The 72,089-nt window shown below is 40.0% G+C and overlaps 1 protein-coding gene and 1 long non-coding RNA gene across 3 annotated transcripts; one reads left to right on the top strand and one right to left on the bottom strand.

Moving 5' to 3' along the window:
- Positions 1–10,609: 10,609 nt before the first annotated feature.
- On the bottom strand, positions 10,610–16,885 carry LOC139450080 (uncharacterized). Of its 2 annotated transcripts, none has more exons than XR_011652217.1 (3): positions 15,805–16,885; positions 13,293–13,437; positions 10,610–12,379 (listed from the first exon to the last, which is right to left on the bottom strand). It is a non-coding gene; the product is annotated as an uncharacterized lncRNA (long non-coding RNA). The 2 variants fall into 2 exon arrangements; XR_011652216.1 differs by having other exon boundaries at positions 13,293–13,434.
- Positions 16,886–40,852: 23,967 nt separating this feature from the next.
- Positions 40,853–70,141, top strand: LOC139449367 (calpain-15-like). Its single transcript, XM_071230708.1, has 13 exons — positions 40,853–40,904; positions 43,808–45,256; positions 46,909–47,117; positions 47,347–47,530; positions 47,847–47,991; positions 48,461–48,533; positions 49,131–49,256; positions 52,986–53,147; positions 53,601–53,762; positions 55,050–55,246; positions 57,553–57,710; positions 58,406–58,584; positions 59,937–70,141. The coding sequence occupies exons 2-13, from the start codon at positions 43,889–43,891 to the stop codon at positions 60,118–60,120; spliced, it is 3,147 nt and encodes a 1,048-aa protein (XP_071086809.1). The 5' UTR covers positions 40,853–40,904; positions 43,808–43,888; the 3' UTR covers positions 60,121–70,141.
- Positions 70,142–72,089: the final 1,948 nt, after the last annotated feature.

The following is a 72,089-nucleotide window of genomic DNA, read 5'->3' as shown; positions in this document are numbered from 1 at the left end:
ATTGTCTAGGGCTATTTACACTATAACCCTGATACCTCATAGACAGAAGACGTGTTGAATCAACACCGCCTATCGACCATGTAGTCCATGATCAGTTAATTACTCGAACCTGAAAATGCGACAGCAATCGTTTGCTTTATTGATATATTTTATTTCTCCAATCTCAATGGGGGTCTTTTTCAATTTGAATGTACTTGTTTGTTTCTAATAAAATTATATATTTTCAGAGGCTAAGCGTTGGCACTTTTCAGGATGAACAGACGTGTGTAGCTTGAACTAACCGTTATGCAATGTGATGCCTACCGGGGCACTTGGCCAATGAGCTATTGCGAGAACCTTTCAACAAATTCATGTCAGGGGCCACACTATCCCCCTTATTATATCGCATGAAGGATGACAAATCTAGATAGTGACCAGCAGGTGACGCGTTTACCCAGCAGGTCAGTTTCATCTGACACTTTCAGCGAGGACCACATGCGTTTTAGCTGATCACTACACTATTATTTGAAGATGGAATACGAGTAAGTTAATTCAACTTTAGATTTTGTTATTATAAACATATTTTATGCGGAAAATCAAATGGATTAGGCACAAGTGACACACTTACGAGGCCTTCTCAAACATACATTTCATTATATTGTAATATTTGAATAATAATAGTGCATAATAAATGTACAGTGCATAGGAATTATATACAAGTAATAAGAAAATACAACAAACACACACACACACAGATGGATGGATAGATAGATAGATAGATAGATAGATAGATAGATAGATTTGTATGCAATTGTATAAGATATTTAATATAATTCCACCATAGTTAAACTAATAGACATTTAAATCTAAGTGAATTCAAATGGGGGGCGGGATATATAAACTATAACTAAGCTGTGATAATTACGTGGAATGATATTGTTTAACATCAAAATCAAATTTATAACGAATATAAAAACAAATAGATAAAAATAAAATAAAATATACATGTATAATATAACTAAGAATTTTTTGTAGATTTTCAACTACAATGATGAAATGTAACGAATTAAACTTTTTATCTGATCATAGTAAACACCATTTCCTAATGCTGGCAATGATAAACATCAATTTGATGAATATACACCGTATAATCGTACCTGCATCGCTGATCATACGGATGAAAAACATTCAAATCAAATATGAAAAATATTTTTTGCAGGTTCGAATATACCCAGGAGTTTGAGAACAACGAAAGTGTCGCGCTTGCCAAAGCCAGCTTTTGTAATGTTACAGGATACAGCTTCAAGAAAACAACAACTAAGAAGCACTTCAACAAAAACTGTGAGTAGAGAAGTATTTATTATGTGAGTATCAGTTAGTTTCGCGATTACAACACAGTTGGTATCTGAATAATAATAATGTAAAGAAGGCATTTAGCGCTTTTACATGTTCTAGGCATATGTTCGTCTCATGTTCACAGGTATAATGAACATACGATCTTATAACTTTCGTTAAAATAATTCCTTTCTCATTGCCCATACAGATATCCCGACGGCGACAGATAAACCGCGGATTCTGCTGAATGGCAGGAATCAAAGTCTGAAGCCAAAAGATGATACCCTGTATATCATTGTATCATCGCAGACGTGGGATTGTAAATACGGAAAAGGGCGCAAAGAAAAGAATAAGGTAATAACCGTATCTCTGTAAATCAATACTTTCGACTAATACAAACTACATAAAATGAATAATATATATATACACACACACACACATTTAAAAGTATACAACATGATAACGCTCCTTAGACAACAAAGGAATAAAATATATTTGAGAGTTAAAAGACGGAAATATTTCAATGAAGTCGCTTTGTTTGAATGTTATGCAACCGCTGTTGTGTTACATTAGGAGATGGGTGTAAAATTACTATTTGGTTACAACGTATTATCACAATATTATGACAGAACAATGGAGTGAGGTGAGGTGTTTAATTGTTGAACAGACGTAGGTGATAATGTAATAAGTACTTTCTCGTGGCCTAAAACATATATTCTATTGACATAATTGTTTTGCTGTCAATTATATGACAAGGTATAAGGGACGTACAGTTATAGGAACGTTTGTGCAACTCATCATGACAGTCATGAGACAGGGAATATAGGTACTACTTGTTGAACTTAGTGTCACATCTTTAATGACGAAAAGATTATTTTAAACAAAATACCGTGAATACTAATTATTTTACCAGTATTGTTGGATATTTTCCCCTCAAGATACTTTAAAGTCATACTCAACACATACGTTTTCGTTCAATCTGTAAGATCCGTAATCTTCACTTTCAGTAACTTGATAATGGACGCTTTCTGTATGTATTTTAGCGTTTAATGAGGATACTGAAATTTGGGTGGTAACTTTAGAAATATTGGAGTCTATCGTTGTAATCAGACATACGTTCACAGCTTCTGTGTTCTGTAAGTACAATTAGTCACACAGCAACAACACATAACACAACACTTTATTTAATACCCGGCGTGATATAGGAACCCATACCTGCAACCTCTTGATTTGTAGTCCGGCACGCTACCACATGTGGTACGGAGATCAAATGTCAACTTTTATGTTAGCTTATCTCTTTATCTCACCATTGTCTTAGCTTGATTTATTTGAACATTATTTTGTTTATATTGGACCAAGTTCGTTGTAAATTCTGATGGTATATGTGTTATGTAAGTGCCTGTGAATCTAATTGGCACATCTGATTTCAATACATATCATACATATTTTCCATATTTGACTTATTGCCAAATGATATGTACTTTATTTAAACAAGTTTAGATTATTTGGATAAACACAATTATGTGGACTTTTACGTAAACAAGTTTACATTATAAACATACTTAAATAAGAAACATGCTTACATTTTGGAGATGCTGTGTTCAGGTGGTGTTTAGGCTGTGAGACGATAGCGGGTTCTGTGTGTTTAGACCCCAGACTAAATGTTATCCCGTTCAGGATTTAAACACGATCCTAAACATGTTTAGATCTTAATATGGCTTGAATGTATTTACGTCCTAAACACAAATTTGTAGTGTATAACGGATGGTTATGTTTCTGTTACAATATATTATTCCAGGAAGAACCACCAGCTGAACACCAGTATGCCAGGAAAAGAACCAGGGAGCGACTGTTCACGACACCAAAACTGGACTGTGGCGCAAAACTGCATGTCAGAGAGATGCTGTGTTTTCCATATGCAAAGGTGACACTGCAAATCCACATGTAGGATTGTAAAGTATAACAAAGTCGGTTCATGAATATTTCAGGAGCATACATTTGTCAACTTGGTCCTAAAAACATATTTGCATCCGAACCTTGATACACAATCGTATGGCAGTTATAGGCATATGTTATTAATTAGAGAATGATAAAATCATGAGCGACTTATGATATGACAGAATCGTCTATATGTTATATATATATTTGGAGAAAATTACAACAGGGGATTCGGATGAAATGAAAGCAGTTGGTGTTTTTTGTACTGTACACTTTCCAGCTGATACAGTAAACAGCACTATGCTTATCATAACATTAAATAAAAACTATAAAAAAAATCTCAATTGATTTAAGAAAATTCTACTAATTGCAGAGTCAATTGTACGATTCGAACTATATCATAAGCATATGCATAAGAATCACTATCAAATAGACTAAATCATGAAATGAGGTGTTCGCGAATGAGCGCAACGCCCTACCTGTGGCATCGTCACAAACATATGCAAAGGCAAGTCAATTGTTCACATGGAAAATCACGGGAACAAATGGCACAAGTCAAAATCGTGAATCGTATTAGACTATCACTTCCAACATATATCATCATTTTTTAATGTCTTTATTATATACAGGCCGAAAAAGGTGACAGACGGAAAAGACGGAAATACGCAGCTGATTTACATAAAGCATTGGGCGAGGGAAGACTGACCGAACATCAGTTTGAACGGCGCTTTATTGTTTCATTTCCGAGACCTGAAGACCATTTAGAACACCCCACTGGCGAGGTATAGTAAAATGTCATTTTATGTTATTCACCCATAAGAGAAACTCAGGCATCACTGACAGGATACGAACGTTAAGTATCGAAAAGTTACTGTATCGTTGTCAGGCAATGTCTTTTTCTAATCTAAAAATACTATTACGCATATTTATGTTTTGTTTGGATAATAATGTTTGTCCTGAGGTTTGGCGGCACATTTTTTTTTATCCAATAACAAAATCAGATACGGATCCACGTGATCCGTTAGGTTAACGTAAAATTTCTTTATTATCAATACCTTGAAAAATTTACGCTGATATTTTAACTACACGCTTTTCTAAATGGCTAGAATCAAATCATTTATTAGCAGAGGAACAAAACGGCTTTCGGCGTAAGAGAAGTACAACGGATCATATTTATACCATATATTCTATTATCAAAAACAGGAAATCCGTGAATCGCTCAACCTGTGTGTGTTATATCGATGCAATGAAAGCTTCCAATCGAGTGAATCGCGATTATGTTTGGTACAAGCTATTCTAATTGGGAGTAAACTGGAAGTTCTTTTGGGCGGTTAAATCATCATATGAAATTAATCGCTCGCAGGTATTTGTAAAATGGTAAAATGACAGACAGTTTCGCTGTACTTAGTGGTGTAAAACAGGGCTGCGTTTTGTCACCTACACAATTTTCGGTTTTCATTAATGACTACTTTGGATACTCGTATTTGTAAACACTGTAATACAAATAGTATTGAAGACGAGAAACACTTTTTGATAAATTGAAATCTCTACTTGGACCTAAGAACTTGTGTTTGGAACCGTGCCTCGTCTTTGAATCAAAATTTCAGATCTTGGTCACCTACAGACCAAATGAAAATTAATATCTGATGCAGAGCGAGGATTTGTCAACCCATGTAGTCGCACTGATTAACAATATGTTTAAGCGTAGACGCTAAAATAAATAATGTTTACTTTTGCTTTTTGCGTAGCTCGGACTCCCTGCATTTACTCTCATCCTTTAACACAGGGTATTTGTATTATTTTAGCACTGTAAGTGGTTTTATTATTATTATTGACCGTTTAGCGGTAACTGGTGTCTAATATGCCCTAGCTGGCCTGGCCTCGTATAACATTGTGATCTGTTGATGATGTGTTTATGGTGGTTTTAAAATGCGTACACGCTTGACACCTGAATATAATATTTTTCTCTCGTAACAGTACATGTCAATCTCCTCATGTTAATCCCTCTCAAGTATTATAATTGTTGTTACGTTCATTAGTCTGTCTTGCTTGACAACGGTATAAGAATCTATACCGGAACGTCGTTATTACAGTATTATAAAGAGGTTGTTATCCATAGAACATTTTTGTCTACTTTTTCACCCGTCAACTTCTACGAAATGCCTATCAAACATGAAAAATTTCTGTTGCGATGAGCGATCGATGTACATTTAAGTTTGTTAATGTCCTTAAAAGTAACTTACATTTATTGCAATGATTAATTTATATCAACGTTCAGCAGTCCGTAGTATTTATGTAGGTATGGGCCTGAAAACTATGGGCGGTTCCAGGTAGTGTGGGCCTCCCCCTACAACTCTTCATTCTTGGAGGTGAGGTTTCGATCGACGTTTATTATAGAAAATAATAATTTGCAGGAGAGCGGTGGCACAAACAGGGTTGACAACATTGTGATTAACAAAATACATGAAGTCGTGGAAACTGGTGAAAGGCGGCCCAGAGAAGTTGGAGCGAGGGTAGAGGAATTCATGAAGGAGTTTATGCCATCAGAACCAAATTCAACGAATCGGCAGTTCAGTCCAACCAAGAAGGATTTATACAACCACATTCACACAGCTGTACGAAACAACAGGTGATGTCGTTAACTGCTGCGTATACATATAAGTAAATAACACTGCACAGGTTTCTAGACTGGTATATGATAAGTTGACTGACGATTTACCCAATGTGTTTTCAATTCAAAGAGAAATTGTTTTCAAATATTTGATTTTAACAGTACATTTGAGACAGTTGTAGAAAATGACCAACAGGAGTACCATTTGTTCATCTCACTGTAGTGTTTTATAATGAAACCTAATTTTTCCAATTCTACGATATAAATGATCGCATAAACTCTACTCTACTAAATGGATGACGATTCAACAAACATGCACGTTTTTATTTCAAATTCGCTCAACAAATGTTTCTATTTAAAATCATACTGAATTTCAGAAATTCCGAAGAGGAACAAGGAGTCATCTCAGACTTACTGGAAAAACTGAAAAGAGATGAGACAGACTCACGTTTAGACAGCTGCTGGTTTCGACCAAGAAAGTAAGGAAATACTAATATTCGTTTGAAAATAATGAATACAATGTAAGGTAAAAAAACTTAATTCATAAGCAGTTAATATATACCCCTAAGCCCAGAAAACATAATTGTGAAGCTATTGTGTCTATTCGCTTCTACTCCATAATAATCTATAAAATTGGTGCTGCAAAAAAGCCTTTGGATGTGACAAGTTTGCGCTGAACCCGTTTGTATACACACAAATGAGTGTGCTGTTCTGCATTTTAAATAAATAAGAATTAAAACTGTGTATATTACATAGAACTTATGATGTCAGCGATAAATAATATTCACCACACACTCGTGTATTCATTCATATGGTGCAATTGTGGTGAGGCGAGGTGATTATTGCACTTATATAGCGACGTGCATGCACGTGTGTGTGGCAGCTTGTACTCGTCTGGACTGATGCTGATTTATAGTGCTAGCTCACAAGGAATTTTGAGCAAAAGAATTGTGTTTAGTGATAAAACTGTCAGCATCTTATCAGCAGTCACGAGCTCATGGTCATCAGACATGCCGATGTCCACTCCCCATGGTACAAGTCTCTTACTATAAACAAACAGCCGCAAGGTGCTGATTAGCCCTGCTTCACGTCTGTACTGAATGATACATCCGTGGATGTGTAGTCATTTTATCTTTATAACAATGCAGACAAGCTAACAGTACACCGATCTTTTATTGGGACAACGTGTTCTTTTTAAGAATTATTCTCCATGAATGGAATAAGCGTTATGAGTGAGTGAGTGAGTTTGGTTTAACGCCTCTTTTAACAGTATTCCAGTTATATCGAGGCTTGTCAGCTTAATGTGGGAGGAAATCGCGAAGTGATGCAGGTCTCAGACGTTTACCACTTCGGTGAAACCCTTAAGCACGGGTATGGTGCTGACGAACCTAGAAACATAATCGGACAACCGGGATTCGAACCCACAATCATAGGTTTCTGGCGTGTCCAAGGGATGTAACTCTGCACAGCGAACCGCGACGCCTTAGCGACTGGGCCATTCGCACCCCCCAATAAACTGAAGACATTCAAAGCATTTTAAGTGATGTTACATGTGACCCATATATGCTAACGTGGATAGATGCACCTTTCACTTGAATATATTTAAAAAGATTTAACAGTACACATCTTGATTCATACATTCGTTTTTACTTGTAATGCCAAGCATCTAGATTCACTTTCAGCAAAATCATCTTGATAATGAGCTATTGAGAATAATATCATCTTCCTGCTACTATAACCCGGACCAATTATTTCATATACTGACTGACTTGCAATGAAAAAGGACCTGATTCATCTCTGGCTACAATGCAAGGAGTACTTCTACACAAATGAAGAATTTTAGTACATTTTTAGAACTATTATAGCATATATAGCATATATCTTTCTTAACTGTGTTTGGTACAGCGAAGTTTGTTTGTATATCTAAAAATTTGTTGTTTCAACCTGTAAAAATCTAGACCAGACAATCATGAGCATTGATTCACTCAATTGGGATACAATGACATGCATCAATGTTCCAATGTGCCTTAATAAAACCAATACCATGCAGCCTTTGTTAAATTGATATATGTAAAGATATTTGTGTATAAAGATATCTTGCCATTTCAGCGACACCTCAGGTGACACCTTCTTACTTGTCATGTCAACACACTGGCAAAGGACTATGCTTGAAAAGTTTGGCAGTGCTGTTTTACTGGATGCGACATACAACACTAACAAGTACAACCTACCTCTGTATCAACTGGCAGTACGGACAGATTCAGTGTATGTTCCAGTAGGTTTCATCATAACAGAAGACCAGACCACTGATAGTCTACAGGAGGGCATGGAGAAGTTTGCTTCCTTACATAAGGAGTGGAAGCCAGACATATTTATAATTGATGATGACCAGAGGGAAAAATATGTCATCCAAAAGATTTTTCCAGGTAGCTATTGTGTCAAATTGTCCACCTACATCATCACTCATGCATGCACACGCACACACTACCTATTTGAAATTTTGCAGCTTTTACATTTCTTTAATCATGGCTTTTACTGGTAGCACTGACACTATTTCTTATACCAGATTTCAACCACGTATGAAATACTAGCAAATGCTTATTGTTAAAGAATGTATTCACTTATGTAAGTTATTGTGATAAAGTACATGTTGTTGTTGCAGCATTTACAAATGGAACAAAGATGACAAAGTAGACAAAATTTATAGATAAGAACTTCTTAGTTATGCTTTAATAGCTTTACAATAAAAAAGTTGTTATTCATAAAATTTGGTCTAATTTGTCATCTGTCAACTTCTCAGATATGCCCTTCAAACAAAAGAGGATCAAATTTCATGATAGAGAAATAACTTTAGAAAGTACACACGATGAAGATTTCTGTTTGCAGAAAGCAGTTTTTACATCTGCCATTTCCATGTAAAGCAAGCCTGGAAAAGATGGCTGCAGAGGATACCATCAAGGACAGATCGGGAAGCAATATTGTCAGAGTATGTTCCTGTGCTACTTTCTGTGTAATGAGTCAACAGAACTTTAGAAGTATTAACAATAGTTTGAAAACACACTATCATAACAATACAACATATACCCTGAATGTTTCATTACTACTGAGATGAATTTATGTTACAAACAGAAAAAACAAGCATATTTTTTTATTTAAATGTTTTTATTTTCACAAACATATGAAAAAATAATGGTAAACAAGCGTTAATACTGCTCCATGACGCATAATACAAGAAGCAATTATGATATCACATAAGGTTCAATGTAATAAATTAATTATACCTGCCAAGCTAGACGTGTACATATGATAAATATATGTACAGTTGATTCATTTACTAGTACTTCATTGAAAATCTGTCAGTTTTTAATATGATGTTTTAAATAGAATATAATATTTGGGTTTAATATTCCTTACTCAAATTCAAATTATTATATAGCACTGTTTGGGAAAATACATTTCATTTGGAAGATTAAAGTCATTTGTAAACATGAAAAAGAAACGTAAAGAATCTTCGGTATGATATCAACAGAAATTAATTTCAGTATCCAAAATATGTCTATTATACTTATATATGTTAAGATCGCTGCAGCCAAGACTGAGGCGACTATAAATAATTTCACAAAATGTCCATAATTTAAATCACAGTGTATCCCATTATCTCCTCTGTGTTGCAAGTTCTTTAATGTTATAAATTACATTATATTATGATATTTCGAACTTCTTAAACAGTATATATTATTTGTCTTTAGGTACAACTTCCTGTTTCCTTTCAAATATATTGAAATTACTTACTTTCTAAAATGTTTGCAAATTTACTTACATGAATATTCAATTGAGAATTTCAGTATGTTTTCATGCCTGTTATTCAGTTTGTCCGACATTATGTCCTGCCTGGATCAGTCAGACTATGGGACTAAAGTACAGGAACTGAGAACTCAGTGGGGGCACTACATGAATTTCATCAACTATATGGACCACTTCTGGCTGTGCTCACCTAAGGTATATATGTAAGGTGAATGCACTATAAGAAACGTGGGTAAAATGATACAAAGTGTATGCAATTTGTTATGTGAAGAAAGTCCCACAACTTGTTGGCCACAGAATTTCCATGAAGTGAAATGCATATATGATTTTAATCCAGAATACTCCTGGTCTTTATTTTCATGATGCATATTTGATGCATCATATTTAAATCAGTTCCTAGAAAACATCTGAGAGACTGTGCCAGGATTCTTAATTTTGTTCTGATAATCAAATGTTAAAGTCAATGTTATTATTTGTTTTATTAACATCTTGTACAATAAAAGTTGAATTCTTTTGTACACAAATAGATAAAATAAATATAAACTGTGAATGTGTGTGATATTTAACGCTAATATTACAATTCCAGCCATGGGCTATGGCCTTCAGACCTTTCAACCAGCATGTGGGACTGACAACTACTAATGGAGTGGAGAGGCTCCATTCTCTGTTTAAGAGTGAGCAGAAACATACTGCAGATATGAGCATAACAGGGCTGATTCAACTTTTAATGAAACACCACAAGAGCAGACAACAGAGGTAATCTAGATCTACTACTTAAGTTAATTTGATAACAGATAACAGTAGGTTTTAGATATCAGGTTTGTTCCCAGTATGCCTACATCCCAGTATGCCAACACTATTTGTTCGTTGTGGATTGATATATGCTGATGTAAGCATATTACTAACAATCTACAAGAAAGACCTACAGAAATTATTTGCTGGATTCGCTGTAACGTTTAGAAACTGAAGATAATTGTGGTTAAGTGTTAATACTTATTTTTTGAGGCAAAAAGAAATATTATGAATGTTTAGAAAATGTAAATGCATACAAGGATCTCGGTATCATAATTAATACAAAAATATTCCCATACGGATGAGAGTTATGCGGTTACGAATAGCCTATTATAGTGGAAAATCTGAATTTATCATTTATTTATCATTAAACCATTCACTCCAATGTATATAAGATATGGAGTTTACAGTAAATAGGAGGAAAACGTCTGGGTATCACAAGAAAATTGTCACATTTTGTTTATAACAGAAGTCTTTGTAGAATAACTTTACTTTACCAATATACATTAGAAGTGGCTAATGTTGATACAATATTGCTAGTAACCTCAAAATTTGGATGTTATCTACATCAGTTGATTGGATTAAATTGGTTACCAGACCACACCTTGAAGATCATGTTATTCAAAAAAGGAATTCTGATAGGGCAATTTCTGGTAAGGCAAGATTTCATAAAGTCATAGATAATAACACTACACTGGAAACATATTTACATACTTAAACAAAACATGTGTACATGGTATACATATAATTGCTATTGTTTAGAACATCTTGTCTTTATTTACAAATCGATTGTGGGAGATGGAGTAATACACCTTTAGTTGACCGGAAATGCACTTCTTGTATTAGCCAGGATATTGTTGATGGATCTAATTTTACATTAAAAACCAGCAAAATATTGTAAAAACTGTAATGGATGAATCAACATATTTTTTATGAGTCACACTATATTAATATTTGTTCTTTATCAATGTCTAGCCATGGGATAGTCCATTTTAAGTAAGGTATTTCACACTCATCGATGCATATTACATCCTCATAGAAGTGCAAATTTGTTTTGATAAGAGTGCAAGCATATTGGGATATAGGCAAAATGACAACAACAAAGAACAACCCATATATTGTTACCTGAGGTAAGGCAGTGTGGATGGATGTGTATAAACTAAATATATTCAACAAAACATAAGCATGGGCTACATGCACTTAAACTTAAATTATTAATAAATACAAAAACAAAATTACTGCATGCACAAATGACACAATTAAGTTAAATCTAAAAACAGGTTAACTGCTAATTATCACATACACAGTCTTGAGAAATATTCTACAAATAAACAATTTCATTTCAGTTACTATGAAAAGAATGACAGAATGAAGATGACATTGAAGAGTTCTGTACCAGGGTTCTTGAATGGGAGAGGGTTGACATGCTTTGACCACTGCAGAAAGCGATTAAATGAGGTGACACAGATTCAGTCTATACATAAAGGCGAATCTGCTTACCAAGTGAACAATTACAATGTTGTTTTAAATAGGGAAAACAAAGATCTTTGTTCTTGCCAAGACTTTAGAAGATATTTCTTTCCATGTAAGCATATTCTGGCAACATTATATCACAATACACTACCTTGGGATGCCCTTCCCAAGCAATACAGAGACATCCAAATGTTCCATGTCAGCAAAGACTGTAGGAAATCACTGCCAACAGGTATAAATGTCAAATTTCCAAAAGTCTCTTCAGAAGATTCTCCATCAGCTGTTGACATGACTGGTGCAGAGCAAAGTGACACAACATTGAAGGCGCCTGCAAATGACACTGGCAATGCCCAAAGGAAACAAACGAGTGTGAGGTTGTTGTTGGAGTTGAGGGATCTACTGATGAGGTGCAGCAGCCAGGAAACAGTAACAGAGGCCAACAAGTCCCTAGAAAAGATAAAGCTAACTGTTCAAAATAGAAACTGTTTTAGGAAAAGGAGGAAACACAGGCAGATGCCAACAGCAGCTAAAAATTTCCTTAAGTCAAAAGTACAGAAAAAGTATTTGCTTAACAAGAAGAAACACATGATGCGTAAGTTTTGTATTAAATCTATTGACTCAAATATTAATACAATATCAATAAATTAACACACAAAAAAGCTTTCATCAGGTGCATGAACAAGTGAAATTTCTAAATGTGCATTCAGGATTATAAGGAGGATATACATTTTGCAACACAAATGATTGATTTTTTAAAGAAGAAATAAAGTGAACAAATAACCATGTGTAATTGATCACAATTTCACTTGCAGAGAGGGCAAAATCGCTTTCAAATATTACCAGAAAAACAGAAAATAAGGTAACTATTGAAAAGGAAAAGCAGAACTAAAAAAAAGAGAAACATACATTTAGTCATATGTGCAATCATCTGTTTAAGCAATGCATGTTTCATACTGAATGGATGTTTTAACATTACATGTACTTTCAAATAATACGATAAATATGACGTGTGTGTGTGCACGTGCATGTGATTTGAGAAAAAACGTTCACACATCTTGAACTTAGGCGCAAGAACTGATATCTTCTTTTTATACACATGCTGGACTACATTCTGTGGCATTATAAATTAAAGTTTGCAATGAATAATGACAATCAAACAGGTGTGAATACTTAAATAAAATTGACCACTTCCAGGAGCATGGAGAGTCAGAAGATGACCTACCTGATATGGCAAGTTTGATGGTGAGTATAAAGAGAGAAGACAAAATATACTAAAAGTTTCTTCAAACAGTCTTGTATTATTAGTAGAATCCATGCACTGTGTACATTTTAGGTACATATTATCGAAACATTTACTTACATCTCTTTTTAATACTGACAAGTATCTATCAAGTCATAAATCTCTGTAATACCATGAAAGTAAAGATGAAACCTTCATTCTCTGATCCTAGGCAACTTCAACAGCAACATTTGAGGAAGGGAAGAAACTGGCTGTAATAGACCTGCTGGCAGAATCAGAGCAGAACACATCCACAGAGGTATGCTATGTGCACATATTTGGAATGTCTATAAAATTCTTTATAGAAGAAATTCTGTCACTGAAAATGTATTAATTGGAACCAAATGAAGAGTTTTGTTTGGGACTTTGTGAGGAAAAGTAGCATACTGAAAATTCCTGTTATGTTACCAATTGCAGGAGCAGGATGATGTTTCTAATGACTTGCCAGAGTTAAAATTTGTGGGGAGAAAGAGGAAAGAAACAGTTGTAAAGCAAACAACAGATGACCACACAACCAAAAACGTATGTGCCGTATCTGTACCATAATACCCTGCTTGTTTGTACAGTTGCTCTCATTAAGTTTCAGTATTAACTTATTGTAAACATACTATTCCTGTATTACAGAATCAAGGGGAGGGGACACTTCAGATCAACAGGAGACAGAGTGAAACTGTAAGTCAATGAGCTACGAATACAACAGAATATGTACTGGTAGATATAATCAAATGTTGGACTGACTTTTGATGTTTTGAATACACACTTTGAATCCAGCTAGCTATATCATGGTGTCCTGTACACAACTTAATGTTGACCTCACAACCCAGTGATTGATTTGAGAAAAATGCAATCGCGGCGCGATGACACACAGTAACTGTACGTGACCACCGAATTCATTACGTTGCCATGGACGACCACATATGAATGTGGGCAACATTGAGTAGGTGGGAAATAACCCCCTAGTCCTCAGCAAGCCTGTCCCCAAAACCAAGTCTACTCTTCCACCAACGAGTTTGAAGTTTTAACATTACAGAAGTGACAGCTATCGTTCACTTGCGTTTCAGCTGCCGATACCTTTGGATTATGGGTCTGTATGGAGGTTTCACTCAAACACTAATGCTGTGATGGCTGTAGTAGATGGACATAAACTGACGGGAAGAAGCTTTGGAGCACTGAAACCAGGGCATGAAGTTACAGATGAGGTACGTTCATAATAACCAATTATTTTCAAATCTGATGAGGCACTAATTATTTGGCATATGATACATCTATTGATATCTTTTTTGTTTTGGTAATTCTGATGTTCATGTCACTGATACCAAGTTGCAGCTTCCCAGAAATTATTATGCTTAGTCTGTCATGACCCTTAAGACATGGCTTTCTTGGAAGAATATTAGTTTGGGCTTTACTGACAGGAAAAGCAATTACACCATTGCCATGATAACATAGCTGAACCAGTGTTCAATGCAACATTAACCATTCAATTACATCAAAATATCAGAAAGCATGAAAGCAAAAATGGTTGTTTCTTGTTTCAATGCTGCACTCTGTTTATAACAGTGGTCCGTAAATAATCACATCTGGAACAGACAATCCAGTAATAAATTATGTGAATGCAACACATGTATTATAGTTTGAATGCATTGCTTTCTAATTTTACAGGTACTCAATGCATACTGCGGGGCTAAATGTCGAGATCGAGATGATGTATACCTGATGGATTGCCTTGTTGCCACACACGTTATTCTTAATCATGGACAACCACCATTATTCAGGAATGTAAGGAATACAATCATTGTCAAAAGTTTGTAATGGTTCTAAAATCAGAGCAAATATGAGCATTACAATTCATGACAAATCCTTTCCTCTAACAACAGTGAAACATTCTACTCCCTCCAAGGGACATGTGAAGCAAGATTTAATGTAGAAGACTTATGTACATGTGACATATACGCCTGTTATATCTGTACATCTAACATTATCTACACCTGCGGGGGATTACAGTTGACTTGCTATTTAAAGAGTGTATAACTGACTTAGCAAAACTGACTTCAGAAAGAACACATCTTCCTGCTCATTCATCAATACATTGAATATATATATAAGTAAAAAAGATGGTCATAGCAAAGAATAATGTTTAAAAGACTGAATTTATTTCTTGAACAGGTGGATCTGCTTCTGAAAGAAATGATCCTTGCTCCATATGTCACAGGAAAGCACTGGCACATGTTTGTGGTGTTCCCACAAAGAAATGAGATTTTATACTTAAATCCTTTGGGTGAAGACACGTCTTATAAAAGTAAAGAAGCAATTTTGTCAGCTTGGAGGAGAATACTCCAAGTGAGAAGTGAAAAGGGCCTCCTAGACAAGGAAATATTAAAGAAACGATGGAGGCTAATAACAGCAAATCACCAATTGCAACAAGATTCCACAAGCTGTGGAATATTTGTGATGAAGGTAGGACACATACTTGACAGCTAATTACTGCTAAATGACCTTAGTAACAGATATTAACCTTTTTCAAGCTGTTCAATATAGAGAAATGGCAATGCATAATTTTTGTTAGTAATATTCAAACTGATAAACGCTAGTTTACCCTTAGTGATAACTTGAAATTTCAGTTTGTTGACTTCCTTCTTGATGGGAAGAACATGTCCACCCAATTTGACACAGATGAATTCAGGACACACATAGCATCATATTTGCTGCAAAACTCTGGTAGGTACAGATTCCTGAAACTAATCATGAGCAAACAGAAACATACCACTCTTTATAACCCAAAGGGTTAGAAATAACAGAATTCATAAAATTTGCATGTGCACAAGGGCAAATATTACTTCCCATGCACCAGAATATGGTTTACATCATTCGGACATCATTGTTTACTTCCTTACGAAATAAGGTTAGAATGACATTACACTAGAACTGACGGAAATGATGGAATACACATTAAATATCATATAATACTCTCTATAAATGTTAACTGGTTGATAGGCATTATCACTTAAGAATATAGAGTGAGTTAATGACACCACTGACATGGAGGTACACCATTGAAAAAATTAAGAAAAGTAATTAAATGCAATGAATATTTCTAAAGAAATTGGAACATGAGAATGTACTGTTTCAGATTTACCAGCAATGGCTGACATCTGTAGAGGCTGCTCAATGCATACACAAGTGGATACCACTGGCAAATGTGTCAAGTCAACACAAGGGACCAAACAGAGGGAACAAGATTGGGTAAGAATTCTTGACCAGTTACAACACAAAGTACTCAGGAAATTAGGGCTGGGACGGGTAACTCGGGTACTCGGGTCGGCTGGGTACTGAGTAGGACCCGGGTACCCACGGGACTACCCGGACCCGAGTTTAGTCACATAATTATATATATATATCGTTTAATGGCAAAACTTATCTAGAACTCTATGGTTACACTATAAGTGACAAATAGTCACATTTCTTTCTGACTATATATGTAAACATACCTTCTGGCTTTATATGTTTGCATAAAGATAAAACTTCAGTCAACTTCAGTGTATGCATGACCAGATCAGTTTATACGTGTATCTAAATGCATGGTGACAGGTGTACGGTCAAACGTTTCCCAATCGGACATTTTGTACCAATCTCTTGAGGCCTACAGCGGGCAGCCGGGTAGGGTCGGATAATAGGGGGGTGGGTACCCTGGTAGTAAATTTGGACTCGTCCCAGCCCTACAGGAAATAATGATTAAATGAATCACATAAGTGAACATGTTTTAGCAAGCTTATAAAGTAGCACAACGAAAAATATAAGCATGAATAATGATATGTTTGACTGTAAGGAAAAAAACCAACTGAAATGAAATAACAAACAATAGAAATAACAATTTTGTATTGCACATGTTGCAGGTGCAGTGTGAGAGCTGCAGGTATTGGTATCACTTTGAATGCTCTGGCAGCAATGCATCATTTAGAACACTGCAAAAGGAAACCTTTGTGTGCAAAGTGTGCCAGGTAGATGAAGACTATGTGGGCAATAGATCACCAACTTTAAGTGTAGTTCTGAGAAAAGGCACACAACCAAACAAATCATCAATGAATAATCCTCACAGATATCAAACTAGGTTTGGTGGGCACACAGAGAACAACTTCCAGTTGATCGCTTTAAATGGTCGCATAAAGAAATGCCAAGGATGCAAAACTAAATTCATTCATACACCGAGGGCACCATTTGACATGGTAGTGAGGCATCTGGAATTAAGACACTTTTTCAGCCATAGGGCAAATAAGCAACAGGCATTTTGGACAAATTGTCATTACCACTGCAGGGCTCAGTGCATTCTGACAAATAATCAACATTTCACACTTAATAGGCTAGTAATTGATCCAACCCTAATATTAACAGATGACCATATACAACATTTGGAACAAAATGGCATAGACATTATGCAAGTTATAAATTCAAAAGTACCATATTTCTAAACAAACATATTTAACAAAGTCAAGAAAAGAAGCTGAAATGAACCGTAACTCTCCACACCACTCAACCTAGACCAGATGCCAGAAAGTCAGGATAACATGACAACCAAGACCTTCACAGCAGCCCTCAAACCAGTTAGGATTACATGACAATCAAGACCCTCACAGCAGCCCTCAACCCAGTCAGGATAACATGACAACCAAGATCCTCAGAGAAGCCCTAAACCTAGAACAGATGCCAGAAAGTCAGGATAACATGACAACCAAGACCCTCACAGAAGCCTTCGACCCAGAACAGATGCCAGAAAGTCAGGATTACATGACAATCAAGACCCTCACAGAAGCCCTCTACTCACAACAGATGCCAGAAAGTCAGGATAACATGACAATCAAGACCCTCACAGAAGCCCTTCTGCCAGAAAGTCAGGATAACATGACAACCAAGACCCTCACAGAAGCCCTCAACCCAGAACAGATGCCAAAAAGTCAGGATCACATAACATCCAAGACCCTCACAGAAGCCCTAAACCTAGAACAGATGCCAGAAAGTCAGGATAACATGACAACCAAGACCCTCACAGCAGCCCTAAACCTAGAACAGATGCCAGAAAGTCAGGATAACATGACAACCAAGATCCTCACAGCAGCTCTCAACTAAGTCAGGATAACATGACAACCAAGACCCTCACAGCAGCCCTCAACCCTGAACAGATGCCAGAAAGTCAGGATAATATGACAACCAAGACCCTCACAGCAGCCCTAAACCTAGAACAGATGCCAGAAAGTCAGGATAACATGACAACCAAGACCCTCACAGCAGCCCTAAACCTAGAACAGATGCCAGAAAGTCAGGATAACATGACAACCAAGATCCTCACAGCAGCTCTCAACTAAGTCAGGATAACATGACAACCAAGACCCTCACAGCAGCCCTCAACCCTGAACAGATGCCAGAAAGTCAGGATAATATGACAACCAAGACCCTCACAGCAGCCCTCAGCCCAGTCAGGATAACATGACAACCAAGACCCTCACAGCAGCCCTCAACCCAGTCAGGATAACATGACAATCAAGACCCTCACAGCAGCCCTCAACTAAGTCAGGATAACATGACAACCAAAATCCTCAGAGAAGCCCTAAACCTAGAACAGATGCCAGAAAGTCAGGATAACATGACAACCAAGACCCTCACAGAAGCCTTCGACCCAGAACAGATGCCAGAAAGTCAGGATTACATGACAATCAAGACCCTCACAGAAGCCCTCTACCCACAACAGATGCCAGAAAGTCAGGATAACATGACAATCAAGACCCTCACAGAAGCCCTTCTGCCAGAAAGTCAGGATAACATGACAACCAAGACCCTCACAGAAGCCCTCAACCATGAACAGATGCCAAAAAGTCAGGATCACATGACATCCAAGACCCTCACAGAAGCCCTAAACCTAGAACAGATGCCAGAAAGTCAGGATAACATGACAACCAAGACCCTCACAGCAGCCCTAAACCTAGAACAGATGCCAGAAAGTCAGGATAACATGACAACCAAGATCCTCACAGCAGCTCTCAACTAAGTCAGGATAACATGACAACCAAGACCCTCACAGCAGCCCTCAACCCTGAACAGATGCCAGAAAGTCAGGATAATATGACAACCAAGACCCTCACAGCAGCCCTCAGCCCAGAACAGATGCCAGAAAGTCAGGATAACATGACAACCAAGACCCTCAAAGCAGCCCTCAACCCAGAACAGATGCCAGAAAGTCAGGATAACATGACAATCAAGACCCTCACAGCAGCCCTCAACCCAGTCAGGATAACATGACAATCAAGACCCTCAAAGAAGCCCTCTACCCACAACAGATGCAAGAAAGTCAGGATAACATGACAATCAAGACCCTCACATCAGCCCTCAACCCAGTCAGGATAACATGACAACCAAGACCCTCACAGCAGCCCTAAACCTAGAACAGATGCCAGAAAGTCAGGATAACATGACATCCAAGACCCTCACAGAAGCCCTAAACCTAGAACAGATGCCAGAAAGTCAGGATGACATGACAACCAAGACCCTCACAGCAGCTCTCAACTAAGTCAGGATAACATGACAATCAATACCCTCACAGCAGCCCTCAACCCAGTCAGGATAACATGACAACCAAGACCCTCACAGAAGCCCTCAACCCAGTCAGGATAACATGACAACCAAGACCCTCACAGCAGCCCTCAGCCCAGAACAGATGCCAGAAAGTCAGGATAATACGACAACCAAGACCCTCACAGCAGCCCTCAGCCCAGAACAGATGCCAGAAAGTCAGGATAACATGACAATCAAGACCCTTACAGAAGCCCTCAACCCAGTCAGGATAACATGACAATCAAGACCCTTACAGAAGCCCTCAACCCAGTCAGGATAACATGACAATCAAGACCCTCACAGCAGCCCTCAACCCAGTCAGGATAACATGACAATCAAGACCCTCACAGAAGCCCTCTACCCAGAACAGATGCCAGAAAGTCAGGATAACATGACAACCAAGACCCTCACAGCAGCCCTCAACCCAGTCAGGATAACATGACAACCAAGACCCTCACAGAAGCCCTAAACCTAGAACAGATGCCACAAAGTCAGGATAACATGACAATCAAAACCCTCACAGAAGCCCTCAACCCAGTCAGGATAACATGACAATCAAGACCCTCACAGAAGCCCTCAACCCAGTCAGGATAACATGACAATCAAGACCCTCACAGAAGCCCTGTACCCACAACAGATGCCAGAAAGTCAGGATAACATGACAACCAAGACCATCACAGAAGCCCTCTACCCACAACAGATGCCAGAAAGTCAGGATAACATGACAATCAAGACCCGCACAGCAGCCCTCAACCCAGTCAGGATAACATGACAACCAAGACCCTCACAGCAGCCCTCAGCCCAGAACAGATGCCAGAAAGTCAGGATAACATGACAATCAAGACCCTCACAGCAGCCCTCAGCCCAGTCAGGATAACATGACAATCAAGACCTTCACAGCAGCCCTCAACCCAGTCAGGATAACATGACAATCAAGACCCTCAAAGAAGCCCTCAGCCCAGTCAGGATAACATGACAATCAAGACCCTCACAGCAGCCCTCAACCCAGTCAGGATAACATGACAATCAAGGCCCTCACAGCAGCCCTCAACCCAGTCAGGATAACATGACAATCAAGACCCTCACAGCAGCCCTCAACCCAGTCAGGATAACATGACAACCAAGACCCTCACAGAAGCCCTAAACCTAGAACAGATGCCAGAAAGTCAGGATAACATGACAACCAAGACCCTCACAGCAGCCCTAAACCTAGAACAGATGCCAGAAAGTCAGGATAACATGACAACCAAGATCCTCACAGCAGCTCTCAACTAAGTCAGGATAACATGACAACCAAGACCCTCACAGCAGCCCTCAACCCTGAACAGATGCCAGAAAGTCAGGATAATATGACAACCAAGACCCTCACAGCAGCCCTCAGCCCAGAACAGATGCCAGAAAGTCAGGATAACATGACAACCAAGACCCTCAAAGCAGCCCTCAACCCAGAACAGATGCCAGAAAGTCAGGATAACATGACAATCAAGACCCTCACAGCAGCCCTCAACCCAGTCAGGATAACATGACAATCAAGACCCTCAAAGAAGCCCTCTACCCACAACAGATGCAAGAAAGTCAGGATAACATGACAATCAAGACCCTCACATCAGCCCTCAACCCAGTCAGGATAACATGACAACCAAGACCCTCACAGCAGCCCTAAACCTAGAACAGATGCCAGAAAGTCAGGATAACATGACATCCAAGACCCTCACAGAAGCCCTAAACCTAGAACAGATGCCAGAAAGTCAGGATGACATGACAACCAAGACCCTCACAGCAGCTCTCAACTAAGTCAGGATAACATGACAATCAATACCCTCACAGCAGCCCTCAACCCAGTCAGGATAACATGACAACCAAGACCCTCACAGAAGCCCTCAACCCAGTCAGGATAACATGACAACCAAGACCCTCACAGCAGCCCTCAGCCCAGAACAGATGCCAGAAAGTCAGGATAATACGACAACCAAGACCCTCACAGCAGCCCTCAGCCCAGAACAGATGCCAGAAAGTCAGGATAACATGACAATCAAGACCCTTACAGAAGCCCTCAACCCAGTCAGGATAACATGACAATCAAGACCCTTACAGAAGCCCTCAACCCAGTCAGGATAACATGACAATCAAGACCCTCACAGCAGCCCTCAACCCAGTCAGGATAACATGACAATCAAGACCCTCACAGAAGCCCTCTACCCAGAACAGATGCCAGAAAGTCAGGATAACATGACAACCAAGACCCTCACAGCAGCCCTCAACCCAGTCAGGATAACATGACAACCAAGACCCTCACAGAAGCCCTAAACCTAGAACAGATGCCACAAAGTCAGGATAACATGACAATCAAAACCCTCACAGAAGCCCTCAACCCAGTCAGGATAACATGACAATCAAGACCCTCACAGAAGCCCTCAACCCAGTCAGGATAACATGACAATCAAGACCCTCACAGAAGCCCTGTACCCACAACAGATGCCAGAAAGTCAGGATAACATGACAACCAAGACCATCACAGAAGCCCTCTACCCACAACAGATGCCAGAAAGTCAGGATAACATGACAATCAAGACCCGCACAGCAGCCCTCAACCCAGTCAGGATAACATGACAACCAAGACCCTCACAGCAGCCCTCAGCCCAGAACAGATGCCAGAAAGTCAGGATAACATGACAATCAAGACCCTCACAGCAGCCCTCAGCCCAGTCAGGATAACATGACAATCAAGACCTTCACAGCAGCCCTCAACCCAGTCAGGATAACATGACAATCAAGACCCTCAAAGAAGCCCTCAGCCCAGTCAGGATAACATGACAATCAAGACCCTCACAGCAGCCCTCAACCCAGTCAGGATAACATGACAATCAAGGCCCTCACAGCAGCCCTCAACCCAGTCAGGATAACATGACAATCAAGACCCTCACAGCAGCCCTCAACCCAGTCAGGATAACATGACAACCAAGACCCTCACAGCAGCCCTCAGCCTAGAACAGATGCCAGAAAGTCAGGATAACATGACAATCAAGACCCTCACAGAAGCCCTCATCCCAGTCAGGATAACATGACAACCAAGACCCTCACAGCAGCCCTCAACCTAGACCAGATGCCAGAAAGTCAGGATAACATGACAACCAAGACCCTCACAGCAGCCCTCAACCCAGTCAGGATAACATGACAACCAAGACCCTCACAGCAGCCCTCAACCCAGTCAGGATAACATGACAATCAAGACCCTCACAGCATCCCTCAACCATGTCAGGATAACATGACAACCAAGACCCTCACAGCAGCCCTCAGCCTAGAACAGATGCCAGAAAGTCAGGATAACATGACAATCAAGACCCTCACAGAAGCCCTCAACCCAGTCAGGATAACATGACAACCAAGACCCTCACAGCAGCCCTAAACCTAGAACAGATGCCAGAAAGTCAGGATAACATGACATCCAAGACCCTCACAGCAGCCCTCAACCCAGAACAGATGCCACAAAGTCAGGATAACATGACAACCATGACCCTCGCAGCAGCCCTCAACTAAGTCAGGATAACATGACAACCAATACCCTCACAGAAGCCTGCTACCCACAACAGATGGAAGAAAGTCAGGATAACATGACAGTGAAGAAAATTTCACACTAATACTTTTGGGGTATATGTTGCTGTTGTAATCAATATGGCACATTAATGATCTATAGAAGAAACAGTAAGACTTTACTAAGGTATTGTTTTTTTTAACTGTTTTTTTGGGCCAGATACCCTGGGCCTCCACGTGGCCTGGCCTGGAAACTATCCCATTCATCTGTGAAATGCTGACACCATTACAGGTGAATGGGATAGGCTAACACAGGGTGATTCAGTTCCCTTACAATAATATACTAACAGAAAAATTGTAAAGGGAATTCATAACAATATTCAGAGAAATGTTTACTTCTGTGTTTAAGAAAAAGAAATGTAAATATGCATATGCAACATTTCCAAAACAGTTAAAGCATAACCATACTATATTTCATATATCAGGAATTCCCTTGCGTCTTTCTATCAGTATAGTTATTACTTATAACATTGAAAGTAAATTTTAATTCTATTGCTTCATGCAACAGTTCATTTTAATAAGAGTGACTGAGTGACTGAGAGCAATGTTTCACTATATTACAAAACACATTTAACAGCCACATTATCACCAAGTACCAAATGAGCGAGATAAAGTGGAATGAGTTGGGTTTAATGCCACTTTGAACAGTATTCCAGTTATATCACGGCATGAAACCCATGAACACAAAAATGCTGACAAACTAAGGAACATAATCAGAGAGAACACCAGGATCCCAACCCAACAATCATAGGTTTTTTGGCACACTTTTGGTGATGGGAAACACTGATGGGGAAACACTGATGGAGAAACACTGATGGAGAAACACTGATCGGGAAACACTGATGGGGAAACACTGATGGGGAAACACTGATGGGGAAACACTGATGGAGAAACACTGATCGGGAAACACTGATGGGAAACACTGATGGAGAAACACTGATGGGAAACACTGATGGGGAAACACTGATGGGGAAACACTGATGGAGAAACACTGATGGAGAAACACTGATGGGAAACACTGATGGGGAAACACTGATGGGAAACAATGATGGAGAAACACTGATGGGAAACACTGATGGGGAAACACTGATGGGGAAACACTGATTGAGAAACACTGATGGGGAAACACTGATGGGGAAACACTGATGGGAAACACTGATCGGGAAACACTGATGGAGAAACACTGATGGGGAAACACTGATGGGGAAACACTGATGGAGAAACACTGATGGGAAACACTGATGGAGAAACACTGATGGGGAAACACTGATCGGGAAACACTGATGGAGAAACACTGATGGGGAAACACTGATGGGGAAACATGGGAATTAATGAGCAACTATACTCATCCAATGATGAACCTCACGGTGAAACTAGCAAAATATAAGCCAAAATCAAGACACCAATACTGGGTAAGTGAGTGAGTTTTACTCCACTTTTAGCAATATTCTAGCAATAAAACAGCAGGGGACACACTAAATGAGTTTCACACATGGTACCCATGTGAGGAATCAAACCCAAGTCTTCAAGCAACCCCACCACCTGACAACAAGACTGAGTAATTCAATTGCTGACAGTTTGAAAAATAACCATTGAAATGCATGAACTTTCCTAAATACCCATTTCCTGTTGATTTCTTTAAATATTTATAAACAGATGTGGGTATATGGGTATACAGATAAACAGTGTATTACTGAAACATTGAAAGACATTAAAATAACTAAAGACAATGTTATAATAACTTGTATACCAAAACAAAATAAAGATTGAAGACATTAAAAATTTTGACTGCCAATTTCAATACCTAACTTTAAATAAATGCTTAGGACATATGAAATCAACACAATTGAAAAAACAACATTTGGCATAACAATTCATTCCAATCAAACTGCATGCATTCCTGTATAAGTGAACATGAGAGACTAATGTGTTATATTATATATATATGAAATGAAACAGACAGGCCAGGCTTATTATTTTTCACTGATTTTGAAAAGACTTTTCATACTGTCTCCAAACCATTCACTATAGTTTTTTTTGGAAAAATACGACCTAAGGGCTAATATACTCAAATATATGTTTCTTTTGCCAAATAATAGAGGTTGTGTAGGTGATCCAGTGTCACCTTATCTCTTCTTCTTGGTAGCATGTTCTCGAATTAATGATCGAATTAATGGAATAAAGCTTAATAATGAAGAGTATAAACTTGAACAATAATAGAATAAGCAGTTAGTCTGTTTAGCACTAACAACATTTGTATATAATTGAATAATATTAGAATATAATCAAATTATGCAAAATATTCCTAAATCATCGAAAATAATAATAAGAGAGAAACATTGAATATTAATAACCAAAGTGTCAACACAAGTGTATGGCATATTTATGATAAACTTATTACCACAGCAAAACAGCAAAAAAGCCAGTGTATTGTGAAAAATGGTAAAGAAAGTTAAGCTCAAAATAGACTAAGAGTACAGATTCAATGATAAAGTTATATACTGTAAATGTTACCCTCTGTTTTGTTTGTTTGTTGGTTGGTTGTTTAACACTGCACTCAGCAATATTCCAGCTATATGACGGCAGTCTGTAAATAATCATGTCTGGACCAGACAATCCAGTGATTGACATCATGAACATCGATCCATGCAATTGGGATCGAGGACATGCATTAACCAAGTCAGCTAGCCTGACCACCCGATACCTTTAGTCGCCTGTTATGACAAGCATAGTCGCCTTTACGGCAAGCATGGGTTGCTGAAGACCTGTTCTACATCTTCATGGGTCAATTAAGGAAATGAACTTCATTTTTCTCTTTCTTACACAAATAACAAGTTCTGAGCTCTAAGGGATGGGGGTGCATTGTGCCGACCTATCCCAACGTGTACGGTGAGACTTCCAAACATAGTCTGGGGAGATATTTTCTGAGATTCATGGACATAAAAGTTTGCAAGTTAAGTTCGGGGACAAGATCTTTTTTTTAAACATATGGTAGCTGAGTAGCATATTTCCATGCTGAGGATTTGATGTATCATTCCAGAGTTGTTCAAACCAAGTACATGTATATCCATCTACTGTCTTGAGTTTTTCATTTATAAGAGACGCCACATACTGAGTTGAGCCTGGCATAAATATCAAGTCATGGTTATCCAGCTGCTTGCTTATATTAATGACAGTGTGAATGATATTCTTCTTTTTTTCTTCTTTTGCTATATTCTAAAACTCTGTTTGGCAGTCTATGACTTTCCCTTCTATTGACTATTTGACAATGATTGACATAAAGACCTTTTTTGCCATAGCTGAGATTAATAAAGATGTGAACAGCAACTTAAGGTTATAACATGAGCATTACCCTATTTCATGATGAGGCACAAAGTGAAACAGATTGTAGATGTTCACAAAGCGTGGTAGTGCATAGACTTTATTATAACAATGATGAGACCTCAATAAAATATTGAAAGGAGTTTAAGTATAACAGCAGAGTTATGCAATGGTCGTATTCATTGCCTTTTGGGGCACATTTGATAGGCATTCAAACAGTTAACAGAATGACAATGTTCATTCTATGTAATTATGAAATTACATTGAAAACATAATATGCTGCCATACAAATGTTATGTACATCTAAAGTGTCATAAACTCTGTGAAGAATGAAGAATGTAATAAGATCTGCTCAGAAATATAAATAGAATTGGTCAAATTTGAGCCTGTTGTTTTATTATGGATTAACTGCCACTTTTGACAGTACTTCAATTTCAAAGAAGTTTGAAAAACTCTTATTTAACAATTATGAGTCAGGTGGCAGTCTTGTAGTTGGTGAATTTACAGGAAGTACTTCTCTGAAAGATATTACAAATCTTTCAATTCCCATCCAATTTGACCAACGACAGAGCCTGCCTCATTTACAACAGATAAAGACATATAATATTTGTGACCTGAGGCAGCGGAGGTGAGGTGAAACAGGGTTAAAGGTCGGATTCAAGATTATTGTACTTGTATAGCAACATGTATGTGGCTGCTTGTACCAGTTCAGACATTACATAATGTAAAGAGTACAGTGCATGCCCACCGAGTTACACTGTACCATGCTGCAGTGAAACATGATGGATACTCCATTCAGACACATCATATGGACTCCAAGACAACAAGTGCCCGTTTTACTCCCCTTATGCCAAATGCCAACCACCCATCGAACAACCAACCTACACACATAGAAAAGACCATAATTACAATAACTGGCCAACTGGATAGTTTCCATGGGAATGGTACACCCAATAACAAAGCTTCACTGTACTGCTGTAATCCATTTATAAAACACACAATTGGTAATTAGATTAAATAAGTTAAAGCTAAGTCTGTATGTATTGTACCATTTATATTCCAGAAACAAACGTCATGGCAGTACTATACTATACACAAGACACCCAAGGCCTGCAAAGGTGGTGCTTGATACTATATATAAAGAAATAAAGCAAAGTTGATATATTCCAGAAACAAACGTCATGGCAGTACTATACTATACACAAGACATCCAAGGCCTGCAAAGGTGGTGCTTGATACTATATGTAAAGAAATAAAGCAAAGTTGATGTTGTCTGTGTTATAAGCTCAACTCAGTATATAGTGAGTTTGCCTAAGCTGGATATTGTAAACTAGTAACCTATTTTCTGTTTACACGCATTTGATGTCTTAATGCAGTCTTTCTTTGAAGTGTCCCATAATCAGGATAATAAGTAACTTGAAGAAACTTTCAAATTGAAACAAAATAGATAGGCCTATAACCACTGTTTAATAAAACCTAACCTAGGATAAAAGTCTCCATATAATTTTTATGTGGAACATTATGATATAAATCTGAAGTAATATTCAAAATATCAATCAAGAACTCAACCCCAAAAAGTACTAGAATCTGTACTTTACTAAGAAAGTGTTATCCCAAATATAACATTTGTTACAATCAAATAGAAGCTAGATCTAAATATTTTGTACTTATAAACCTACTTATTGTCTAACATTATGGGGTTTCAACATTACATTAGGCCATGGCGATGTTTACTGTGTATGAAGATACATTATAATTGCTCATATTATATTAACTTTCAGTACAAGATGCTAGATCTATGTGATGTATGATTAAAACTTTCTCAATCACAACTTTGTAAACTTGACGTAAATGGGGAAAAAATCAGAACTGTGAAGCAGATCAAGGTAAAATCAACCATTCTTTACTGAACGAGAAACCATTTGATTTCTAAAAAAACAATGAAGCCTATTTTAATGAAACAAAATTACATATGCCTCGCAATGTGGGAAAACAAAATATGCAGATATTGGAATACAAGTGTTCAAAGAACATGGGCGGTAATATCGATAACATTAGGGTAGCTGGGTTCTGTCTACAAATGTCAGACAAACTTATCGCATGACTACCGTCTGAATACAATATATGACGCCCGCCACGCCTAACATAAACATATAAACGACATGATCATTCAACTGACGATATATGCGCTGATTAATATCGGAAAACTGATGACATGTCCTTGTATCCAAGTGTCATAAGCAGTCGTAAAACACGCGAACTTTCTGACTTTAATTGGTTTGTAACATTAGACGCGAATTTGACAGTTGCCATGAGTTGTCTCCCTTGAAAAGCGCGATAGTCGATAAAACTAACGCATACACATGGTCTCGAAAAGTATGTAAAATAGCGACGACCTCTTTTCACATCAATGCAGGAAGTTTCTGACAACTCGGGAAACGTAAACGAGACCTTTTCCGATTGACCGCACTACTCCCCTAACAACTAGTCAGAGCACGCTGAGCAGGTGCCCGATTTCAGATGAAATGAATTCCTAGTCTCTCATTCGATATTCACGTTCCTAAATCCATATGTGTCCGTATGAACGTGAATATGACAACTCAGTAGTATCCCGAAAGAGTTTAGATGTATTTTCAGTGAATCAGCTGACTCAATAATCACCCATTTGTGAATTTCACTTCCACCTATCAAGGCCCACGTCTTACCATCGGAAGTGTCAACGCCTACTTTTGTCGGTGCATATCAAGTAACCACACCATGATTGTATTGTTTGACATCTTGTCGAGACTGCATGTTCAGGATAAATGCATAGTTAATAGATAATTAGTACGATATTTGCTCCGATTTCATTATTATTTAACCGACAGCGTGGTAGCAGATCTGAGCAAACATATATCTGCAAAATCCCTTGAATTTCTAGAGTGTCATATTGATATATAAGAACTGAACCAGAGAAAGACGTAACTAAATCTACATGTATATTTATACTTTATTTGACACAGATTGTACAACATTTGATGGGATTTGATCGTGTGATCATGCATGACTTATACATCTATTTTCATACTCAGACAATGAACAAGCGTGACTACAGACAGCATATATACAACTGCACTATACCCGGAAGTAATCCACGCGTCACAACTAAGCGATGCTGAATAGCATGCAACTGTATCAACAACGAATTCATTGTTTACATTTCAGATCAACAGGATTAGTTGTTTTCGAGACAGTCAAAATTAATATTTCTCTCTGCTGGTGTTACTGATCGATGATTGATCATATGATTGATTTCAGAATGGTTTACTCCTGCTGAAAATAAATATCGCCTGTGTTGTCTTCACATATATATTTGGAATGTATGTATACTCAAGTATATATTAATGTAGTCCCTGTATCTTGGAGGGAGATTAATTTCTGATAACGTTAGATTTATACCCCCGTGGAGATTCAGGGGCAGAATTATTCCCAGTACCCTGCCGCATCAGCTAAGGAGGATCGGATGGACACAATGTCCTCGGTCCCCGACGCGTGGATCAGCGGTTTGTCTGGCCAAGACTATTAATTGTTGACTGTGACGCCATTGTAAAATAACGTTCTTTCACTTATGGGATTAGGAAAGGATTGTGTTCCTAACCCTCTTTTCAAGGTCGAACATAAAAGAATATAACCATCCAAGGGCGGATCAGGTATTTGTAAAAGGGAGGGGCCCAAAAATATCAAAATCCTCTTTCAGATAAATTTACTGCCTACACAAGTTATTATGTTTTTGGCTTCGTCCCCCCCCCCCCCCCCCAAAAAAAAAACAACAACAACAAAAAAAACCAAAAAAAACAAAAAACAAAAAAAACAAAAAAAACAACAACAACAAAACAACAAACAAAAAAGAGAAGAAAAAAAGACAGAACACACATCCCCACACACCCGCTCTTGATACCCCATTCAGTGCCATCTATCACTGATACATTGAAAGACCCGAGTTTCCAATGCGGAAATTACTGAATTGGCACGCTACTTACATTGCAAATCCAGTAAGATGATGTAATATGATTTCGCATGTGATCAAATATAGACCTGGTTTTTTGGTTTCGTCGTTGTATGTACCAATGACTGCCGGAGAACGGTGTGTCATCACACGATCTGAGTTAAATGTCTCAATAGATAACCTCGTATTAGTCACGGAAATCACGCTACATGTAACAATAGAATCAGTACGGAGTACAGAACATTCTCCTTTAATTTTAATATAATATTGTTGAAATATATCGTTTGACTCCCATCTGTCATTTATTTTCTCAAAGTTCGAGCAGATAATTATGACAAGTAATTTCGATGTCACAACAAACGGTATGCCGTCACGATACTGTTGAAACTATGTTCCGTCTCTTCATCTATATAACAACGTAGCTGACAGCGCACATAGGGGGCCGGGAACCAGATTAGAAACGTAGATGCACGGATGCGGGTGTAATTATTTTCACTATCGCTGGACGTGATCAATTTTCTTTCAGGCTGATTGTATAGTTCATGTCAATTATCCCATTGTTTCCATGCTTGCGGGACCGCCTCCGTGATCTCGTGGTAGGGCGTCAGCCCGGAGAGCGGAAGGCCCGGGTTCGATCACCGACCGCGTCATACCAAAAGACGTTAAAATGGTACTTGTTGTTACCCTGTCTGGCGCTCGGCATTAAGGGGCTAAAACAAAGACTGGTCGGCTCGGAGTTAGTATACTGTGTCTGAGTGGGGTATTCATGTTAAACTGCGGCATGGTATCTCAGTGTGCACTACTATAAATCGGCATCAGTCCGGACCTAGTACAAGCAGCCTCTCTCTCTCTCTCTCTCTCTCTCTCTCTCTCTCTCTCTCTCTCTCTCTCTCTCTCTCTCTCTCACACACACACACACACACACACACACACACACACACACACGTGCATGTACGTCGCTATATAAGTGCAATAATTTTGGACGCGACGTTAAACCCCATTTCACCTCACCTCACATTGCGAAGGGGTCCATTGCAACATGACATATCAAACCACATTTCCCTGAATGTCCTTCATTTGCATGACGTCACAGACGGTTTTATGTCATTTCGGTACAACAATGGATTGACTGAGCTGTATTTTTATTTATAAACAGAAATACATCTTTTTCTAAATTTTCTCAGAAAACGATAAACCGATATATGTATCGCCTAGCAGAAAGAAAAATCCACGGCCGCGTCATACCAAAAGACGTTATTGTTTGTTTGTTGTTTAACGCCCCGCTCAGCAATATTCCATCTATATGATGGCGGTCTGTAAATAATCGAGTCTGGGCCAGACAATCCAGTGATTGACATCATTAGCATCGATCCACGCAATTTGGATACGATGACATGAATCAACCAAGTCAGTAAGCCTTACCACCCGATCGCCTCGTACAAGCGTGGGTTGCTGAAGATGATTTCTAACCCACATCTTCCCATCCACTCACTTCAATCACAACACAGCATTATGACCGTGAAATGATCGCGTAAAATGTCAGCAATCTGGGACTTGCAGAGGACACGATTCTTACATTTTTGTAAAGTTTAAACTTATTCCCATTTCTCAGTTTGATTTGTATCAGTTACTTAAATAGCACCCAGCAGATGAAAATATATACAACTGAATCTGTCTATTCATTGGCTACACGTTAACACAAATAGTCTATCCTAATTAACACCTCTCCACTTTAATTCATTGTTTCATTTAATGTTGAAAATACAAACACTGAATTTGAAAAATGAGATTACGAATGTCACAGTTGCCGCAGCTGTTCGTTCGAATCCCAGATCCGTGGTTTATCAGCACCATATCTGTGCCGTTTGGGTTAAACGACCCATACGGGGGGCACAGGTGGCCCAGTCGTCTAAGGCGCCGCGATTCGCTGTGCAGAGTTGCGTCCCTTGGGCACGCCAGAAATCTATGATTGTGGGTTCGAATCCCGGTTCGCCCCGATTATGTTTCTAGGTTTGTCAGCACCATACCCGTGTTCGTGGGTTTCACCGAAGTGGTAAACGTCTTAGACCTGCATCACTTCGGGCTTTCCTCCCACATTAAGCTGACACGCCGTGATATAACTGGAATACTGTTAAAAGCGGCGTTAAACCCAACTCACTCACTCACTACACGACCCATACTGACCTGACAAGCCATGATATTACTGAAATATATACCCGTTTAAAAAGGCGTTAGTTTCATAACTTGTTCGGGTCGATATGTTACTTCTGCGTCCTTAAAATTACATTATTTAAACTAACACACACGAAAGTGTATTTTAGAAACATACATTTCTTATACATTTCAAAATCCTTTTGAAAATGTGCATGCGCACAAATAAGTGTACACTCGATTGTCAATCTCCTTGTACACACGCTTTCTTGCTGGTGGAGCTGCACCTAGGTCTCACTGAGATATTGGTATTCTCAGATTTCTCAATCTTCTTGATGATCTCGATGAACCTGTAGAGATTAGGATGACGATGATTCAGTGATGCATTGAGGCGACTGTGGAAACACTCCAGGTTTTTGTTGGTCCTTGGGCCGAATGTCTGGTGATGGTTCCACAGCAAAAGAGGGAATCTGGCTTCATAATCCACCCAGTTTGTGAGTATGTAGTCGTTGGATTCGTCAGCATTCGGTACATCGCGGGAACAGGTTCATGGAGTCAATCCATGCATCCTGATCCTGTTGAAGAGGCAGCAGAGGCAAGGCAGCAGCTCGTCGGATCCACTGGAAGAAACACCCCGAAACACGCCGACTGAGCTGAAGGAGGGAAATATAGCTGCAGCCTCCGGATCATGTCTCAAGACCTCGTCGTTGTAGAGGGCTGGCATAGGAGTGGTTGGTTCTTCTCTTGCTCTCTTCCTTAAGCTGCCAAGGAACTGGATTCTGCTGGTGTCTTCGAATTCTGGTGGATGGTTGTGTACAGTGAAATTTCTAACAAAATATCCAACTGTTGTACATTTGCCAATGCAGGTCTTAACAGTACATCGCCAATGAGTACCAGTTTGTCTTACTTTGTTCTTGTAGTGGAGATATCCCTGAAAGAGGACCTGGAGAGTACCTCTTTGACTGGTAATGAACTCAACCTGCTGCAAACCTGCCATGATTGTGCATGAAATGTTCGTTGTTGTTGTTGTTGCATTAGGTGTTTAAGAGGTCGCCTTCTGCCTAGGCAATTTCGGCCGACCTGTCCCTCTTTGGGACTCCTGTGTGTGAGAAGGGTACACATATCTATTGTGAGTTCGGTGTTCACATAATTTCTGTTTTTGCATTGATATGATTTTTATTTTCTTATATTGATATGATTTCATTTTTATCCTTGGCTGCTCTGTTTATATACGATCAAGCAGCTGTCCATCTCTCAGAAATAGAGTTAGTTTGGCCTTCGCTATTGCATCTCTTGGCTTTAGGAGATCTATGACAGATGGCGGATTCTTGAATCCGTCAGTGTATATATGGGCCCAGCTGTCCCAGGTAGTTTGAATTTTAGTGATAGCTACTGATCGTAGTAGGGTTGGGTTTTCTCTTTTAGTGACTTCTGATGTTAAAGCAGTGTCAACTTTGGGAGTTTGTAAAGTCCAGGGAGGGTGTAACCCTTTGATTTCTAATTTTGAGATGGGTAAGTTTGAGCTTATTTCTGGGATTTTGAGGGATAGTTTGGCTGCCTTATCGGCGTTTTCATTACCGTATATTCCTACGAGGGCGGGTATCCACAAGAAGGTTATTTGTTTGCCTGCCTTAGTTAGGTCGTTGGAGCTTTTAAGTATTTGATTTATAATTTAGGTCGTTTTTGGTATTTTTGTTTTGGAGGGCTTGCAGTCCACTTAGGGAGTCGGTAAGTATTAGGATTTTTTTGGGTGGTTTTTGGATTCTTGATTATGGAGGGCTGAGGCCATGCCTATGTTCCCATGCCACAGACTAGGGGGAATTTATATGTGTAATAAGTAAGTTTTAACAAAACATGCATCTCAACTTTTTGAGTAAGCTCCTACAAGCTCCTAACTCATTTATTTCCTGAGAATATTCAAACAGAATTAATGGCCTACTCTTATTAATTAATCCGCTAATCATGGGCTGTGACCATTGTTAAGTGGGTAGACTGGCTGTGTTTGTTTAATTAATCCCACCTACTCCACTGTCTTACAATGGGTGTCTCACTAATGGGATGTAACCCTCTATACATGTGTAGTGGTGTGAATTCTCCCTGATCGATGCCCTATCCATCACTCATCTACCAACCTACTGCATTCTCCAATAAACAAATCGTTGACTGACATGATTAAGATCGAAACCGGTGCAATTTACATGCAACGCACATGAGCTATTACCGGTCTGCCCACGAGTGACGTTGCCCGCCGGCGCTAATTGATGTTGTTAGCATGTATATTTCCTCCTGTGTGCACCTGCTCGCGACAACGAATTACCGTTCGGTGTGAATTCCCAGTATGTGGTGAGTGTACTTGGTGAGTAAATTGCTGGTAATAAACTTCATTTGTGATTGGTGCCGTTTCTCCATAGAGGGTGTGTTTTTTTAACACAAATACAGAGTGGTGTATATATGGAGCCCGTAGTCCGTTAAACCGTTAGTCCGTCACACCTATCATGACCTATGACCCGTATTCGTGTTTCACATGGGTATAGTGTGTAACAGTGTTTTGTGCCTTAAAATTCTATTCACTCACTCTGTCAAAAGGGGAAATCGGTCAGCTGTAGCTCTCGTTAAAGCAGAGACAATAAAGCGATATATCTGTATATGGTCTCTGATAGAAAACAATGCCTAGCAGAACAGGAAATATAATTGAAATGGTAAATCATCATATCTAGTGATGTTTTATCGCAATTTTCATATATTCATTGATATATTCATATTCAAAATCATGGGTCTTGGAAGTAAACCCCCGAAAAACAACCAAAGTGGGCGAGAAGTTGTTCTATTTTGAAACAAAGATTGGAGGGCCCAGACTGGAGTCGTTGATAGCAGAACATATTAGCAGTTTACTATTGCTGAAAAGTAGTTTCAAGGCTGGAAGGCAGCATTTGCTTTATAGCTTTATACATGCAATACTACCAAGTCTCAATATCAAGACTCTACTGTCATTGTTCGATAGTTACACTGGTAGTGTCTTATGTTACGCTTCAGCTAACTGGGGCTACCGCAGGACAGATAATGGAAAGCGATTACATCTTGATTTCTGTAATCGATTTTTAGGTGTCACTAAATCTACATTTGAGTGAGTGGGTTTTACGCCGCTTTTAGCAATATTCCAGCAATATCACGGCAGAGGACACCAGAAATGGGATTCACACATTGTACCCATGTCGGGATTTGAACCCGGGTCTTCGGCGTAACGAGCGAACGCTTTAACCACTAGGCTACCCGACCGTCCCTAAATCTACATATAATCCAATGGTGTATGCTAAGCTGGGTCGCTGCCCATTACAAAATAAATGAATGAACATTATTATATATTGATAACCGTGTCCTACGTGGCTGCTATGAATGTCCATATACGACGATGTAAAATCCCGTAAAGTACAGAATTGAGCATATCAGGTAAAATATAAACTGACAGCCAAAAGAAACTTTACCACTTTATAAATGAAATTGCAAAAAAAATAAAAACACATCGCGTCCAAACACAGCAATTCTTTTATGCAAAATATGATACACATACACGTTACGTTTTTTTGTGTGTGTAGAAAATGCGAAAGAAAAAACAGAAAAGTGAAACACGTGCCGTGTGGGCAGCCGACACTTCATGTGCAATAAAGGCATATTATTGATACGGACGGCATGTTAGATACTCACACTGATAGAAAGAAACGCCACAGAAATAATACGACTGACACCCGAATAACGCGAGCGGGCCCCGGGTATGATCCAGATGGGAGCCACCCATGCCCACATTGCTAGAACTTTGGACTGCTCCCGTGATGCTGTCACTAACCTGTTGAAACGTTACAGATAGACCGGGCAGACGTCAGACAGGCCAAGAACAGGCAAACCCAGGGTAACTACGCTCAATGAAGACCGGTACTTGCGTACTTTGTATCACCGGAATAGATTCCTGACAGTGACGTCATCACGACGATGCCTTAGGGCATATGGTTTAGTCGAAAGGCAGTTGCCAGGCGACTTTCGGCTGGGGGAATTAGGACTTAGAGACCTGGCAGCTCAACCTCGACGTGAGAAATTACACTGAAACAGATGCCAGGGCATTGTCGTTTAAATTTAAATAGATTATCCTAGGTGGAAGCGGGCAGACTTGGCGCAGACCGATCGTTGAAATTGCGCAGCGTGACAAATCACCGGGCACCCGTTTTAACCCCAGTGGTGGATACTTTCGTTTGGGCGACGATGTTTTATTCATTTGCTGTCGGTTTTCAAATTTAATTTTGGTGGAGCATTTGTGATTAATTATGCCCTAAAGTATTAACATCAGCAAAGCTGCTGTGTTTTGTTTCCTTGCCCTTTAAACAAAGTTGCCTGTATAAATTTAAAAAAAATTAAATGTTTAAACTGATCAAATGTGTAGTCAACTGCAACTATATTTTTCAATGGCTTTGATTAACTTATAAAATCTCTGATTTACGAGCGCTTGCTTTCGTGTCAGATGCAAATTTGTAAACAAAATTACAAACGGTATTTCACCATTTCAATAGAAATGAAAGCATGCTTTACTTCCGATGCCACTTCGAAATATTTGCCATTGTCACAGTTACGGGACGGGGGTCATATCAAAAACTGTCTCAAACGTTTGTGCCATAAATATTCATCGGAGTTGACAGCATGACTTCACACATCAGGCAACAATACGGATCAAATACCTTAAGTTAATTATTTTTACTCTTGTAAATCAAATAATGTGTCCTCAACAGTTACATTTGTAAATTTATGTCTCGGCAACAAAAAACAACAACAACATGTATTGAGGCGATCCCTATTGAAGATTTATCTGACAATGCGGGTCATTACTGCAACATCTGACGGGGCTCTATCATGTCTTAGGAGACTGAAAACAGGCGTTAAAAGTACAATGATCCAGCAACGTTTCAACAGCATCATGCACAATCACAAAGAGGATACTGAGGACATCTACCTCATGGACATTGCCAAGGCATTTGCCCGTGCAAACCAGAATCGTGGTGCCTTCTTTTGTGGCTATGTATAAAGGATCTGTCCTACCCCACTCACACAGCGATGAAGCAAACATGTGAATATGGAAGATAGTGTTTTGTTAGATTTCAGCAATGAAACCCCTTGACAGATGACACTAGGTGTCACTGAAAAATTACCGGGAGTAATCGCAGTTCACTGGACACAATTGGTTACTCATATAATTGGCTAGAGAGCAACAAGTCTTCCTGAACACACGTTGTCGATTGTGTTATTTTGGAATTTCTAAACTATTGTTGCAAAATGTCTGTTCATACGTAGTTTTTTTATTGTTTTGTCACACACACACACACACACACACACACACACACACACACACACACACACACACACACACACACACACACACACACACACACACACAGAGAAAACAAACAAACAAACACGCACTCACATACTACTGGCCTTCTGTCACTCAATACAAATGGGCCCAACCTGATCACAATAAACAAAATATGCCCAGCAGAAACAGGGTCTTCAAAGTGCAGCAGGTGCAACAATATGCATCATACCCCTTGCATGTATTGTGTTCTAGTCGTATCACCCGATCCAGAGATAAGCCCCTGATACATATTAATTTTTAGTGTTCGAGGTTCGATTCCCCCCACACGGGTACAATGGCGAAAGCTCATTTCTGGTGTGACATTTCTGTACTATTGTAAAATATACTCACTCACTCTTTGGATATACCGTATTGACTTGACCTATTGTTGTTATACCTCTTACCTAACATAATATACAATTGTCACAAGGTGGGATAATGATTACGTAAACGACGGAAGCGCTCGTAAAATATGCACATATTATATTTTAAAATGTCTTCTGAAGACTACGAATGCATTCATAATTTGAGTTGCGATAAAATCATCGGTTACTATTTGAATGAGGCACTCCACACACACACACACACACACACACACACACACACACACACACACACACACACACACACACACACACACACACACACACACACACAAAAACACACACACACACACACACAAAAACACACACACACACACACACACTAACACACACACACACACACACACTAACACTAACAGTAACACACTAACACAAACACTATTATATCAAGCATTGGATCGTCTGAGGTTATTTACATTTCATCACCCTATAGCTGTATAGATGGATTCTGGAATATTGCGGAGTACGGCGTTTAACAGCAGAGAGATTCCGGGGATACTCTGACTTACGAGGACGTAAACTTCCGGACCAAAAAAAAATACACGTGTATGGGTGGCAACATATGAAACAAACACGAAATGGTTAGTCTATGGTGATGTATTTGATACGGATATCATAGTTGTGTTTTGAGCTGTTTATAGCCAAGTAACCATTTTGATAACATTTCTAATGTTTTGGTCCAATCCAAGTTTCAAATGTTTTAGTTTCTTTTGACCGGTAGTTTAGTTTTAACTATTGCTAAAAAACAACAACATTAACTACATTCATACTGCACAAATCCAAAGAGAACACAGAATTATTATTTTTTTAGAATATTTCAGTATATTTTACGAGGAATCTCAGTATTCGTGCGTATAACAATTTGGATCTATATTACTAAGTAAACTTCACACTTCTCGCAATTGCTGGCCAACTACGATTCCGATTGTAGGCGCGTAATTGACTGAACATATATAAGTAGTACAATCCACATTAAATGTCATCCTTATTGTGTATTACAAGTTGCATCCGTAACGAGAGTAGTGGGGCTTCCTGATGTATCTGGCTTGTCAACTAGGTGCGTAGTTATTCAATGCTGCAAAGTAAGCTCCATTAATACTCTATAGCTGTCACGGCCTGAAATCTAAATCTGTGCCAGTCAGACCTGAGCTTACAGCCTGACCCTACCACTATTACTATGGGGTTTTGTATGTTTCTGTTTGTTGTTTAACGCGGCACTCAGCAATATCTCAGCTGTATGGCGGCGGTGTGTAAATAATCGAATCTGGACCAGCCAGTCCAGTGATTGACATCATGGGCATCAATCTTCGGAACTGGGACACGATGACATGCATCAACCAGGTCAGCGACCCGGACCACCCGATACCGTTAGTCGCCTCTTACAACAAACATGGGTTGCTGAAGACCCATTCTAACCCGCATCTTCACGGGTGCCAATATTACTAAATGGTATCTGAAGGCATGTGACACGTTTTGCAGATTGTTTTGGTAGTTAAATATGTCATTGGCATAAACTAAATTTAATGATAAAACGCCTTTGTACAAAATATGCATCTACGGAAGATAGTAAACATCATCGACAGTGCATCTGTATGAACTGATGTATTTATTAAAAACTGTAAAATTTAATGAATATGTTATATATACTTACAATAATCATAAACATTTTTTATGAACATTTCATGATATATTATTTACATTATCCACAAACTACAAATTTGTGAAGGTTATGATGACGGCACTCCTATATAATAAAGTAAAGATTCTTAGAATCTTTTAATATTGTAACGGGAGCAGCATTTACAGAAATTTATTTGCCCTCTTTATGTTGTAAAGTAACTAAGTTTTGATCTTGTAAGGGAATATTTATATCATAAACAACAAACTAATGAAGATTCTTTGTCTCCCAGAGACATCAAGAAGATGGCAGAATGTTTCGAGCACAATTGTGAACGTGTTTTATTTACGCTGAGTGTGTTTAAAACATAAACTGTAAATGAGAGTGAAAACTAATATCGTTCCTAGTTGATATCAATTTAAAACGTTTTAAACTATTTGCCAGTAATAGACTCGAAGACGTCTGTTCAAATACAAATGATGCTACAATTAGTTTTTAGGCAAACGGTATACATGTCAGCCGGACATGTTATGTGTCTTTTGATTGGCTGCTAAGTAGGAAGTAAACCAATGACGACCAATATTACAATTGCGTATATGTTTTGGTAGATAAGTGCAATCGGAACATAAATTCGTGAAGGATATCGCCCAACACTGTAAGTTTTTGTGGCCTAAATGGATGTTTGTTTATACTTATGCCGTTCTCTCTCGTTTAACCATTGACAGGCTCACGATATATGTTGTACATCGACGTAATCCCCTCAGATAATGTATCCAGCTTGTCACGAAAGCTGTCAGTCAAGGCAAAATAAGAAGAAAGTAAAATTTGTAAATTTGAAATCAAGCTGTACTGTTTGTTTTTTCAGATGTTTTTTTCTTATTTTCGGTGAGTTATGAATAATGTACACGTGTAATACCTAGTATTTGGTTAATAATTCTTCTAAACAGTGAGTATTCATGTGCTCATGGTTCTCAAATTGAGAAATTTCACTAAAATTATGAATATTATAAGAAACATATAAGATCTCATCTCTAGGTCTCTGACTGACAAATTACTACCGTTTCCTGTTATAAATATTTATTGAAAGTCCATACATCATACAACATGGGTGTCCCACTTGTCAAACAAGGCTACAAGTCTGTGCAGAGGATCCATGGTTGAGGCTTGAATCTCATTTATGTTCTAATTATGATCCTTGGTCTGTTGGCACCCATGTTCATGGTTTTCACCCAAACTCTTTGAGTTTCTTTCCGCGTTATGCTGACACGCCACCAGGTTTCAGATCGGTTCATTTTCAAGGACATTGATTGATTGTTATCAAAATGTCCAGAATATGTTTTTCTAATATGGTAATGATATAGAAGAATGTCCTGTCAAAAATGCTGAATCGGTAAATTTTGTTTGTGCAAAGACAAGAGCTACAGCCAAGACAATAACCATGATGACAGCTTCACCCTCTATTTCCCAAGCATCCTGGTTTACAATGTAGAAAATTACTTCAGACAAATTGTTGGGTATACAGGTTAACTGTTTTGTGAGAAGTGAACCTGAGAGACAGGTTTAGAGAAAGTGGGTGTTTTGTGGTATTGAAAAGGGCAGCAGGAAGTATTTTTGTGTGTGCTTCAGTTGTAAACAGAATTGTTGAGACCTTGATTCCCACAATATAAAGCACCACATAAGGCCAGGAACAACCATCATAAGTGACTGTTGGAAGGCGTACACCTGTTTCCATGAAGAGGACTCTACCCACCTAACAGTAAATCATTCCCTGCAATTTAAAGACCCGGAAATTGGTGCCCACACAATTGAAAACACAAATCGTCATGGTGATGTAAGATGTGCTAGACCCAACTCCTCTAAGCTCAAGTCAGGGATTTGGGCCTAATTAATGTAGGAGCCAAAGGTTTAGTGACTTTAACATATTTAGTCTAGGGGTGAAACGATATATTGTAAACCTATAGAAAGTGTGTTCTGTGTTGTGATTGGCTACATGATACTTATTTTTCTGTATCGATACAAGACGATACACCTGCTGAAATAAATTACTTACTACTTGTTTAATGACCCTGGCGTTTTTGTCAGTCAGATATAGCAAAATGTGTTGTAATTAGAGTGTCAAAATCACTACTAAAAATAGCTGTTATGAACATGTGTGTACAGCTAGCTTTTCCTTTTGAACCTGCTCTGAAATATTTATTGTCATGAGGTTTCCATGCGATTTGACGTAAATATGTGTATCGCACTACGTATTGTATTGTGACCTATGTATGTTGATACGTGTCCTATCATGACCTTGCTGTATCGTTTAACCATGAGTCTTTACCCTCCTTGTGGTGTAACCATAGTAACCTTGAAAACACTAATTTGCTCAATCAATCTTCATGTGAATTTTATGCAAAACCTTAGAAAAAGGCAAACTGCAGGATTTTAGAAATATAGAAAATCAGCACTATCCAATATGTCCACATGATTTAGTAACAAATTGAAATTGTTACTATCCAAGTTTGAATATCACTAGCCTAATGTGCAAAGCTTTACCATCATGAGATGTGGTATGATGTGCACTGACTGTCATGTACTACCGTATTCGACGTAATTAGCGCCCCGCTCTAATAAGCGCCCACCGGAATAATTGATCATATATTGGCTAGTGAACAATCCCAATTAGCACCCCTTCTGATTGATCAATGTACACAAGACTTATTTATTCGCGTATAATACGCACTCGTGTGTTATATGCACCCTTAATTATGGGCAATTAAATTCTGAAAAAATATATCTGTCGTATATAAACATTTCAGGCTGTCAGCATAAACCACGAAATTTATCTTTCAACTTTGTTTTTTCCACCAAAATAATATTCTAACAAGAGCCCCTATTTCTAATTTTGAGAGGGCCCTGGGCGCTTATTACATCGTATACGGTATGCTGTTTGTTACAACTGACAGCTCTCACTCATCACTCAACATGGGCTGGGTGTTTTCAGGTTTAGGTCTACCAGTAAGTGTGTGTGGGTATACATCTGTGTTGGTAGAAACATGACGGTAGTCATGGTAGTGGCCAGGATCATATTACACCACCATTTGTCTCATTTTTGTCGATAATTATTTAATAAGATACTAAACAGAACTTGACTATGTTAATGATAACAACCAGTACACTTATTAATGATTGTTTTTTATTTGTAGCAGTATGTTGTAACCAATGTTTTTTCATGTAACATGTTATTTTTCAAGGTAGCGAAATCCAAACATGCCAAGCAATTATATAAAAATAGTGGCACTTAACACTTTATTCGGTTATTCAGTCTTGTGTGACTGAAATACTGTCGAAACAACTCACTGATTCACACAAATACCAGTTTGCTCTGATTATGGGTATATGTCTGCCCCGTCCAGACTTGTGCTCAAGGTTCACAGTGGTGTAAAACCCAACTCACTCACTCACTCACCTGTACTCTTGGGGTGTTCCAAAGTGGAAAAAAAGAGTCTACAGCCTTTTGTTATCTTTCACTAAGCTGCCACCTGAACACTACAAATAAGGTTATTGCTATTTCAGAATTGATGTAACCTCTTCCAAGAAAGTCAGAATGGATCTTTAGTGTAGCTGAAGTAGCACTGCTGTAAGCATTAGCCAAGCATGGGAGAACCTATGGACTATGATACCCTCCAAGACTGGAAGTGTGACACATGTACTCTCATCAATGATATCAACACCATTGAGTGTTCAGCTTGTGGAACATCTTTTTCTAACTCAGCCAATGGGGAAGACCAGCCCACGGAAAAATCCAATTCGAACGGAGTGGCATCATCTGGCAAGAGAGACTCAAGAATATCCTCAACTTCAGATGATGTCTTTGAAGATGGGGAACGGACGACCAAGGGGAAAAAACCTTTGAAACAAAAAAATTCCAAGGATGGAAAAAAATCTACAAGCTCATCGACAGGGTCTGTTTCCTCTCCAATCACAAGACCGAAAATGAAACTTGACATCCAAAATCAGGAGCGGGAAAGTATTTTGGTTGGTGAAGAAAATCAGTCTCAGGTAAACGGAGCGTCAGGTGGGAAACAAAATGGCGACAAGGAGTGGAGTTGTAGTAAGTGCACATTGTTGAACGGTGCTCCTGATAAAAGATGTAGCATGTGTGGAGCTCCACGGGTATCTCGAGTCCCGACCTCAGTCCCAGACGTCATTGACCTCACAGACTTTGTGCCGTCTGCTCCTCGAGGTGAGCCAGACGGCGAGGAAGTGATGAAAGCAAATAGTAAGACTGCACCAGTGACAACTACCCCCAAACCAAGTGGATCTAAACAGGTTATAAAACCATCTACAAGTGGACAGCTTGACGCAGGTAGTGAGTGGACTTGTAGGCGATGTAGCTATTCATGCAACCCTTCCTGGGCCAAGCAGTGCGATCATTGCAGTTGCCCAAGAGATCAAACCGACACAGCTCCAAAAACTCCTATAGAATTTAAACAAGATTCAGTGAGATATTTTCACCGATCTCCCCGTGGGCCTCTCTCACCAGAGCCAGGTCCGTCCCCGAGTTTGGGCACAGAGGTGTGGTCGTGCACACGGTGCACGTACGACAATACAGACCAGCATCATGTGTGTTTCATGTGTGGGTGTGCCAAAACTGCTGGACACAACAGTAAATCTAAATGGCAGTGTCCGCAGTGTACTCTACTGAACAGCAATGAGTTGGCGGAATGTGGGGCTTGTGGGCATGCTCAACGTGAACCTGGGTCGAGCAGACGCGAAGGGGGAGTTGGGGAGGGGCTGACTCCCACAAACTGGCAGTGTTCCATGTGCACATATCGGAACGATGCCACTGCTGTGAAGTGTAATATGTGTAAGTCGGCAAGAAATAAACGTTCCAAGGCTCTTGTTCCTGCTGGTCCAGGAACACTGATGAGACAGGAAAGCTCCTTGATGGAAGAAATGAGGAAATCGGAAGAACATGAGGCTCTGGAACTATGGGAAACTATAGTTCTATTCTGCAAGCAGGTTGGTTTCTTGTTTCACTGATTTGTATTATGAGTGTGTGTCAAGTATATAATGAAAATGTTCAACTCTCAGGCTTAAGATAATTAAATAGTGAAGACTTGACAAGTGCTCTCAGCTCGGATGGACCTCATCAGGTTATTACAATAACAGATTGATGCTGCCACACAGCACTGACCAATTTTGGGATCAAAACTATTTCAAGTCTCCGCTATTTTATTATACGGGCTTGCAAGCCCCACGCACAACACACACCAATAATGGGGTCCACACTACTCCAAGTCTGCAGTTTTAATACATATTTTTATATGACCAATTTAAGTTCATGTTAGGAGGCTCAACAGCTTTTGACATAGGATGGAAAATATCCTTTAATGGGTTTTTCATATTCAGCAGGTTCAGGGTTTGATGCATTCTATATAAACTTTGTCTGAGAATTTCATTAGAATGATCAGTGGTTTGGAAACTCCTCTTAATCTTGTTAATTGTGATAATCATGTTCATAAACAAGATGGGGACACGGGTGGCCCTGTCGTCTAAGGTGCAGCGTTTTCGCTGTGCAGAGTTACGTCCCTTGGGCACGCCAGAAACCTATGATTGTGGGTTCGAATCCCGGTTCTCCCCGATTATGTTTCTAGGTTTGTTAGCACCATACCCATGCTCGTGGGTTTCATCGAAGTGGTAAACGTCTGAGACCTGCATCACTTCGGGCTTTCCTCCCACATTAAGCTGACACACCGTGATATAACTGGAATACTGTTAACAGCAGCTTTAAACCCAATTCAGTCACTCACTCATAAACAAGATTGTTATCATGATCATTATTGTTTACATAGTTTACATGTCTCATCAGGACTTTAATATTAAATAATGGGGTATCTGGACCATGGTTCTCCTATTATTTACTTTTAAAACTGGATGAGATAGGCGAAGGTCCAGTTATGGAGTCATTACCTAACATTATAGCTAAAATGGATAGAATTATCATTAAACTGCCCGCATGTTATAAAAAATGAACGGGCCACTGTAACTTGATAATGCCCTCATATTGCTTGATGACTGGCCATTATCACGCCCGTTGTTAGGCGACGTCATAGGGTAGGTATGGGTGACGTCACGTTCAATAGTGACGTCATCTGGTTTGTCTATGACGTTTCCCTATTTGTAAAAGTGGGTCAGTGACATTCAGGTTGATTTCAATAAATGTTTAAAAACCAATATTGTTGTTTCTTTATATTTGATAACAAATTCCATCCATTTTAGCTATGATAACGGTAACACTATTTTTCAGGGCATTAACATTTGCAGTCCTCAGACTTTTCAACTGCAATCCTTTGTTGGGCAGTTAATGGAAAAACTCGGGTTTCTGCAAATGATAGTGCCCTGAAAAATAGCGTTACCCTTATAATAGCCATGCTGACATGTATAAGCAGGGTTAGAATGTAACACTAGCCTGCTAGCCCGGGGCTAGTACAAGTTTTTCCCAATTTTCCCTTTGTTTTAACATGACAAGGGCATATTAATCTTCTAAGCTAGTTAAGGTGGTATTCTAGACCATGGACCCCCAGTACAACAAGTAACTGAAGCCCTGTCCTGCTTCATGTGCTGATCATGCAAGAATGTCACTGATATGATTGACCATGTTGTGATTTCAGAACAAGACGCCGTTTGTGGATGACTCGTTTCTCCCTGCCCCAAAGTCTCTGTATATTGAACCTCCCAAACCTTTTGCTAATATGGAGATCCAGTGGCTGCGGCCGGACAAAATTGCACCGTCTAGCAGAGCTGAGATGAAGCAACCCTGGGTGGTTTACAGGACTCCGATGCCCGAGGACATCTCCCAGGGAATTCTGGGAAATTGCTGGTGCGTATTTTCACGTCTGGTCGGCTTCCACAAACCGATAAATGTGATGACACTGATGAGAATGTAAAATACTGCATGATACTGCATGATACTGCATGATACTGCATGATATTGAATGCAAGGCTGTGTGTGCCTGTGTTTATTCTTTTAGGCTGTCATTATATAGCTGGAATATTGACTCACTATGAATAAATATGTCCGATTTGAAAGATGATCCAATTATATTCAGGTTTTTGAGTTCCCTGGCTGTGCTGGCTGAGAGACCAGAGCTTGTGGAGAAGATCATTCTGACGAAGAAGTACTGTGAGGAGGGGGTGTATCAGGTGCGCCTGTGTAAGGATGGGACGTGGCAGATTGTCCTCATCGATGATCTGCTTCCCTGCAATATGCACGGCATGCTCGTCTTCTCTCAGGTAAGTCTGAACATTTTGGATGAGGATGATGATGATATATTTTTGTATGTTTGGTCAAAGTATTCATGTATTGTTTGATAGGCATTACTTACTAGTTGACGGATGACAAATAGACACAATTTATGGATAACAATTTCTTTAATTACTGCAAAGGTGATGTTTCGATATAGATCCTTATGTCATTGTCAAGCCAGACTGATAATTGCCTAACTATCCTTTTATGATATTTTTCTACCAGGTATGATCTTTAGAGAAGACTAACACCTCCATCCTCTGCTTGCATATTTTACCCCACCCTCCAACTTGTGATTTTCAGGCCAAGAGAAGACAACTCTGGGTTCCTCTTATCGAGAAGGCAATGGCCAAGTTACATGGCAGCTATGAGGCCATGGTTGCGGGGAAGTGTATCGAGGGACTAGCCACACTCACAGGGGCACCTTGTGAGAGTATCTGTCTGCAGCGTGAGTAGCGTTGCTTCAATCTGATCACAGGGGCACCTTGTGAGAGTATCTGTCTGCAGTGTGAGTAGCAGTAGCTTCAATCTGATCACAGGGGCACCTTGCGAGAGTATCTGTCTGCAGTGTGAGTAGCAATAGCTTCAATCTGATCACAGGGGCACTTTGCGAGAGTATCTGTCTGCAGTGTGAGTAGCAGTAGCTTCAATCTGATCACAGGGGCACCTTGCGAGAGTATCTGTCTGCAGTGTGAGTAGCAATAGCTTCAATCTGATCACAGGGCCAGCTTGCGAGAGTGTATGTCTGCAGTTTGAGTAGCAATAGCTTCAATCACATCACACGGGCACCTTTCTGAGAGTGTATGTCTGCTTGGCTTCAGGGCCTCTTAATTTGATTTTTTATAAATGTATTCTACTATCTCTGTCTGTCCATAGGACACCAGCGGAGCCTGATGATCATGTGTTTTATGTTTCAGCAAACCCCATACGGAACAAGCTGGTGGAGCCGGACCTCATCTGGGCCAAACTGCTGAGCTGTCGAGATCTAGGGTAGCTTGTTTTGTCCCATAATGGATTGAATTGTTGATGTGATAAACTAAACCTGAATATGCAAATGAGGTTTCCTAGAAGGAACTACTTTCAATAAGGTCAATACATTGATGTGATGCAGACATGTCTGGTAAATTATTACATCACGTTCCAAAGAGGTTATGAGGTTTCCTGATGTGGTAGTGCTTCTGTAAACAAACTTTTAGATCTTTATTATAAATGGCACGGTTCCTAGTCACACTTGTCGATATGTCTAAAATTTCAATAATATTAAAATAATATTGTTGGATAGTGTGATGATGACCCTTATGTGTTTCTGTAACATGAATATATTAAGTGTTTTCATTAAGAAAGATATTATTCAAGACATTTTCTCGTCATGAAGTAGTTATGAGAGTTTTGGTTTTACTGTGAGTATGAAGCTGTTAAAACAACATCTTGTATAGTTGTTGTTCATTCATCGAGGTGAATCTATACAATGTGATTGTAGTTTGTCAGAATATACAGAACAGTGAAATTACTCTCAATATTATCAAGAATGCGTCATGAGTTTCTGTCATGTTAGTCTAGTGACCTTCATCTTCACGTACATTTCAGATTCTTGATGGGTGCATCGTGTGGGGGAGGGAACATGAAAATAGATCATGCAGAATATGAGAACAAGGGCCTCCGCCCCAGACATGCATACTCTATACTGGACGTGAAGGTGGTCAAGGAAAACAAGTGAGTATACAACTTGGGGATGGTCATTCCTAGGCAGAAGTTCCCCACTAGTGTATGTTGTCAGTCTCCAGTACTCCATGTGTGGCCCCCTGTGGGGAGTCTCCAATACTCCGTGTGTGCTGCCCTGTGGGGAGTCTCCAGTACTCCGTGTGTGTGGCCCTGTGGAGAGTCTCCAGTACTCCGTGTGTGGCCCCCTGTGGGGAGTCTCCAGTACTCTGTGTGTGTGCCCCTGTGGGGAGTCTCCAGTACTCCGTGTGTGCTGCCCTGTGGAGAGTCTCCAGTACTCAGTGTGGCCCCTTGTGGGGAGTCTCCAGTACTCCATGTGTGTGGCCCCCTGTGGGGAGTCTCCAGTACTCTGTGTGGCCCCCTGTGGAGAGTCTCCAGTACTCCGTGTGTGTGGCCCTGTGGGGAGTCCCCAGTACTCCGTGTGTGGCGGTGTTGGGAGTCCACAGTACTCCGTGTGTGTGGCCCTGTGGAGAGTCTCCAGTACTCCGTGTGTGGCCCCCTGTGGGGAGTCTCCAGTACTCTGTGTGTGTGCCCCTGTGGGGAGTCTCCAGTACTCCGTGTGTGCTGCCCTGTGGAGAGTCTCCAGTACTCCGTGTGGCCCCTTGTGGGGAGTCTCCAGTACTCCATGTGTGTGGCCCCCTGTGGGGAGTCTCCAGTACTCTGTGTGGCCCCCTGTGGGGAGTCTCCAGTACTCCGTGTGTGCTGCCCTGTGGAGAGTCTCCAGTACTCCGTGTGGCCCCTTGTGGGGAGTCTCCAGTACTTCATGTGTGTGGCCCTGTGGGGAGTCCCCAGTACTCCGTGTGTGTGGCCCTGTGGGGAGTCCCCAGTACTCCGTGTGTGTGGCCCTGTGGGGAGTCCCCAGTACTCCGTGTGTGGCGGTGTTGGGAGTCCACAGTACTCTGTGTGTGTGGCCCTGTGGAGAGTCTCCAGTACTCCGTGTGTGGCCCCCTGTGGGGAGTCTCCAGTACTCCGTGTGTGCTGCCCTGTGGAGAGTCTCCAGTACTCCGTGTTGCCCCTTGTGGGGAGTCTCCAGTACTTCATGTGTGTGGCCCTGTGGGGAGTTCACAGTACTCTGTGTGTGGCCCTGTGGGGAGTCCCCAGTACTCCGTGTGTGTGGCCCTGTGGAGAGTATCCAGTACTCCATGTGGCCCCTTTTGGGGAGTCTCCAGTACTTCATGTGTGTGGCCCTGTGGGGAGTCCCCAGTACTCCGTGTGTGTGGCCCTGTGGGGAGTCCCCAGTACTCCGTGTGTGGCGGTGTTGGGAGTCCACAGTACTCCGTGTGTGTGGCCCTGTGGAGAGTCTCCAGTACTCTGTGTGTGGCCCCCTTTGGGGAGTCTCCAGTACTCTGTGTGTGTGCCCCTGTGGGGAGTCTCCAGTACTCCGTGTGTGCTGCCCTGTGGAGAGTCCACAGTACTCTGTGTGTGTGGCCCTGTTGGGAGTCCACAGTACTCCGTGTGTGTGGCCCTGTGGGGAGTCCACAGTACTCAGTGTGTGGTGCCCTGTTGGGAGTCCACAGTACTCTCTGTGTGTGTCCCTCTGGGGAGTCCACAGTACTCTGTGTGTGTGGCGGTGTTTGGAGTCCCCAGTACTCCGTGTGTGTGGCCCTGTTGGGAGTCCACAGTACTCCGTATGTGTGGCCCTGCTGGGAGTCCACAGTACTCTGTGTGTGTGGCCCTGTTGGGAGTCCACAGTACTCTGTGTGTGTGGCCCTATTGGGAGCCCACAGTACTCCGTGTGTGTGGCCCTGTGGGGAGTCCACAGTACTCAGTGTGTGTGGCCCTGTGGGGAGTCCACAGTACTCCTTGTGTGTGGCCCTGTGGGGAGACCACAGTACTCCGTGTGTGTGGCCATGTGGGGAGTGTCCAGTACTCCGTATGTGTGGCCCTGTGGGGAGTCCACAGTACTCCGTGTGTGGTGCCCTGTGGGGAGTCTCCAGTACTCTGTGTGTGGCCCCCTGTGAGGAGTCTCCTGTACTCCTTGTGTGTGGCCCTGTTGGGAGTCTCCAGTACTCTGTGTATTTTGCCCTGTGGGGAGTATCCAGTACTCTGTGTATGTTGCCCTTTGGGGAGTCTCCAGTACTCTGTGTATGTTGCCCTGTGGGGAGTCTCCAGTATTCCATGTATGTTGCCCTGTGGGGAGTCTCCACTACTTTGTGTGTGGTGCCCTGTAGGGAGTCTCCAGTACTCTGTGTATGTTGCCCTGTAGGGAGTCTCCAGTACTCTTTTTAAGATCGCCCTGTGGGGAGTCTCCAGTATTCCATGTATGTTGTCCTGTGGGGAGTCTCCAGTACTCTGTGTATGTTGCCCTGTAGGGAGTCTCCAGTACTCTGTGTATGTTGCCCTGTAGGGAGTCTCCAGTACTCTGTGTATGTTGCCCTGTGGGGAGTCTCCAGTATTCCATGTATGTTGCCCTGTGGGGAGTTTCCACTACTTTGTGTGTGGTGCCCTGTAGGGAGTCTCCAGTACTCTGTGTATGTTGCCCTGTGGGGAGTCTCCAGTACTCTGTGTGTGTTGCCATGTGGGGAGTCTCCAGTACTCTGTGTGTGTTGCCCTGTAGGGAGTATCCAGTACTCTGTGTGTGTTGCCATGTGGGGAGTCTCCAGTACTCTGTGTGTGTTGCCCTGTAGGGAGTATCCAGTACTCTGTGTGTGTTGCCCTGTAGGGAGTATCCAGTACTCTGTGTGTGTTGCCATGTGGGGAGTCTCCAGTATTCCATGTATGTTGCCCTGTAGGGAGTATCCAGTACTCTGTGTATTTTGCCCTGTGGGGAGTCTCCAGTACTCTGTGTGTGTTGCCATGTGGTAAGTAGCCACATAGGCAGGTTACACTGGCTGATACAGCTGGTGTACTGTTGCCTGCCATTGTTGAACTCATTAGGTGACAAGTGACGAGAGTGACAAGTCCCTTAACCCAGACAGAGACACACAGTTGTTGTTAAACCCCGAACTACTGGTGTTGATAGCGGGGAAACAGACACACTATTGGTCTTTGTCATTGAGTGATTTATTGGTGACATTGGTAGCATAATAACATAATGTTTTATGGAATGTTAATGTAAACAGCGTGTGCTGTTTACATGTGTTAGATAGGAAGCCAGTCCATCCAAATGCCTCAAGATAGTAGATATAATTTATATAACTATATAATAATTCCTCTGTGACTATCAGAAAATATCAATATCAAGGGTTGTATTGCAATATGTGTATTGCTGAAGGACATACTGCAATATACCGGTATACCAGTTATATTGCACACCGCTATACTTACATGTGTTTCTGTCATGGAATTATGCTGTAATTACCAGCCTATGGGAGAGATCCAGAATCGCAGTATAAATACAGAAAGTTAGCACAGAAATAGCTGTGAAATTCTGGGTGTGGTAGGAGACTTAAAATAATTGAATAATAAGTTTCCCAAAATGCTTAAAAAAGTAACTTGTTCTCAGATTTTAACACAGAATATCATTCAGTGGACATCATGGGGGTTCTTAGAAATAATGTGTGTCTGTCTCCACCTTTCAGAGAGAACAAACTGTATGTCTTGCAGCGCTGACTGAAACGACTTTGTGTCCCTTGAATATAAAATGGTCTGTCAAACTTGGGTTTTATTTTGTCAGTGCCCAGTACTGTATCAACTTTATTAGTTTGGTAGTTAACACATTGTCATATTAACACTGTATTTTATAAGTTTTGTGTGAACTACAGTAAACTGTTTTGCTGCTAGATTGATTCGGCTGCGGAACCCCTGGGGTCGGTTCTCCTGGAAGGGGGACTGGTCAGACAGCTCCCCACTGTGGAACACAATCGGCAGCTCGGTCCGACAGGAGCTGATGGTCCATGGTGAAACGGAGGGGGTATTCTGGATGTCATTCGAAGATCTACTCAGGTCTGTACAGCTCAGAGCAAATCTTGCAGTCTAACAGCTTTCATTCTGACAATCGTTTATTGTTTCAGTTTTTATTACGACTCAATTATCATTATGAAAAGTCTTGAAAGTTGAAGTGTACCCGAAAAGTTCTTGATCTTGTTGTCCTGGATGCTGGTTCAGTATAGCAGGGCTTGATTTAGCTGTATAAAACATGCACCAGTGCAGCCTTTTAATTATCCCCTGCCACGAAGTGGAAGGAGTCAACTAACATGATCGGCTGGTCTGGTTCGCTGACTATGGTTGATGCATGTCATTGTGTCCCAATTGCATGGATCGATGCGAATGATATCAATCAACGGATTGTCTTGTCCAGACTCGATTATTTACGGACCACCGTCAAATATATATTGCTGAGTGAGGCAATAAACAACAACAAAACCAAAACATACACAATAAAACTGTTGTTTCTAGGTACTTCGATAGTGTAGATGTGTGCAAGATCCGTCCCAACTGGCGCGAGTCTCGCCTGGCTGCAGAGTTCCCAAGTGATGCGTCGCAGCCCATGAGTGTGGTGAAGTTGACGGTGTTCCACACAACGGAGGTGGAGCTGGGGCTGTTCCAGGAGGGCGTCAGGTCAGTTACATACTCAGCAATACTAGATAGAGATGTCTTTGGTTTGAAATTTTAGTGTCGATATGTTGACTCAAAAGTATTATGTATATCAATTTATTGATTAATAATATTTATCATGCTTTTTAAGAATCATAAGATTGAAGTAATAATAATATTTGGTGAAAACATTAAGGGATGTGATTGTGGTTGTCATGAGGTTTGTTTTGTCGACCAAAATTCAGCAGTTAGCATCTTGGGTCAGTATGTGAAATTCTTGTCCTCATGATTTATATAGATCCGTGTCGGGCTCGTAGGCCGCTAGCAGATGAAAATACCAGGCCTGACTCAAATGTATCGGTCCAATGATTGCTTGTAACAGATCCAAGACTGTGTACGACACCTGTTTTCTGACAGCCATATTGAATCATTGATAGTGATTCGACATGTCCGACTTGTCAACATCTGAGTCATGTGAAATACTGTACACTTGTCAGAGCAGTACGTTTTTTTGAGGTCATGATGAAAAGGAAGAGTAAATTAGAGTGAACACTATAACTTGACATGGCTGTGGCTGCTGTCAAGTCAAGTCAAGTCTGGGCTTCAATATCTGTAGTACTGATCTCAGAAACAGTTTTAAAAATAACCAAAATCATTCTTAGCACAGTCCCCAGTGATCATGTATTATTTATTGGCTGAAATTGTGTGCTATTTTTAGGACCAGGATTTCCAAATGAAATTGATATTTTGAAACGGTGGTTTAATGTTTAGAGCAATTCACAGGATATGATATGCATTTCTCAAGGACTGTCAACCCTCAAATTAACAGATCCCAGTCATATTTTACTGGTCAATATCGGAAACACTGTAGTTGTTGTTTGTTTCAAGGGATTTTAACACTGAACAAAAACAAAAAGTCATCTGGTTAGTGGCCATGAAAATGAACCGTTTTTTTGTAGCATGATTGATATAATACCATGAATACAGTATCATATATAATGTAGAATAGAATTAGGATACACACATAGTGTGTTTTCTGTATAGAGCTAACTGTCATTTTTAATGACTTTGATTTGAATTTGAAATAGCTAATGTATTCCCGCTTTTGAATGTTGTAGAACTACAACTGTGCATCTCTACCAACCATGATTGAGAGAGCAGTACGTTTCAAACAGAGGTGTTTTTTTGTGATTTGAAACCTCTGTTTGATCAATTCGAATAGTATTTTCCGAATTCATTGCAGAATATGTTATAAATGTGTCTAGTTGAAACTTTTTTTATTTCTCACGTGACATATATCCAATGTTTCAGGGGGAATGACAACTCGGCTAAATCTCCTCTCGACCTGTTCATCCTGGTACTCCAAGAGTCCAAGCATCCCAACTTCTCTGTGGGCAAACTGATTGGCCACAGTCAGAGACAACTGCGATGTTTCATTGGCTGTAACCTTATGCTGGAGCCGGGAGAGTATGTCGTCCTCTGCCTGGCCTTCAGTCACTGGACAACAGGTGAGGACATTAACAGTAGTTGTAGCTGAGAGAGTATTTCGTCCTCTGTCTGACCTTCAGTCACTGGACAACAGGTGAGGACATAAAGAGTAGTTGTAGCTGGGAGAGTATGTCGTCCTTTGTCTGACCTTCAGTCACTGGACAACAGTTGAGGACATTAAAGGTAGCTGTGGCTGGGAGAGTATGTTGTCCTTTGTCTGACCTTCAGTCACTGGACAACAGTTGAGGACATTAACAGTAGTTGTAGCTGAGAGAGTATGTTGTCCTCTGTCTGACCTTCAGTCACTGGACAACAGGTGAGGACATTAACAGTAGTTGTAGCTGAGAGAGTATGTCGTCCTCTGTCTGACCTTCAGTCACTGGACAACAGGTTAGGACATTAACAGTAGTTGTAGCTGGGAGAGTATGTCGTCCTCTGCCTGGCCTTCAGTCACTGGACAACAGTTGAGGACATTAACAGTAGTTGTAGCTGAGAGAGTATTTCGTCCTCTGTCTGACCTTCAGTCACTGGACAACAGGTAAGGACATAAAGAGTAGTTGTAGCTGGGAGAGTATGTCGTCCTTTGTCTGACCTTCAGTCACTGGACAACAGTTGAGGACATTAACAGTAGCTGTGGCTGGGAGAGTATGTTGTCCTCTGTCTGACCTTCAGTCACTGGACAACAGTTGAGGACATTAACAGTAGTTGTAGCTGGGAGAGTATGTTGTCCTCTGTCTGACCTTCAGTCACTGGACAACAGGTGAGGACATTAACAGTAGTTGTAGCTGAGAGAGTATGTCGTCCTCTGTCTGACCTTCAGTCACTGGACAACAGGTGAGGACATAAAGAGTAGTTGTAGCTGGGAGAGTATGTCGTCCTTTGTCTGACCTTCAGTCACTGGACAACAGTTGAGGACATTAACAGTAGCTGTGGCTGGGAGAGTATGTTGTCCTTTGTCTGACCTTCAGTCACTGGACAACAGTTGAGGACATTAACAGTAGTTGTAGCTGGGAGAGTATGTCGTCCTCTGTCTGACCTTCAGTCACTGGACAACAGGTGAGGACATTAACAGTAGTTGTAGCTGGGAGAGCATGTCGTCCTCTGTCTGACCTTCAGTCACTGGACAACAGGAGAGGACATTAACAGTAGTTGTAGCTGGGAGAGTATGTCGTCCTCTGTCTGACCTTCAGTCACTGGACAACAGGTGAGGACATTGACAGTAGTTGTAGCTGAGAGAGTATGTTGTCCTCTGTCTGACCTTCAGTCACTGGACAACAGGAGAGGACATTAACAGTAGTTGTAGCTGGGAGTGTATGTCATCCTCTGTCTGACCTTCAGTCACTGGACAACAGGTGAGGACATTAACAGTAGTTGTAGCCGGGAGAGTATGTTGTCCTCTGTCTGACCTTCAGTCACTGGACAACAGGTGAGGACGTCAACAGTAGTTGTAGCTGGGGGAGTATGTCATCCCCTGTCTGACCTTCAGTCACTGGACAACAGGTGAGGACATTAACAGTAGTTGTAGCTGGGGGAGTATGTCGTCCTCTGTCTGACCTTCAGTCACTGGACAACAGGTGAGGACATTGACAGTAGTTGTAGCTGGGAGAGTATGTCGTCCTCTGTCTGACCTTCAGTCACTGGACAACAGGTGAGGACATTGACAGTAGTTGTAGCTGGGAGAGTATGTCCTCATTTGTCTGGCTTTCAGAAAGGAGACAAAGGATTATGTTACAGCAAGTACCATATTTTCTTGTGTTTAGTTTGCACTTTTTAAAAAACCCAAATTCAGGGATGTGAAATCTCCGCGGAAACGCGGAAAATCACGTTTTTTTAAACAGTCGTCCTCGGAAAAAACCATCTTCCTCGTAAAAATATAATCAAAGATTTAAAAAAAAACACTCCGAAAAGATGATAGAAAACCGGACAACCGTCACGAATCGTCCTGTTTTCGATCAGAGCTTTGAGCAGCATAGGTTTTTCGGACATCATACCTTTTCTATCACGAATACTTGCCCCCAGTGCCCCCCTAGACTTTTCCTCTCTTTTTTTCGGGAAAACCTGCTCACATCCCTGCAAATTAATAGAGTATGTTTCAATGCAAAGCTATTCCATGAGCATCTTACACTGGAGATAGCATGTCAGCAATCCTGTTTGTTCACTAGTTCTTGACAGTGCACAATACATGAGATAGCAATGTTCCTGAAACTTGTACCCAAGAATAAGGTGTGCACATTATACACAAGAACATATGGTACCTTATGCTCTTAATTTGCCTAAGTGTATTGTTGCTCATGTTGTCCTCATGGATTGTCTGCCCTCGTTCCAGTCCCCGGCACCCGGGTCAGCCACCGCTACGTGTTGTCAGTGCATAGCTCCAAGGCCCTGATGGTAGACCAGATCAACACATTCCGAAACAGGCAGTACGAGAACGTCCTGGCCGATGCCCTCATCCAGCTAGCTGTTGCCAAGGGAACAAAGGAGGAGGTGGGTATCGTGGGGAGTCTAGGTTTGAATAGGGTCCCCAAACCTATGCTTGTCATATGAGGTGACTGAATGGATCTGGTGCCCCATGTGGATTCCTGTTTTAAATGGGGTCCCCTAACCTATGCTTGTCATGTGAGGTGACTGAATGGATCTGGCGCCCCATGTGGATTCCGGTTTTAAATGGGGTCCCCAAACCTATGCTTGTCATATGAGGTGACTGAATGGATCTGGCGCCCGAGGGGATTCCGGTTTTAAATGGGGTCCCCTAACCTATGCTTGTCATATGAGGTGACCAGATAGATTTGTGGTTCTTGACTTGGTTGATTGCATGTCATCATACCCCCAATTCAAGGGACATGCTCATTATATCAACCACAATGTTAAACCCAATGTGACCTCAGTCGTCTATTCCTTTCAGGTCTTCAGCAATCCATGTTTGTCGTAAAAGGCGACTATGCTTGTCATAAGAGACAACTAACGGGATCGGGTGGTCAGGCTCACTGACTTACATAAAGCATGTCATCGTATACCAATTGCGTGGATTGATGCTCATGATGTCAATCAATGGATTGTCTGGTCCAGACTTGATTATTTACACACCGCCGTCATATAGCTGGAATATCGCTGAGTGCAGCATTAAACAAAACAAAACAAACGAAAACTACTCCTTTCATTGTAAGCTGCTCCTGTTCCAGGTTCGGAAAGGCATCACAGTTTACAGCCTCCTCAACGGATGGGCCGGAGGGATATTTGTTGCTGAGAATCGTATGCCGGGAAACAATGTAGTAATGTGGTGTGACTGCACGGAGAGCTCTAACGTTGTCAGCACAAGGGGCTCACTGATCAGCAAGGATGTGATCCCACCTTTACATAGGTCAGTACGAGGCTCCTGGGTTTGCCTGGATCCATCTTCTGATAGACAACTTATATGTGGGTTGGATGGCCAAAATGGCATGTGTATGAGTGCTTGGAAGAGGACCCTGTTGGGCTTCCAGATTAGAAGAGGTCCCAGCAACCTATAATGGTCCCAGGAGGAGACTTGGTTGATTTTGTTTCTTAGTAACTCGATGGTGTGGGTCATTGTTCACAATATCGATCACTGCATTGTCTGTTCCAGACTCGATTATTTACTGCCTGCCACCATATCGCTGGAATATTACTGATTGCAGCGTTAAACAACAAACATGCATATACACACTTGGAAGGGGAATAATTTCCTATGGCATGTGGCAGACTTTATACAAAATTAGAGTCCAAATGTTTGTATTTCCTAGTGTGAGAGAAACTTGTGAAGTTTTGTTGCTTTAGTCCACTTGTGTTGATATATTTATTGAGGAAATAAAGACATTCAGTGGAGATTCTTGATGTGTTAGGGTATTTAGAGATTATTACAAGAGCATGTTTGTCTGATTTACAAAATGAATGTCAAAATTATGTATTACTTGTGTGAGCATGAGAGAAATACATGAATTCTGATGTTAGTTTCATATCAGTAGATGGTTACTCTCTGTTACAGACAAGTGTTGATGGTATTCTGCTACTTCTGTTACAGACAAGTGTTGATGGTATTCTGTTACTTCTGTTACAGACAATTGTTAATGGTATTCTGTTACTTTGGTTAATGACAAGTCTTGATGGTATTCTGTTACTTATGTTACAGACAAGTGTTGATGGTATTCTGTTACTTCTGTTACAGACAAGTGTTGATGGTATTCTGTTACTTCTGTTACAGACAAGTGTTGATGGTATTCTGTTACTTCTGTTACAGACAAGTGTTGATGGTATTCTGTTACTTCTGTTACAGACAAGTCTTGATGGTATTCTGTTACTTCTGTTACAGACAAGAGTTAATGGTATTCTGTTACTTCTGTTACAGACAAGAGTTGATGGTATTCTGTTACTTCTGTTACAGACAAGTGTTGATGGTATTCTGTTACAGAAAGTGTTGATGGTATTCTGTTACTTCTGTTACAGACAAGTCTTGATGGTATTCTGTTACTTCTGTTACAGACAAGTCTTGATGGTATTCTGTTACTTCTGTTACAGACAAGTCTTGATGGTATTCTGTCACTTCTGTTACAGACAAGTGTTGATGGTATTCTGTGACTTCTGTTACAGACAAGTCTTGATGGTATTCTGTTACTTCTGTTACAGACAAGTGTTGATGGTATTCTGTTACTTCTGTTACAGACAAGTGTTGATGGTATTCTGTCACTTCTGTTACAGACAAGTCTTGATGGTGTTGTCGCACCTGGAGAGGTCCCAGATGTACCACCTGTCTAGATGTCTCAAGCATCGCATGACAAACCCCAGTTTTGGACTGGGAGACTGGGGTCCCACGCCCCACAGCCAGCACGAACCCAGCCTCATTCCTCCCGTCGAGGCTCTGCACATTCCTCGACCTCTCTGATCTCGGGGTCACACCAACAGTCGTGGACCAACAAGTTCCCTAACCAGAGGAGGGACATTATTGTGATAAACACTCCAGGCTCTATGGTGGACAACACCACCAGAAGTCTGTCCTACTGTGTACCTCTATACTTACCGGGGCTCCACAGGGGCTCCACAGGGGCTCCACAGGGGCTCCACAAAGAGCTGTGTTGTGTGAATGGTTAGCTAATGTACAGATGTGAAAGGGTTATACTTTAAAAACATATCAAGTAAAGGGATAAATAGGCTTTTACGCCATCCTTGTTTTTTACTGCAGTACTCCTAGAGTTCACACACAAGAATTACTGTGCAGGGAATTTCTCTTACACTGAAGCAACAGGAACATTTCAGTGGCGCTAGAAAGTGTACATGGAGTTGCTATACAGTGTTCTCAATTAAACCATTAAACATGGTTTCAGATTGGTTTGTTTTCTAGGATTGTCATCCAAAATATCCCAAAGATATTTCAAAATTGTAAAGACAATGTTTTATCAAGAGTTGATGAAATCGTGATAACGATTTACCTTTGAGCTACTGGGGTTACTCCTTAAGATATGTGTGATTATTCCAGTACTCCTCTACTACAGGTTTAAGGAGTGTGTACTCCTCAGGTTGAAAAATTAACTGCTAAATTCTTACTCCCCTTTGTAAATGCGTTATTGTTCTATTATTTCTGTGTGAGCTTGTTAGTCTCTGTATAGATGTGTGTGATAAACAAACATCCTGAAGTAGTACTGATCAAATCATCATCTTGAACCTGTCGATGATACATGTAGAATATTTTGAAACCATAACGCGTTGTGCATCCCGGTACAGTCAGGCTGTTTGTTATGGATCTCAGGCCCCTCCATCTGCACACACAACTGTTTCTGGCAATATACTACTCAATGTTTGCGAGGGGTTTATATATGTCATTCTATTTACACATAATTAACAACTGTTTTCAACTATTTTTGTATCTTTGAATAATACGAATATCCCTATATGAAGTTGGAGCTGTGAGGTAGGCCAGTGATAATAGTCCTCTGCTAAAGACCTGCTTCCCATGTTGTGAAGCCAGTACTTCGTGTCCCATGTTGTGATATTGCTGTCCAACCAGCTCCTTGACATCACACCTACCTTGCGTTACCCTGCTTTTCAGCAATATCATGGAAAAAGGGGTTTCAAACATTGTACCCATATGGGGAATCGAACCCGGGCCTTTGGACGAGTGAACCCTTAACCACTAGGCTACCCCACAGCCCCTATAAACAATTGAGTATTATGGTTAAAATACTTCTGATTACCACATTTTTCAAAATTTTAAAAACATTTACCCAGTCCTCTATTGTTATTAAGAGTCACTACCTGACAATTGATGCTGTGAATACCAACATGAAGTATGGGGAAATAGAGGAACCTATTTATTGAGGGAATTCTGATCAGAAAGCACATTTCCATTTTCCTGTCTCTCAGATTTGGGCTGTGTCCCTGTCCCAGGTCATAACCACATGTACATGTTTATACAGTTTGTGTTGACGAGGTCGTGATGGATCCTCCGTGACGAACTATACTGCTGTTAGTGATCTTTCAGACAACAGGAATTTATAGCCAGACATGAAGAATGGCTGCAGTACTCTGGTAATGAAGCTTGATATATTTCATATAAATATGAATTCCAGTATTTCAAAATGAAGCATGGTCGTCAAGCAGTCAAGGTGATGACCCTTATGTTTAGAATGAAACATAAATGGGTTATTGCATTCTTAATTCATAGAACCCGCAAAGACAAGACCCAATAGATTTTGAAAACTACATGTTGGAGGATATGTATGTCATGAAACCTGATGTTTCTGATGCTGTTCCAGTCAGCGATCTAAGCGCTACGACTGTCATAAGTCAGTGTTATAGGACATAGATACGATCATCTTGGCGGTAAGATCGCATTGTGGAACAGTTCCAGGATGGCTATGAATTCCTGTTGTGTGGATGTTATTGTATGTTCGTATGATTTATAGGCATTGTTACAATATATAAGTTTTTAGTGATCTATCATCATCATAAATCATGCATCCCTTGTTGAAGATGTACTTCATCTTTTTGTGATAAGATTTCTTGCAATATTTTTTGTGTTTTAACTATTTTTTTCTTTCATAAGTCTCCGTTTACCAATATATAACTACGGACAACACATTTCATGTAATCAGTAAGTGGTTTGGTTGTCAACACAGACATTGGGAGACACATGTTTTTAAAACTTCAAGGTTTAATGATTCATTGAATTATCAATGCATTGAATTTAACCAATCGCCACCTGTCATGAAAAAACCACAAGATTGACCAATCAGAAAGTTGTGTTACAGAATCTGCTGTTATATCAAACAACATCAAATCAGTCAGACTTTAATCAAAGTGATAGATACATATAGATAGATAGCGATAGATACATATATATCTGGTCAACTTTTCAGCAAATTTGTTTTAATGATTATATTATTTTGCACAGTGCAATTAACCATCGTACATGTGTGATGTTCACATGAAGATGTGAAAGACGGAGGATACGTACCTAGATGTTATTATGAATGTATCTAGGATTAATCAGTATCTGTGAAATGTAACCCTCCATGCTCTCCTATGTCTCAGAATTATACAGATTTAACCAATGTATGTGTGGAGGCCTAGATCCCCGGTTGTTGGTAAACTTTGTCAATAGGTTGATTTTGTCTGGTGGCAATACATTGATGACTGAGTAGAGTATCGGTAGTCATGGATACCACTTTTAACTGTTGCTATAGTTTTCATAGATGCTATGAAGACACAGTATAATGATTATCAACACCTCATTAGTTTTAGGAAAAATAACTTTTGTTTGAAGATCTGTGTTTATTTGGAATATGTTTGAGACAAGTTATTAGACCATGATCAGAGTTACCTCCCTTAACTTTGTAACAACGCACCAAGATGCCCGATTTTCATATAAACTAGTCTGACTTGGTCCCCAACAACTGATGCCTGGCGTACGGAGTTCAGTGGTTTGGTGGATTTTGTGTCGTCATACCTCATACCACGGGTGGCCCAGTCGTCTAAGGCGCCGCGATTTGGTGTGCAGTGTTGCGTCCCTTGGGCATGCCAGAAACCTATGATTGTGGGTTCGAATCCCGGTTCACCCCGACCATGTTTCTAGGTTCGTCAGCACCATACCCGTGGGTTTCACACCGAAGTGGTAAACGTCTGAGACCTGCATCACTTCGGGCTTTCCTCCTACGTTAAGCTGACACGCTGTGATATAACTGGAATACTGTTAAAAGCGGCATTAAACCCAACTCACTCACTCTCTATAGTGGAAAGTATCAGGTTTAGGGGTCCCTACATTCAAATACTACAGCAGCAAACCTCAAGGAGCCCTACATTTCCAACACTGCATGGGGGCTTTGGTGACCTAGTCTAAGGCAATACAATCTGATGTGTGCCCCTAAGGCAGCCCATGACCTAGGATCATGGGCTGGAGTCCCAGGTTCACGCTGATGGTGTGTGTAGGCTTTATTTCCAAGTAGACCCATGTTGATTTTCTCCCACATGAAGCTGATTGTCATGATATATGTGTGAATATTGTACAAAACGGCATTCTGGTGTAAGCCATGTTTGTTTCCCCATGTCTACTATGCCTACAGTTGAAGTAGTGTGTGTTCTCCATTGATCAGTGATTGCTACGTACTGGATATTCCAGTGAGATTTGATACTACTAAATGCATCCTGTTAGAATGCCTGTGTCAGCTGTGTCAAGTGCTGAGGTAGTCGGTATGTTAACATTTAACAAACTTACAATAGCATGCAAATCTTCCTGTTAATTTTCTAAGGTGATGTCCACATACACTTGACAGTCCCTTCTTGAAGAGCTTGAAAATTGCCAAAATATGCCACTCAAAAGAAGTTAAGGAACACCCTATTCTTTCATGATTGTTCTAGTTAATGTAACATGCCATGTTCTTTAACTTCTTTTGAGTAGTATAGTTAAATATAACACAATTGCTACTAACACCTGTGTGTGAACTTTTACCGAAATTGATGGATTTGAATCAAATTAAATTGTAGAAAACCCATACATAAACACAGGACAATAATGAGCAGATTAGACGTCACATTATGAATGTTGCAATTCTTACTGGTACTCACATTTTAGCTTATGTCTGAAAAGATTTCTGTTGTCTCATTTATTCTTTTTTATTCAAGAATGAGACCTCTGTGTTTTAATAGTCTAATAATTAATAGTCTCCATTTGTACATTTTTTTATAAACCACAATCTACTTAAGACTTCAATAATGGTTCTAATTATGAATTCAAGAATAACTTTTGAATGCATTCCCATGTATGAATATTGAATTCTCTGAGTGTCAGTGTATTATCAGACTTAGATTTACAAAATGTCAAGAATTAAGTTGATCAACATCCTTCAAATTGATTTATGAGTTTTTGAAGTATGAAGATAAATTTCTTATTAAGGAAAAATGCATAATCGAAATATTGTCATTCAGGAATTTTAGTTGAGATTATTTCACGATAATCTCTCAAATTTGATTCCATGTATACCGCCGAATAACCGTCTCACAAATCCCCTGTCCCCCATGCTTGTCACAACAGCCAGCTAATGAGGATTGGGTGGTCACGTGACTTGGCTATTTGTGAGTCGTCGTATCGGGATGGTGTTGGACATTGATATTGTTATCAATCACTGGATTGCCTGGCCCAGACTTGATGTCTTACAGGCTTCCATTGAATGGCTGGAATATTGTTGAGTGTGGCAAGGGGTCCGTATTATACAGGATCCAGATAGACAAGATTTCACAGTTTGTCAAGGGAGTCATGAAAAGTAGGACTTGATCAATCAGTATTTCCCAACAATTTTATCACTAACCATCATGCATCTTTCGAGTGGCCATTTACCTTCCATCCCCAAACCCACCTTTAATTAAGGACAGATGTCTAAGATAGAAACACAACAGGAATGCGTGGACTTGCCATTCCTAATATTCCAGTTTATGCAGTCATTACCTTCATTACAGACTCTGTAAGAACTTTTATCACCCCGAACTGACTTCAACAGAAATAGATATTGCTGGAATGGTTTGCAGACCATTGCGATATCATTGTTACCATGACATCACAATCAAATGACATCACTAATCTCTCTGCCTCTGAAGCTGGTTAGCTGGACTTTTTACTCCAAGACACTGCTTATGGCCATTTTCAGACTGAAAGTTTGTGTATCACTGTACTGATTGTGTAGTTACTGTATCGGATGTGTTTGACTGTAAGGTAAACTTGAAGCCCTTTCAGGATCTGCTTGTCATGGGTTTGATGCAATATTTGACCGATTATGATCCTTGGTCTGCAGACCATGACTCGTGTGTGAGGTTTCCACCAAAGTGGTAGGCGTCTCGTGCATCACTTCACGTGTTCCTGACTCACTTCAAGTGGACCTTGGTTCCTGTTCTTGTAGAATGACCAAGGTTGTTGTAAATTACTTGGGCATACATGTTATGCTTGAACACAAAATATATATTGGCATCTGATGTAAGATGGCGGTCCATGCTAGTCAATACGGTTGAATGTACGTGATGAAGATATAACTCAACCATGTTATGCAAGTTATGGAGTATCAAGGTCAGAAGGTCAGTTAAGGAATATATGGAACTCCAGAACCAAAGAATTCATTATTTTTTGACAATTTATGATTTTCTTCAAAGTGCTGATAGTGGCAACCCAAATGAAGGAAATGGCTGAACAACGACAAGTGTAGCTTCCAAGCAGATGTTCTCTTCCAGGAACCAGTAACCTCGCAGTGATGTGTGAACGATGTCCTGTAGAATGACTCTTGTAATTATCCATATGAATTCTCAGTACACTGATAGTCTGTTTTCACATCAACCCAAGTTAGAGATAAGTTATTGTTCGTACAAATTTCTATTTTATTCAGTTTACCAGGTTAATGAAGCAAAGCTTCAGGCCAATTATTTGAAATTGTGGTTTAAAGGTTTTGGTTTGAAGTTCAGGATCAGAGATTCTGTAATGGACTGTGGCACCGTAATGGAAGTTATAAGGTGTGTGTTGTGAGTTGCATCTGTTACTTATCTGTGTCGTTACTTCAGTGCCCCGCATGTTTGTAATGACAGGTTTGTCAAAGAAAGTTGTCCTGTGTAGAGGATGTTGTTTGCATTGTACTATGAGCATCTCGGCCTCTTCATCTCAGTCTACATATGTCAGTATTAACGACACAAATACTCTATGCACAATATTTTTTTATATAATCTCTGTTTGACAAAGTCGCTGCAAGTTCTGTATTATACCTTAATGTCAACCTGTAGGCCTGTAACGGTTTGCTCTTACACCATAGTAGTTGAATTCAAGATGGCTGAAGTTAAATCCAAGATGGCCGACATGACCAGCAGGGAAATGTTTTTCTTGGTGTCAGTTCAGTCTCAGGTTCTGATCCAGTCTGAAGCTTACTTGTTACGGATTGGCTGATGGTAACATATTTGATATCATGAAGTTTCGCTGTAACTCGGGGTTTTCTTGCTTGCACCAGATGTAGTCTTGTAAATTTGGGCTGACCTGAGCTAAATCATTTTCAGCTAAAAAATGTTTATAAAAGCTTATAAAGCAGAAGACTGTTCTAACTTGTGAATTTTGTGGAAAGTTTAATTGTGTATTATCACTATGTATGATTTTAATGTATGCAGTAACATATATACCAATACAAATGGGTTTTTTATCTCAGGATTTTTTGAAAATGTAATCACTGAGTGAAGCACTTGTTTAGTTGCAGTGACACGTTTGTTCATGATGATCTCTTCACATCTTTTCAGCAGACTACGGGTTAAAAGTATCTTTTATATGATTGTTTTTTAGTTCTTGAAGTTAAAGCCACTTGAAATTGATTATTTGTCGGTACACATGAAAAGCTGGTTAAGATTTATTTCTTTGGGTTTTTTAAAAATGAAAAAGAAGATTAAAGACGTAACCAGTAGATATTTGTATTATACCGTATTCAACATAGTAAGCACCCTGCTCTAATAAGTGCTCACAGCGATATTTGCTAATATATTGGCTAGTGAACAATCCCAATTAGCACCCCTTCCCATTGATCAATGTACACAAGATTTATTTATTTGTGTATAATACGCACTCATGTGTTATATGCACCCTTAATTATGGGCAATTAAATACTGGAAAAATGTATCTGTCGTGTATAATACGCACAGACTTTTCTTTTGTATCATTTCAGGCTGTCAGCATAAACCATGAAATTTATCATCTTTCAACTCTGTTTTTTTATCACCAAATTTTTATTCTAATTTTGAGAGTGCCCTGGGTGCTTATTATGTTGAACACGGTAAGTACCTATTGACCCAGACAACCCATGAATGCTACACCCACCAATAGACATTTCGGAAGATTCCGATTTCCTTTTTCAACTCTGTGATTGGAAGGAATTTCCCCCATTTGGCATTTTTAACCTCAGAACCTCAGCACAAAAAAATGAATGTGAATTAGCATCATATACGCAGCAGTTCCGACAAACAAATACTAATGAGTTTTTAAAGTCGATTTTGATCCTACTGACAGTTGCCATTAATCATGTTAATCAGCTGTTGATGCCTATAGTGTACATACACCTAGCATTTGGATACCACAATACTTCCACGTCCTTGTCCCATGTATTTCATGTTCTTTAATATTGATACGTGGTTTATTCTGTAGAGTGTTTTACAATGTTGGAGATACAAACGCAAGTCCCATCTGTCCTGTTCACAGATCCTGTCCTGGTTCTGTGGTCGAAGTGGACACATGTTTTGTACAGAGTTGTGTCCCTTTGGTGTCAGGTTCCGATGACACAAGTTCGAATCCCAAATTGCTCCAGTTATGATACTTGATCATTCAGTACCAAGCTTGTGGGTTTCACCAAAGTGGGAAGCGTCTACGACCTGTCCACTTTGGGCTTCTTCCACAACGTTTCCACGGTTACAAAACTCAACAGCAGTGTACACGTGTGAGTTTGGTGTTTTGTGTACACTGCATCATAGAAAGGTGAGCATGTCCCATACCAGCTGTGCAAGACGTATGAGTTGTGTGTGTTTTACTATGTAGATGTACAAATGAGACATATTTCGTTGTGGATTTAGATCCAGGTTTATCACGAGAGTATCACATGACATAATACACTTGCCTCGGAGACACATGTAGGTGTGCTATAAGGCACTGTTAAAATTCTGCTAGGTATGCAGATGTGGATCAGTGCCATTGTTCAGATACTTCTTGTGGAGAGTAGATTCCACTGACTTTCAAGAGGGCCACTGCTGATGTTTGTATGAATGGAACGTTACAGGGACACTACCATACATATTGTGTCATTGTATGTAGATTGATAATAACGCCTTCAAAAGGTTCTTTTATCCCAAGAATTTCTACTCTGGTTGTGGATAATTTTAACCTTAGTTATATTTTTTTCAATGATGTTTTTTTCATAGATATATTTGTTTAAATAGTTTCAGGTGAAATTATGACGTTGTTTCTCACTATAGTTTGAAGTTTTTCATGTTTGTTAAAAAAAAAGTTGTCCAAATATTTATCCCCTAGTTGTAGACTTTGATGCCTGAAGATGTGAACTGATTAAAACAATTTGAGTTTATGGAACGATCACAGTCATTCCCTCTTATGGTTTGCATTGAAGGATATATATGTCGTTTTGTAAAATATCAGATTCTGAAATAATTGGCATTTATTAGTGCTGTATGATTTTTAAGGTAGGACTTGAACAAAACAGTTGTTGGATCTGTTAATATACAGGTCATATTTTTCCATTGTTTTTCTCAGTATTCAAATTTTGAGTGAATTTGTGTAAAGATTTAAACTGATTACACGACCAAGCGGGTATTCAACAATCTATTCCTAATGGCTTTTATCTGATTTTTGTAGACTTGGAAGATGCTGTTTGTATTGCAGTGTACATGCCTTGAAATGTACATTGTGTTTGTGAATGCTTGTCATCCATGCTTGCATGTTTCAGTGTGAGTGACAGATCTTGTAACTTTGATTTGCTTGATGGAAATATTAGGTTACAATGAATACTCGCACCTGCTGGGAGACAGTAAACCTGTGTCTGCTTCACACGGCAATGTAAACCTGTAGTTCAGAAATGTTGAGATGGTCCATGCTTTACATTTTTAACTGATGAAGACTTCATTGTGAGTGAACTGCTAAACTGACAGTTTCCCCCTGGTTTTAAGGATACTCTTTTGTAAAATTTTGTATAAAATCAAAGAAAATGAACATTTCTGTGAATTCAGCCAAATTTGGATAAAGAATTTGTTCAAATACACTTTTTATCAACCCCATACAAAGTTGCCTCTTTCATCTTCATGATCTTAGGGAATTAATTAGGGACTCCAATATGAAGAACAGATAGTTGGTAACTTGTCCTTGATATGCCGAAGTGGAATTCTCTTCAGTGCATCTTGATTAATTGTATCTTTTGAAGTAAACAATTCATTCAGTAAATATCTTTTAAGGCCTTTTATGAAATGACCAGTGATAGTTATAGTTTGTCCAATTTATAAGTCATTTACTTTGTGGTGTACAGCATAACTACTAGCTCAGTCAGATGTTGTCATGGATACAAGTACACAGCAAGGGCAGATAACTCTGAAATTCAATAAACTCACTTTGATGGCGACTCGATGCCTCAATTTCTGTCAAGACGTTTACTCGTGCGACCAACGGAAGACAACCTAGATATGTATATGCTCCTTCTTAACAATGAAGTCTGTGTCAAAGTTAGGTATATCTCTGTAGAAAGGTGTAGGAACAGCGCCAAATTTATCACGAGAAGGTAAATTGTCGGCAGCCTGTGAGGTGTGTCACTGCCGACAAGGGTTTACTGGGTGTCAGTAGGTCTTCATTTGTTATACTTCTACAAGATTTTATTCATGGATGTGAAGAATATGAAATTAAAATTGTTGTATTTTCTGAGATCAATGTTTTGTTGTAATTGATAATTATTTCATCCTTGTCAGGGGCGGTCGGGTAGCCTAGTGGTTGAAGTGTTCCCTCGTCACGCCGAAGACCCGGGTTCAATTCCCGACATGGGTACAATGTGTGAAGCTCATTTCTGGTGTCCCCTGCTGTGATATTGCTGGAATATTGCTAAAAGGGATGTAAAACCATACTCCTTGTCATCTTCCGTAACAACAAGGATGGAAATAGCACATCATTCAAATGCGATAGAGTTGTAGAAGCGTTCATGCTGAAATGCTGGGATTCGATTACCGACATGGGTACAATGTGTCAAGCCCATTTCTTTTGTTCCCCGCCGTGATATTGCTTGAATATCATTAAAAGTAGTGTAAACAAATACTGTTTAGATGGTATCAACTCTGGAAGTAGGGTTGCTGAATGAGCTTCGCTTTGTTTTCACAACTTAATAAGCTCTGTGTGCATGTTTTCTGAAGGGGAATCTTTCCGGCATATGATTTGCAGTTATTGGAGGTCAAGGTAATTGATAATGAAAGGTGAAGGTTGTAACCATTTGGGGTGTTTGTGCAGCATTTCAAGGAGTCTATAATTCTATATTAATTTTCAATATATGTCTCATAATTATGAGCTTTTTAATCAGTGTTAAAACACTTTTTCAACCCATAATGGTAAACTAGACACATGTATTAAGACATGATAATGTCAAGGTCATTCACTGATGATCTTGTTAGTTTGTTGTGAAGATTCCACATTTAAAACACAATCTGCAACCAGTAACACTGTCAGTGGTGGAAAAAATATTTGATTTGTACAACTGACCATTTTGAAGACTTCCTGTTTAAAGGCTGTGAAAAAAAAGTACTTTGAAACATCTTCAAGTCACATGATATTGTGAAATTTAATCTTAAAAACTGGGGATCACACATTTGGCTGTTTAAACACACTTCACCCAAAGAACATCAATATCCCCTAGGGGATTCTGTGATTTCATTGGCCTAGTACTCTGTAACCAAACATATCTATAACATTCTTCATAATGATGTTCATGAAATTGTTTTTTAAATTTTTTTTAGTAGTAGTAGTGGTAGTAAATAGAAATTTAATGTGGCAAATTCCATTCACCAATCGGATGATCATAGGTCTACACTATTATTACCTCAATCAATGGATGGTGTCCACGTGATCTTCATTCTCAGCTCCCTGGGGAATATACACCCAATGCCTCCTGTGAGGCACTGCACCTATCACCTTACTGGGTACCCATTCTCTGCTGTGTGAACAGAGGCATATTACGAACAAAATCACTTGAGCTTCAGAGTGGGGCACGACCAAAGCCTCAGAAACTCGTAAGAGTCAAGCTGCCAAACAGTCAGCCTTCTAAGAACTCTCCCCTTAATGTCACCTTATTTGTGTCCTGTGCGCTGTGCACAGGTTTGACGTGCAACCACACGTAGTAATTACCCAGTAATGTCACAAACTTCAAGCTTGTGGTGTCTGCTTCTGGTATATAAATTTGTATGTAATTAGTCCTGAAGCTTTTGTTGGAATTTGACTGTTAAGCACCGGTGGTAATTTTTCTAGAGACAAATACAAAATTATCCTTTTATGCATTTGTTCCAAATGGCCCTGGTGAACTCTTTTGGCACTAGTGAATTGAACAAAATGTCAAAGGTCAAGGTCACAAGATAGAAAAATATCACATACCAATAGAATACTAAACGAGCTCCCGTGTAATACCAATTTTATGAAACGAGTGAATAGTTGTGGTATCTGATGAGCGAAATTGAGTTTAACAGAAAATATTTCAAACACGTCAAAAGTTGAAACGGATGAATTTAATTACCATACAACGGTCCACCTTTAGAATTCACAAGCTTTATACACATGCATGATGATTATTACAATAATGTTTCTGAAAACATTTTAAAATAAGCTCT

The sequence above is a fragment of the Haliotis cracherodii genome, unplaced genomic scaffold (assembly GCF_022045235.1).
Source record: "Haliotis cracherodii isolate W230 unplaced genomic scaffold, xgHalCrac1.p SCAF_8, whole genome shotgun sequence".
NCBI classification, from domain to species: Eukaryota; Metazoa; Mollusca; class Gastropoda; order Lepetellida; family Haliotidae; genus Haliotis; species Haliotis cracherodii.
Note: the sequence above shows the minus strand (reverse complement) of the source record. Positions and strands in the feature narration are given on the sequence as shown.

Excerpts from the sequence above, each read along its gene's own strand:
- LOC139449367 (XM_071230708.1), top strand. The coding sequence starts at position 43,889 with ATGGGAGAACCTATGGACTATGATACCCTCCAAGACTGGAAGTGTGAC. Across the intron at positions 47,531-47,846 it reads GCATGCTCGTCTTCTCTCAG|GCCAAGAGAAGACAACTCTG; the intron begins GTAAGTCTGAAC and ends TGTGATTTTCAG. Across the intron at positions 53,148-53,600 it reads TCATTCGAAGATCTACTCAG|GTACTTCGATAGTGTAGATG; the intron begins GTCTGTACAGCT and ends TGTTGTTTCTAG.